Genomic DNA, 72,089 nt, shown 5'->3' with positions numbered 1-72,089 from the left:
CTTGCCAAAATTTGGAAAATTAAAATATTTGCATGTTACATTTTATAACTTCTTCAGGATTTTTAATGGGCTCCCTTCATGCCAGAGAAAAAACTAAAGATATTATAGCTCATTGCTTACAAAATTTTGCCACTGTGGGTGTTCCAAAACAGTTAAAAACAGAGAATGGTCCTAGTTTTACTTCTACCTCTTTTAAACAATTTTGCTCATCATTTGGCATTACTCATATAACAGGAATCCCATACAATCCACAGGGACAAGGCATAGTTGAAAGAGCTCATCAAACTATTAAAATGTACTTATTAAAGCAAAAAGAGAGAATTGGGCAGTTGTATATATTCCCCAAAGATCAAAATAAAATAACCCTTTTTACTCTCAACTTTTTAAATTTGGATTCATCAGGACTTAGTGCTGTGGAAAGGCATATGTGTCCAAAAAATGTACTTAAGCCCAAGGTACTTTGGAAGGATATTCTAACAGAACAATGGAAAGGTCCTGACCCAATAATTGTCTGGAGTTGGGGGTCTGTTTGTGTGTATCCACAGGGAAAACAGCAGCCGATTTGGATTCCAGAGAGATTAACTAAAGCGATTTTTACAGACCAAAAAGAAGATGATTTGGCTCAAATCCATAACAGCTAATATCCAGAACTCCAGTTTGGCTACCCTTACAACTGTGACAGAACCAGGATGCTTTTTTTCAATATTTATTTTATTATTGCCCTTTGCAACGTCATGAAGTTCTATTTTGTTTTTTGAGCACATACAGACCTAGGTTAATGTTTTGCTGAACAGTTCTATTTTTTGAATATAGAGTTTTTAAACATTGCAATAGAGATTTCACCTTTAAAAAGTTATAAGGCCTTTACTATTATATTATGTGTTGTATGTATTATATTATGTGTGAACACTTGTGTTTTATATTGTTTGTTTTTTATGTACATATGTCCATATATCATATATGATGAGCGCTCATGAAAAATGGATCCAAATATTTTTTTTTAATTTTTATTCACGTGATTTAAATGGTTTAATTTAAATTGGGTAAATAGCTGTTGAGGATTATTTTAATATGTGAACAAAAAAGGAGGTTAACAGATCTGTTTGTTTTCTTTCACCTTTCCTTTTCATTATATTTAATAATTCTGTTCAAGATAAGGTAAATTGTTCAGAAAATTGTTTTCTTTTAGTGCCTTCTGGAATTTTACATAATTTTTTCTTTAGCCATTATTGCCAGAATTCCTATCTTCATCCCAGTGCCAGTGAAGAAAAAGATAAAACCACTACAGCTTATGCAATAGCTATCACTGAACTGCCTGCAGAACTTGCCTGGACTATGAATCACTTGTATGCATTGTGAACTATCTGTTGGTGCAGCGACTTGTGGTAGTGTTGGGATATTTTTGTTGATGGTGTCATCGGTGGTACAATTTTTTCAAAAGGAGCCATCAATTGGCTTGGTATATCCTCCTCCCTTCTTCTTGTGATGGTCGTTCAGCTTAAATTTGGGGACCAACAGATGTGAGGCAAAGAACCTCACCCCCCCCCCGCTGGTATAAAGACCTATCCACAGGTGTGGCTCTATGCTGGACCAGTAGTCAATGACGGGTAAGATCCAATTGCAATGATACCAACCTAAGACAGGAGGCTGACGCCTTGAGGTCAGCTCATCTGATGACGGGTAATAACCATATGTAGTATTGGACAACCTAAGGCAGGCATGTCCCTAAGCCACATGCTTGTTGTTTAAACAGAGAGGGGGAGATGTTGAGAGCCACAGGTGAAGGGGCCCCAACAAACTTCCAACTGCCAGCAAACTTCCAGTTGCCAGTTGATGATTGGTTCACAGAGGCCCCAGCCAACTTCTAGCTGCCAGCTGATTGGCTCCTGTGTGGTGATGCTCATTGGGCTGTTTCCTCGCCCTTTCAGAACTCGCAGCTGCTCATTGGGGGACATTTTTTTGCTCTGCCTACATTAAAAAAATCAGTAACAATCGCTTCCTTTCCCTTCAAAGTAAATTTAAAATGTTCATTTCTCTCTAAAATTCTGAGTAAGTCATGGCCCTGTCCTTGCTGGCTCTCAGGCAGCTTTGACCCAGGAGCTTCGACGGTCCTGAGGAGTGTCTCCCTGCCTGGCTCCAGGTTCTGTCTTCTGGACCACCCAACCTCCATCACCAGGCACATCTACAGCCTCAGGGGCCTGGTGGGAGCAGAGGGTGCCGAGTACTTGAAGCTCTGTCTTGGAAACTGACCTCCAACCTGCCCCAGCCTTTCATCTAGTCACTCCTCCTTCCCAACACAGGCATTTGTCTCCATGAAAGCATTGCTCTGAGGAGGACATCTGCATCCAGCTGAAATACTGTACTGGGTGGAGTAGGATGTTACTTAGAAGCCTAGTTACCTGAATCAGCTTGTTTTGTTTATTGAAAGTGAGGATCTGGCTAACTTTAATCAACTCTCCATAACTGAGAATTCCCTTCATGAACCCTGGGGACTTCCTGTGCTTTTTACAATTCTGGCTACAATCAGAATTCTCCCTAGCACTATCCTATCCATACAATCTATCCCAGTAACCCAGATAGAATCCTCCCATGCACACCATCACCCTCTGATTCTGACCTCTTCCTCCCAGGAGCATAGCTTCTTCCCTAGAATGTAACCTCCCTCTCCCACGAAACACACAAAACACAGACACAGACTGTTCCCAAGCAGGAACAGCCAAGGGATCTGGGGACACTGGCCATGGGGAACCTGGGGAACCTGGGCTATGCTCACAAAGTGTTCCCTGGAGCCCAGTTGCCAGGCCCTGCCCATGGCTGGTCAGCGTTCTGTAAATGGTGCTCAGTACTCGCCTCTGAGAAAGCTGAGGGGTACTGAAATAAAAGCTCCTCAGCTGGCCTCACCACAGGATTCCTTATGCCATTTTTCTCAGAGAAAAAAATTCAGGGGGCTAAGTTGGAGACTCCATTCCTCCATTTCCTGAAGGCTGTGGTGTTTCCTAGAGTTTGGGCTTCCATGAGGAACCCGGAGAGCAGTGGTTCTGGGCAACTGTGCATCTCCTTTTCAGTGGGTTTGGAGCAGGGCACCAGGTAAGGAAGGACCCTGAGGCGGGATGCTGAGGCCACAGTGGGAGAAACCTGGACAATTCATCTGAGCGTAGGTGAACGGCGGTGTTAGGTGGGGTCTGGACCCTGGGAGGGATGGATGGCTGTGTCAGGTACACATGGTGTCAGAGAGGCAAGGGGCCCACCTCACTTGGGGGATTGTTGCTGCTCCCACTGCAGCAGGGCCTGCTCTTGCTTGTTCTTCTACTCCTGGGAGGCTAAGGACCACTCAGTACCCCGAGGGCCACAGCCTTGGGCAACTGCCCTCCATACCTGCAGATGTTGTGGATTACTATGCAGACACCTTGTGACTTCATTGATCCTGTCTCCTCTTCTGTCAATGGAGACAATGAGATGTTTGTGAGATTCAGAGGAGAGGATGCATTGGAAGATCTTTGAAACTTGTAACGTGCTGTAAAACGCCAAGGCTCAGTAGACGTCTCTTTGTATCAAATCTTCCAGTGAAATTACAATTCACATATGGAATAGAGAGATGTACTGTTAATGTGAAGAGGTTGTGGTGCCCATCCTTTTGTACCGGTGCTTGTTGTTGGAGTTTGCTTCATGAAGAATCCATTCTTCCTCCAGGAAGGGGCTCACTGGTTTTCTTCTGCTGCTATGTGGGTCACATGCACAAATGCCCTCAGAAGAGGCCTCTTTCTCCCCCACTGGAGAATTCCTGCTCTGCAATACAGGTTTCCCCTGTTTCTGTGGATGTCTAAGATGCTCAGGGTTCATTCCTGACACTCAGACTCCAAGTCTACTGTGTCCCACTGTGTCCCTGCTGGTTTTGTTTCTATGGCAGACATCTTTCTATGGGTGACTTAAGGACGTTTACAACAAAAGATGTATTTATAAACAGGTGAGAAAACAGGCACTAAGTGCCACAAAAGGAGAGGGAGACCATTGTGTTTGGAGACAGGCACGTATCATTGAGTTCAAGGTGTCATTCTGGGGCTCCGTGCTTTCCCCCAACACTAGCTGATGGCTTCATGGCAGTGACATATGTTTTCCCCAAGGGAGAACCAGGTGTCCTCACGGAAGACAAGCTTTTCCCATCTGTAAGTTTTAAACTTAAAACTCAAGTAGGGTTTCATGGAGAATCAATTTCCCAAACAGTTGTTTTAAAGCCAGTGCAAATGTGATTTCCATAAGTGTCAGATGGCCTGTATTGACATAAAGACAGAACGTGGGAATTCAGACTGGTGACAGTCTTTGATGTTGGTCTCCACTCTTCCTTTTCTGTTAAAAAAAAAGGACAGGTTACAACAAGTTTTCCCAGTCAAGGTTCTTTCTTCCTTTTTCCCTTCCCCTTCCTGGGAATTTTGTGAGGTCATGGGAGAAGATGAAGTGAACTCGCTGGGAGGACAGACAGCTGTAGGGGCCACAGCTCATTCCTTCGTGGGCACACAGGACGTGGTGTCAGCACGCAGCACAAAGCTCACACTCTGATACCTTTATGACTATCCCAGATTCTAGGTGGTGGGATTGAGGCTGGGAGAGGTGAAGTCATGTGCCAAGGGTCATTGAGCTGGGAAGTGACAGACATCTGTTCAAGTTCTTTTGTATTCTGCCTGCACCTCTCTGAGTCACTTTTCTAGAATCAGTTAATCAATCAATCAAATATTAATCAATCAGCCTTTGTCACACATCTTTTCTCTCCTTCTCCTCCTTCTCTTTCCTGTCTGTTTTTCTCTGATGCCCCTTAGAGATTCCTGTATACCCCTTATGAGAAGTTCCCAGAAGTTCACCACTTCCTGCAGTCCATTCCTCTCTATATTTAGCCCAATGTCAACCTCAATTGGAAAATAGGTTTTTTTTTTTCATGTGCAACCCAGGTACCAAGCATCATCCATATAGCCTTCCAAGACAATTACTAAATACTTAAGTAGAGGGTAGCATATAAGGCGTGGATATGCTGGACAAAGGGATGATTAACTTCCCAGTAGGATGGAGCTGGAGAGTGTGAGATTTCATCACACTATTTGGAACAGCATGCAATTTAAAACTTACAAATATTTTGTTTATTTCTGGAGTTTTTCATTTAATATTTTCGCTTGAGTAACTAAAGTTTTACCTTGAGTAACTGAAGGGTTGGAGATGGAATCCCTGTGTAAGGAAGGGGGCTCTGAATAATGTTTCTTAGGGTCAGTTCTGACCTCAAGAATGTGGGACAAACACCCTGCTTTTGATCTGGCAGTTTTCTGGATTTCTACCTCATCTAAACAAGTGGTGAACTCACTGTATCTACTGCCACTTCTGCAGAGCAGAATCACAGATCCACTGGGTGGGGTAGGCACCTTTCCCAAGGCCTTAGGACTTTTGGACGCCCATGACAAAATTTTCATTTCTTTTAAAATTAGTTGAAGTGAATACACTTAAGATCACAGAAAATATTTTGCTATGTTAATATATTCCTCTTTATACCTGTGTAGTCCCAAAATATAATTTCAATATTCTTTTAAGTAGGAAGGAGCCCATAGAGTCAAGGTGCCCAGCACCAGCCTATTAGTGTCACAATGTGGCCCTACTCCAGAAATGTTCTTGGAGGCTGGACTGAAGTACAGGGTACTTAGACATGGAGGTGGGCAATGGAATGGATGACTTCAACATTCTTTCCAGAAATGTCTCCATGAGATACTTGTAAGTGTGCAGACCCTGCCCCCGTGGTCTGGCCAGGGACCAGAGTCCCCCTGTGGACACTTCACATAGAGTGGCCGATCTTCATGCTAGTGGCCTTGACACTTCTGGCCACACCAGAGACAATGCTTTCATATTCCTACAACCCATGGTCAGATGCTCAGCTGTGGGCCTCAGCCCATATTCAAAGCCCTTCCATTTAAGGAGGTTAATAAATACCATAGCTAATATTATTGGGTAGTTACACTGCTCCTGGTGTGGATTATGTGGTTCTTCCTGCAATATGATTTTCTAGCCAGGTGAGGTGGCACATGCCTATAATCCCAACCACTGGGGATTTTGGGGCAAAAGGATGGCAAGTTCAAAGTCTTGTTTCAAAATAAAAATTAAAAATGGGGATGGAGTTCAGTGGTAGAGCTCCCTTGGATTCAATCCCCAGTACTGGAAAATTAAATTAACTTTCTCAACCATCTGTGAAGGAGGAGTTAATTATTTTATAGAGATAAAATAACTGAGACTTGAAAATCTTACTAGTTTGGCCAAGGCTAGTAAGCTCCACAGTCAAGGAGTTGGAGAGAGGGTCTACAATTCAGAGTTAATGTTGGTTAAAACGGGGGGAGTCCAAGTTGGCTGTTGACACTAGATCCTTCTGTGTGAACTGCTCTCCTTTACCTTGGCATGTCACATTCAGTGAGCCTGTCTACACTGAGCACAGGAACTGCACGAGAGACTGGGGTTGCAAAGGCAAGGAAAGCAATTTCAGTAAGTTCTTCCTGATATTCACAAGCAGGAAAGAACAAGGATGGAAACCGTCCATTATGATAAACACCCTCGGAACAGGGCTTTGGCAAAGGAAGCACATGCAAAGTATCATGAGGGAACCTACCATCTTCTAACCTGGAGGTTACCACCTTCTCCCCCACAGAGCTGCCTCCTGTCTGCTCTTTCCTTGCATGGCTCCAGACTTGACACAGAAGGTGGGATGCAGGTGCACAATATAGGAAATCTCAGGGTGTGGAGTCTGATCTTATATCACCTGCCGACTACCATTATCCCTGCCCCACTGCCTCTGGCCCTGGGAAGGCTGTCCTACCATCCAATGAGAGTCAGGAAATGTTCTTGTTTCTTCTTGAAATGCTCACATGTGTCCTTCTCTTGTTCCTAGCAGAGAGTTGATGGTGTGCTCAGTTTTCACATTGACGACCAGGTCACAAGAAAGGATGGACAGTCTAAGAGTCCCAGTAGCCACCTGGCCTATGGCGTTTTGAACATCCCACCATGGTATCTCTGCATCTTCTTGGGGATCCAGGTAATGCCACTCTGCAAGCACTAGGTCCCAAGAGGCTCTGCCTCCCAAGTTACCAGGTCACACAACCAGGTCAAACTGGTCAACACCGCTGACTTCAGCTAGCGTCATGACTTCCATATGGTTGACCTTCAGGGGAACTCAATCCCCTTTAGTCTCCCTCTCTCTGGGCATTTGGGGGATGGAAATGTGTTATCAGAAAAGGATTCTTCCTCATGCTGAGCTGACTGGTCACATCAATGACTCTGACTGTTCCATTGTTCTCTGGAGTGGGTACAATGGCTTAGTTATGTCTACAACATGTAGATGAAGTCAGAGAAGTGCTAGGCTCAACAGCTTCCTTGGTGCCATCCCTGCCTAGTGGCACAGCACCTGCATAGAATATGGGTAGGTGATGAGTTCAGTTATCAGCCCTGAAAAGAGAGAAAAAGAGATTTGTTTGCTAACAAGAGGGAGTTGACCCTGATAATTTTGGTCATCCCTTATTGTTGGGCATGATATGAGGTAGGAAATGAAACACTGGTTGATGTTTGGCCTAGACAATCTTGTGACTTGTATTGATCTGAATGGTGGAGGTCAAGAACATTGATAAGAGGCCATGAAGGATGATACATCTCATGTCATGTATCCCAAAGGGACATGGGAGTGATGGCAAGGATTGTCGAAGGGCACCTACATACATATCCACATTTCTTCTCTGGAGCCCCCACTCCTCTTCCTTAAGGGGCAGTTCACCCCTCACTGATTATGGTTTGTTGAAGTTGTCAGGTTAATCAAGGAAAGAAGAGTGGGCAACTTTTCTTTTAGTGGGAGTTCAAAGTCTGCTCTGCTTTCAACACATATCTCATCCCACCTTCTTCTCCTAAAGACCAGTGCTCTTCATACTAGTTGAATTATTCCAGAACATTCAACGAGGGGATTACCCTCACTACATAATCCTCTGGTCCTTTTGAGACATTGCTTGGCATGGTAACAGGAGCTGGAACTGTCCACTTAAAGAAAACCTGGCCTTGGATTTCACTTCCATTTTCTTTCCATTGCTGTTTCCACTCATGCCTGAAGAGATGTGGGGGTCCCTGTCCCTAGGTGCTGTGGCCCAAGGTTCTTCCTGGCACCCAGGCCTGTCCCATCTTAGGCAGGGGACACCTACCTCCTGTCCTTCTCAGAAGGCCAATCCTGTGTCCTGCTGGAGTAGTACACATTCTGAGACTCCATTTTCCCTGAGGGCATATGGGGTATGGAAAAACAGGCGCATGCAGTGTATAGACGATTTTAGTTTTTTCTTAATATTCTTAAAAAAACCTAATTTTTATCTGGTCTAATTTAGCTCACATTGAGATTTTGGATCAAATCCCAACAAAATAAGAACAGAAGAATGTGCCTTATTTTGCCTCCTTTTTGTGTAGGTCTGGCTGTTTTGTGGACAGGAGGAGTGCTAGGGACAGGCAGGATCAAGTGTTCTGGGCCTTGTGTCTTCATTCCACCTAAGGACACCTTGAGGGAACTCTTCAAGGCACTGCCCCTCACAATGAGCTCTTAATTTCCCTCCTTTCTTTCTCCACTCATTCCTTGTTTATTCCTTGTCTGGCCCAGCAGCTAACTTTTGTAACCAAAGCAAACCAAGCCTGCCTACCCTTCCTTCACCTAGACCCTATTCTTACAGGATGGGGTAGACCCCACTATACTGGGTGAACCTGCAATGCTACATTTACTGCAAATCAGAGGGATCCTATCAGCACCCACAACATGCTGAGGTTCTGGTCCATTAGTTGCTTGGCTACCTTGTCATGGGGGATAGGGACGCGGAATCAACACACAGACTCCGGGAGCTGGTGAGAGAACTGGCTATAGACCCACCTCAGGTCGTCATCCAGTAGCTCAGTTTATTTTTGGAATGCACACAATTGTTATAGGGTTCGAGTGATCCATGCCCATCAATCACACACGAGCAAGTTAGCATCCATAAGCCAATCATCTGATGCCTAATGTAACCACACTATGAAGATGCTCTAAATATTGCTATCATCAGGAAGGGTCTTTGTCTCTAGGGAGGGGGTTTCTAAGTTAGAAGTTCCATGTGGAAGCTCCTGGCTATCAGTCTCCTGGCCTGGCAGCTTGGCAATGCTAACACAAGTGCAAAGGATGTGGTTTCACTAACGACTCCCTAGAGCAGAGCATCCCATCCTGCAGGCCTTCCTATCAGACCTGAACGAGTGCAGATTCCTCAAGCACTCCAAGCTGCTCATAGCTGCTAGCTGCCAGCTGGAAACTGAAAGTTATTCCAACAACAACAGGAGGCCCTGTGACTGTGCCAGCAGAGGCATGGCCTAGCTCAGCAGAGCATGGGGAGGATCGGAGCAAAGGAAAGAAACAGGTGGCTTCATGCATCTTTGTTCTCAGAACATTTGGCTCAGTGATCAGATTTTTTGGTGGACACTGGGGATTGAACCAGAGCTCACTCTCCCACTGAGGTACATCCCCATTCTTTTTTTACATTTTATTTTTATTTTGAGACAGGGTCTCTCTAAGTTTCTGAGGCTGGCCTTAAACTCTTGATCCTCCTACCTCAGCCTCTCTAGTAGCTGGGATTAAAGGCATATGCCAGAACACCTGGCTCCATGGTCAGCTTTGTGTGGGGATTGAAGCCACACACTGGACACTTGGTGTGGCTCAGAACAGAAATGGCCACAGCCCATGAAAAACCCTTAAGACCTGTTCATTGTTTCTGCTCTGGAGTTAGAGTGTGTGAGACAGTGGCCCATTCATACACTGTATTGGTTGCTTGGCCCCCTACACCTTCCTCCTCTCCTTCTAGCTAGGTGTCTATGTATATACTCTGTCTCTAACTGTCTTCTATTTATCTCTTGTCTGCTACTTATCTACCTGTAATTTACCCTCTGCATAACTGAGGCCGTCAGCTATGAGCTCTGTCCTGTTCTGAACTCTGGGTCTAACTCTGTCCTTTCAGGAGACCTCAAACAGCCGTGGGCCAGTGGCTCCAGGTGAATGCTCACGCCTTCCTTGTCAATGGCTCTCACTGTTGCGTCATGGAGTGAGGAGCCCCTTGCTATGTTCTTATTCTTAGGCCCTCATTTGGTTCCTGTTATGTCCTCCTGTGCTTGTGTTTCTGCCTCAGTTTCTTTCCTAGGATACCACTTCCTGGTTCCTGAGCCCTGCTCTCACAGCCCAGTTCCTCTGGTGGGGTCACTGTTTCCCATGCCTAGTTTGGATGTTTGCTCCTCACTCATGGCTGGACCCCTGCAAAGCTCTTGAGACTGGACCTGGGAAGGGCATCCTTGTTAAGGGTAGGGTTGCACTCTTACTAGGTATAGTCACAGAATTCACACACTCATGTCCTGTCTCTGTCCATAGCACTTCCTCACAGCCCTGGGAGGAATGGTAGCAGTGCCACTCATCCTGGCCAAGGATCTGTGTTTGCAGCATGACCCCCTGACTCAGAGCTACCTGATCAGCACCATCTTCTTTGTCTCTGGCATCTGCACTCTCCTGCAAGTGCTTTTTGGGGTCAGGTAAGTAAAACTACTCCCCCTGGATTTTGATTTACCAGCCAACTATCAGCAAGGTCTGCATGGCCCGCAGCTGGGGAGATGGGTAGGAAGCTGCAGTGGTGTAATAGAGGGGTGCTCCACCAATTTACCTCTTTCCCTCTCTCCATTTATCTCCAACTCAAGACTGATGAACTGTATTAGTCAGGATCTTGATGGACAGTTACACAAATCCAGATTGGCTTAGAGGAAAATGGGTTTTTTTTAGATGTTAATGGATCTTTATTTTATACATTTATTTATATGTGGTACTGAGAATTGAATCTAGCGCCTCACACATGCTAAGCAAGTGTTCTAAAACCGAGCCATAGCCACAGCCACAGTCCCGAAAATGTGTTCTTTATGAACTTAAAAGAACAAACTGAGAAAAAGGCAGGGTTACATCCATGTCTCCAGAACAAGAAGAACCCAGGACTCAAATGCCATTGAGCTCTCTGCTATCTCCCTCTGTCTCTGTTTCTCCCTGTATCTGCTCAGGCCTTGTTTGTATCAATGGAGATTCAAAGATTCCACGTGTGAAGGTAAGAAAGTCAAAACCCAAGCTGACAAGCTCTGAAATACAGCATGTCCCTGTCTTCCCACCTGGAAGGCCAGGTTTGGATTTTTATTTCTCTGGCTCCTTAGAGTTCTCCTTTGGAGTCTGGCAGTACAGGGACACCAGCCTCCAGCCTGTTCCCCACCCACCCCACTTCATGCTTTGCTCCAGATCACAAATGGTCTCACGGGCATGAGCGAGGACACCCCAACCCGCTCATCCAAGCTTCCCACAACAGACTCCCCAAACAGCTGGCCCTTTGCCAACCTTCAGGCCTGGGGGTGCACCGTTCCTTCACTGTCTGCTCTAGCACATCAGGACTGGAAAGGGGCCCAAGTGGGCACAGGGCCACTCAAGCAGAGAAGCTGAGAGACTCATGGGGAGGGGGCCTCTCCCCTTGATCCTTTCTCCCTGAAGGAGCCATGCTCCATACTCCAGAGCTTAGAGCTAAGTGTAGGCTGCATACCTGTACTGGTGGGGAGGGCAGGACTCTGACAGCATCTGAGATTTTTCTCTCAGGTTCTTTCTTTTTCTTATGGTACATTATAGTTGTACATATTGATGGGATTTTTAAATTACATACTCCTATGTGCTCATAATAAAGCAATTTAATTTGGTCAATGTCACCCCCAGCCCTTCCACCCTCCCTCCTTTTTGGTCCTTTTCCTCTACTGGTCTCCCTTTGATTTTCACAAGATCCCCACCACCACCACCTTTCTTTTCCTTTTTCCTCTCTAGCTTCTGTATGAGTGAAAACATATAACCCTTGACCTTTCGAGTTTGACTTATGTCACTTAACATAATGATCTCTAGGTCTGTCCATTTTCCTGCAAATGACACAATTTCATATCTTTCTTTAGGTCTGAATATATATATATCACTTTCTTTATCCATTCATTCATTGGTGGACATCTAGGTTGTTTCCATAGTTTGGCTGTTGTGAATTGTGCTGCTATAACATGGGTATATATGTACCCTGTTTAGTAAGTTGACTTTATTTCTTGAGAGTAAATACTGAGAAGTGGTATGGCTGTGTCATATGGTGGTTCCATGCCTAGTCTTTTGAGGAAACTTCATACTGATTTACATAATGGATATACTCATGTACAACCTCATCAATAGTGTAAAGTATTCCTTTATCTCCACATCCTCTTCAGCATTTATTATTATTTGCATTCTTGATGATTGCCATTCTAACTGAAGTGAGATGAAATCTCAGCGTATCCTTGATTTGCATTTCCCTACTTGATAATACATTTTTTTCATGTATTTGTTGGCCATTTGTATTTTTTCTTTTGAGAACTGTCTAATTCATTTCCCTATTTATTAACTGGATTATTTGATTTTTGGTGTAAAGTTTCTTGAGTTCTTTATATATCTGTATATTAATTCTGTTAGATGAGTAGCCAGCAAAGATTTTCTCCCATTCTGTAGATTTTCTCTTCACATTCCTAATTGTTTCCTTTGCTGTGCAGAAATTAATTTGAAATCATTCCATTTATTAATTCTTGGCATTATTCTTGAACTTTAGTGGTCCTACTGAGAAAGTCATTGCCTGTGCTTTATGGTGGAGTATTGACTCTGTGTTTTCTTTTAGGATTTGTATAGTTTTTGATTCCTAGGTCTTTGATCCATTTTGAGTTGATTTTTGTGCAGCATGAGAAATAAGGGTCTAGTTTCATTATTCTACATATGAATAACCAGGTTTCCCAGCACCATTTTTTAAAATAGCTGTCCTTTCTCCAATGTATGTTTTTTGCACCCTTGTCAAGGATCAGATGACTAGAGATGTGAGGATTTGTCTCTGTGTCTTCTATTCTGTACCATTAGTCTATGTCTGTTTGTAAGCCAGTACCATGCAGTTTTTGTTACTATAGCTCTGCAGTATAATTTGAAGTCAGGTATTCTGTTGCCTCTAGCATTGCTTTGTTGGTTTAAAACTGCTTTGGCTATTCTGGGTTTTCTATTCTTCCAAATGAATTTAGGACTGTTTCTTCTAGTTGTGTGAAGACTGTAATTGGTATTTTGGTGGCAATTTTATGGAATCTATATATTGCTTTTTGATAGTATGGCCATTTCCACAAAATTAATACTGCCGATCCATGAATATGGAAGGTCTTTTCATATTCTGATGTCTTCTTCAATTCTTTCATCAATGATTGATAGGTTTCATTGTAGAGGTCTTTTACCCCCTTACTTAGATTTATTCCTAGGCATTTCATTTTATTTTTTTAAGCTATTGTGAATGTTCTATTTACCTGATTTTTTCCCCAGCTGATTCATTGTATATAGAAAATCTAGTGATTTTTGTATGCTGATTTTGTGTCATGCTATTTGTCAAATTTGCATATTGGCTCTAGCAGTCTTTTGGTGGATTTTTTTGATCTTCTAGGTATAGGATCATATCATCTTTAAACAGTGATAATTTGACTCCTTTTTGCCCTTTTATTTCCTTCTCTTCCTTAACTGCTCTAGCTAGAGCACTATATTAAATAGAGTGGTCAGAGTGGATGTCCTTATTTTGTCCCAGTTTTGAAGGAAAAGCTTTCAGTTTTTTCCATTTACTCTGAGGTTGGCTTTGGGATTTTTAAATATAGCTTTTATGATGTTGAGGTAGGTCATTTCTATGCCTAGATTCTTTTGTCTTTTTAATCATGAATGGGTGCTGAATTTTGTTGAAGACCTATTGAAATGACTAATTGATTTTTTTCTTAATTCTTTTTATATGAGGAATTACATTTACTGATTTTTGCATCTAAGTTTATCAGGGGTATTGTTCTGTAGTTTTCTAATGTAGTTTCCTACATTAGATGTGTCCTTATCTGGTTTTGTTATGTGTGTAATCCTGGCTTAATAGAATGAATTTGGAAGTGTTTCATCCCTTTCTTTTTTTTTTTTTGTAGGTGTCAACAAACGTGCTTTAAAACACACACACACACACACACATACACACACAAACACACACACACAAACACAAACACATACACACAGTCACATACCAGTGTGACAAATATCCCTTCTATAAGATAGCTCTACCACAGTCAGGCCTCCTGGAGATGCTCCAGAGAGTGCCTAGGCCTGGAAGTCTTCACATGACACTCAGTAGGGGGCATTTTTATTAAATAAGTGGGGAGAAGCAAGGTGCACCCCAGGTATATGCTGTCTGAGGGCCTCTTGCAGGACCAGAGCTCTGCTGCACACTCTTCATCAACTCTTCATTCTGCATAGACAACTCTGTAGACTTTTTGCCCATTCATTCATGAATGTCCGAATCATGCTCTTGGACAGTTCTGCTTCCTTATAGTGGAGAGACACACACTTCTGGTGGCAGGCACTGGTCATTCTGTTGTGCATGTCGACCATCATCTCCACTTCTAGCTCTGTTGCCAGCTGTTGGGCCCTGAGCAGATCCATCTCAGCCTAGCACAGCCTAGCACCGTGCAAGGAACTTCCTCCTGGTGTGCACAGCCTGGTGCAAGACACAGTTCCTACCATGTCCCTAATTTTAACAAATATTAGAACCTCCCCTTGTGACCAAGTAGATCATGGTGGAAGCATGTGGACCACTTCCAGGAGAGCCCATCTCTTTCTATTTCATGGGATAATTTGAGAAATTTGGGCATTAGATGTTTTTTTAAAGGTTTCATAGAAACCTGCTGAGAATCCATCTGGTCTTGGGCTTTTCTTCATTAAAAGGCTTTTTATTACTGATTCTATCTCATTACAAGTTATTAGTTTGTTCATTTTTTAATGTTCTTTTCATTCATTTTTGCCAAATATATTTGTCTAGAAATATATATGCATTTCTTCTAGATTTTCCAATTTATTGGAATCTAAGTTGTCAAAATAGTCCCTAATCATCTGCTAGATTTCTGAAATGTATCTGGTGATTTTTTCTTTTTCATCTCTAAGTTTATTAATTTGGGGTATCTCTCTTTTTCTTTTGGTTAGTTTGGCTAAGGGCTTTTCAATCTTATTTATCTTTTCAAAGGAGCCAGGCTCCATCTTCCAAAGCTCAGGTCTAAGTATAGGCTGCTCTCCTCCTGGTTTGAGGACAGGACTCTGACAGTGTCTGAGCTTCATTTTCTCAGAGAGGTTCTTACTGTGTTTATTAGGCATGGTTCTCCAGAGAAGCAGAAAGAATCGGATGTGTATGGCCATATAGAAGATGAGATTTGTTACAGAAATTGGCTCCTGTATAATTGGAGTCCAAGAAGTCCCATGATCTGCCATGTGCATGCTGGAGAGTCAGGAACTATGGTGGCGTGACTTGGACTGAGTGCAAAAGCCATCCATGGAGTGTGGTGTGGAAGGTGAGAAGCCAACTCCTCGATGGAGTCTGAAATCTGGGGAACCAGGAGCAGCAAGGTCTGAGGGCATAAGAAGGGGGATGACCCACCCAAGAGGAGAGAGATTTCATGTTTCCTTTATCCTTTTTGTTCTATTTGAATCCTCAACAGATAGGCTGATGGCTGCCCACAATAAGGAGGGAGATCTTTACTTACTACTGATTGAAATGCCAGTCTTATCTGGAAATACTCCAGACACACCTGTAATGTCTTACCAGCTATCTGGGCATCCCTTAATCCAGGCAAGTTGATACATAAAATTAACAGCAGACTTTGACAGGGCTGCTGGACATCCAAACACTTACTAGGCAAGAGTGAGTGAGCACTACTCTGACTAGTTGCTCATGTTAAAATTCCAGGGAAGAGTTCTGATTGGCCTAGTTGAGGCCCAGCCCTGGACCTGACAGGGCAATTAATATGGCAACTGGTACTGCGGAAGGACTTCTAATGAATAAAGAAGAGGAATTGTGTTCTCAGCTCCCAAAACAGCAAACATTCACTGATTCAAAAACATGACTTGGAACTTGTTCACTAAAGTCGTGAAGGTACCTGCCCTGCTCCTTTGTAGCATCACTGAAGTGAACAGTTGCTAAAACCAGTAGAATCACTTTTTTCCAACCATCGAGTCCTTTTTGTGCTTATGTGGACTGTTAAAATCTGCCTGGGTAAAATGGAGTCCTTAGACCATGGAGATGACCTGGGAAAAATTGGGAAGCCTGGAAAATGTGTCCTTGTCTTTGAGGACCTGCCTCCCCTCATTTCTCACATCTCATCTTCCACACTCTCTACCACCACTCCCTGCCCTGCTCGGATTCTCCAGAAGCTTAGAAACGGTTTCTTTGGGTTACCGCCTTCTCAGGAAATTGCTCTGGGTGGGTCCTATGGACCGTTCCTGGTCAGCTGCGTCACCCAGGCTAGTCCAGGGCCTCCTTCCTTTACATTAATTTAGCATGTAATTCAAGGATGGATCCAGGTTTGCTTAGCCTGAAGCTGATAAAGGTTTTGTTGTCTTCTATGACTAAGAGTAGAGCATTATGAATAAAAAAATCACAACAAAGAAGAGTATTTATTTAGGTAGGAAAAAGAACTCACAAGAAATTACAAAATTTAAAAAGGAGGTAAAAATCACAAGTGCTACAGAAATAGTAGCAGGACATTTTAATTTTCTCTTTTATCATGACCTATAATACTGAACTCCTTTATATTTTATGATTCATATTTATGTCTCAAGTGACATAGATATGTCGTAGACATTCTAATAAAATGCATTGTGACTCAACTTCTCTTTAGCCAAATCCTAGAAATGCTCTTGGCCTTTTAAATGCCACCTGGGGCAATGTGTAGGGAAAGAGAAGTGGTAATGAAGAGACATAGCTCATCCAGTTGTGGTTGAAATGTTTTGCTTACAGATTTTCCAAAGGAAGATCAGTAGAAAACACACACCCCAGGCCCTTCTGCACCCTTTAGAAGGAGTCGTGAAAGCGGGGGCTGTTCACTAAAAATTCCTTTCTGACCTAATCTGCACCAGTCTGCAAAGGAGAATGGAAAATATTCCCTCCAATGTGCTTCTGCCTGAGCTGTCTTAGGAGAACATGGCTTGGCAGGAAGTTCATGTCTAATTCCTCTTCATCATAGGACCAAGGCTCTGCAGGTGTAGGTGGTAGGAGGCTGGGTGATGGTTTCCAGGGTAGATGGAAAAGAGAATCCAAAGGAGAATACTCACTCCTATTGTGGTCTTTATGGTCTCTAACCCAAAGCACTTCTCATAGCACTTCCTTTTGGCTCATTTCCAGGAGACAGAACAATCCTGGAGATCTGCCAGGTCCCTGGAGAGGAGGGGCTACTCTTGCTAACATTTTTGGCAGGCATTTCTCTTCTCTTTCTTTTTCATTGTACTTCTCTAGGAAGTACAATGTTTACTCTGTCTCTCAGGCTCCCATATTTGCTCCAAGGTTTACTCTGTCTCTTAGGCTCCCATATTTGCTCCAATATTTACTGTCTCCCAGGCTCCCATAATTTCCTGGAATGGCCCTGGTTGTGAGGCCCTGGAGCAGCCTCTGGGCCTGGAATCTCCCTGCTAGAATCTCCCTGGATCTCACCTGCTAGAAGTAGGCTCCCTGCCCTCGCCCCATACAGAGTCACAAACACAGAGCTCTGTGAATGGGAGTGCCCACTCCCCCAGATCAGAGATGGAGCTAATTTCAATTATGGAAAAGCTTTCAGCTTGAAAGCCGGAGGGCTGAATTCTAGCCCTGGCTCTGTGCTGAGGGACGTGGATCAGTCCTTTACCTTCTCTAGGATCAATTTTCTCACCTGAAAAACAAACAGGTAGGGGAATGTCCCAAATTAGGATATTGACAGAGTAAATGAGGAAGTATCTTTGCAGCAGGACAATGGGGACAGAAAGGGCCTGTTGAAAGTTCTTTGAGAAGCCCAAATAAGGAGTTAAGTTCAATGCATTTTCACCCAAGGTAAACAGAGAGGAATAAAATTAAGGAATAAAATCATGCCAATATCATTAGACTAAAATGGGGGTAAAAATTATCTTGGGTTTGGTCCCTCCCAGGGAAATGGGCTTACCTGAGCTCCTAATGAATAATTTCCTAAGAAGCTGTAGATTGTAAAGTCTAGCTCAGGAATCAAAGACCATGTCCATCTGGGTGCAGTGGTGCATACCTGTAATCCTATCAACTCGGGAGACTGAGGCTGGTGAATCATAAGTTTGAAGTCAGCTTCAACAACTTAGCAAGACCCTGTCTCAAAATAAAAAAGAACTGGAGATGGAATTTAGTGGTAAAGCGCTTCTAGGTTTATTCTGCAATATCCAAAATATAAAAGAGTAAATTTAAAAATGCCATGTACACTTGCTTAACTGCTAGCCAGTATTCAATGATGCGCTTTTTAAAATGAGAAGTAAATATGCTGATTTTGCAATAAGACTTCAGAAAACCTTATCAATTAAAATCATGCTAAAAATTACAAGGTCAAAAACTGATGCTTTTTGTGGAAGAGCCGATGAGTGCCTTGCTCAGGGCAGGGCTGGTAGCTCTAGCCCTGGCAGCATAGGGGGCTTCCTGCCTTATATGAGGTTGGGTTCTCAAAGCATCCACTAATGGTCTCCCACACTTGGTGCTTACTTCAAGTTCATGTAGGGAGATATATCACCATTTACTTCAAAATAAGACACTAAGTTTAAAAGGTAATCCCGAGAGGAAGTAAAATATTGACCAAATGTATTTCCAAGTTTTCACTCCTCTGGGATTGCTCATGGTTTCTGCCTGGTCCTTTCTTCTTCTGGAGTGATCAAGGTACTGTGTCTCCCTTCCATTATTTCTGGACTCTCTGCAGAGTAGAGCAAATACTTCTGCCCTGCTTTAGTCTGACCTGCCCTGGTTCTGCACAACATGCCTGTTACCACGGGTCTGAAGTCACTTTGCCCTGGCTCTGATAACTGCAGGTCACCAGCTGCACTGGAGGGATTATGACCAGAGGTGGATAGTGGTGGTGTCAAGGTAGGAGAGTGAGCTGGTGATGCAGGCAGAGGGAAATGGTTTGTCCCTATGAGGGCAGCTGGTTTTGCCCCAGGTGTTCATCAGCAGGAAGGTATGTGATGAGCTGTTCCACAATGTAGCAGGACCTCACCTGCTAGAAGTAGGAGCTCAGTAAATAAATGAACAAAATCCTCCTTATGCAGTAGTGAAGGGTTGGGGCTCTTGGGACACCTGGGAAGTCTTACAGCTGAGTGTCCCTTTCAAATTCAAGAATTAGCCAACCTCATTCTGCATTCCTGGGGCTCTGCTCCCTTCCTGACCCAGTTTCTATGAAAAAGTTTCTGTGACATCATCCTTTGTCCAGCCACTGGACTGGCTCCAAGAAGAGGGCATCAAGGCGATGACACAGGTGAGGTTGGATTGTAACAAGTCAACCTCCAAAACATCTGTCCCCAAGAGGTGACAGCCTCCTATTTACCCACAAGGCCTTTAAACTGCACACCTCTCAACCCTGAACCTTGTGAAGGGCTTGTCCTCCCCAGCTTACTAGGTGTACAGAGCATAGGGCCTGCTTAGTGGAGTCTTTTTTAAAAAAATATTTATTTCTTAGTGTAGATGAACACAATATCTTTATTTTATTTTTACATGGTGCTAAGGATCGTACCTAGAGCCTCACTCGTGCTAGGAGAGCGCTCTACCATAATGGGGTCTTAATGCCCTTTGTTCTCCAAATCCCTGGCCACATTTCCATCTGTTTAGGCATTACTGATTGATGTCCCAATATGATGATTATCATTTTATTTTCCTTCACAACCCTTCACTCCCCCGACAAATAAGCATCTTCCCTTCCTCCTCCTGTCCTGCCTTCCCCAAAGAGAGCAGTCTTCAGTGTTTGCATGAGAAGGACTATGATGTCATTCAGAACTGAATCACTAGGTGATTTTCTGGCCAGCCTTTTGTTTTCCCTGGACTTAACATTTTTTTTGTTTTTAATATGCTTAATATTTTGTGTGCTTATCTATAACTCAACTCTAAATGCTCTGCCTTCTTTCTAAATCTCTTCTTTAAAGTCTGATTCACATCAAGTTGTCTCTGAAGTTCAGGTGCTTGATCAGCCATCTCTCAGGAGGTCTTTCCTAGCTATAATCTAGAATAGTTGCTGACTGCTCCTGGTGCTCAACTGTCCACCCAGGATGCCTCTTCACCCTCATCCTGAAAATTTACTTCATGCCAGTTCTATGTTGGCTCTCTTACTTCCATGGTTTTTTCTTCAGTTTTGTTTTGTTTTGAATTGATTTTGGTGGAATACATAATCTCCTGAGAGAGAATGTTGGGAGGTAAATTTTTTGAGACTACATATACAAAAATATCTTTTAAAAAAATTTACTTATTTATTTTAATTAGGTATATATGACAGCAGAATGCACTTTGATTCATCATATACAACTGCAGCACAATTTTTCATTTCTCTGATTGTCACCATGTAGCATTGCACCATATGTGCAGTCATACATGTACCTAGGGTAATAATGTCCATCATATTTCACCATCTTTCCTGCACCCATACCCCTTCCTCTCCCCTCTTTCCCCTTTGCCCAATCAAAGTTCCTCCATTTTTCCTATGCCTTTCCCCATTATGGATCAGCATCCACTTATCAAAGAAAATTCGACCTTTTGGGTTTGGGGATTGGCTAACTTCACTTAGCATTATATTCTCCAATTCCATCCATTTACCTGAAAATGCCATGATTTTATTCTCTTTTAATGCTGGGTAATATGCCATTGTGTATATATACCACAGTTCCTTTATCCATTCATCTATTGAAGGGCATCTAGGTTGGTTCCACAATTTAGCTATTGTGAATTGTGCTGCTATAAACATTGATGTGGGTGTATTCGATGTAGTATGCTATTTTTAAGACCTTTGGGTATAAACCAAGGAGTGGGATAGCTGAGTCAAATCGTGGTTCTATTCCAAGTTTTCCAAGGTAGAAAAATATCTTGATTCTACTCTCACATCTGATTGACAGCTCAGCTGGGTATAGAATTTTAGGTTGGGAGTCATTTTCTTTCCGAATTTTGAAAATATTATCACACTGTCTTTTAGGTTTCCATGTGAATTTAAGAATTCTGAGGCCCTAGATAATTCTCTGTCTCATTCCCACTCCTAAAAGCTGAAGTATGTGCTTTATAATACTGTATTATGAATTTCTGATTATGTCTCATGGCATAAATTAATTTTCTGCCATAGTGCCTTGTATTCAATAGTCTTTTTCAATATGTAAATATTTGTCCTTTGTTTACTTGAGTTTCTCTCTGAAACTCCTATGATTTTATACATTGGACTCTCTGGACTAGTTCTTTAACTTTTCTATCTTTTAAAAAATTATTATTCACATCTCTGTATCTTTTGGTCTTTGGCAATGGGAAATTTCAATCAAATTTATTTTCTATATCTTACCTTGAGTTTATTTCTTCAATAATTTTGTTAACAGTTCTTTTTGTTCTCTGAATACTGTATTCCATTTTTATGCATTCTGTTCTTGATGTATGAATGTCAAAAATCTCCTCTTAATATCTCAATGACGTATGATTTTTAAAAGGTATCACCTTCTTATAGGAGAAGCTACTTTTATCTGTCTTTTTATCTGGGTCTTTGTTATTCATATTCTCTTGGTTATTTGGTGACCCTTGTAGCATCTGCTTATATCTACTATCAAGGTCCTAAAAGGTTAACTAAAAGTTCAAGTCTGAGAATAGGCCTTGTTCCCTGTGCCATTCACTATAGCATGATATTAGCCCAAATGCAGAGGTCACAATTCACACTGTAGTCTTAAAAAGTGGCATCTTGGGCTGAGGGTGGAGTTCAGTGGTAGGGTGATTTGCCTAGTGTGCTTGAGGCTCTGGGTTCAAACCCCAGCACTGCCTCAAAAAAAGGCATCAGGATCTCCCTGGGGAAACCCAATATTTGCCGTTTCTTTTGTCTCATACTGTCATATTATCTCCCCCAAATCTACTAGTCTCTTGCCTAGAGGGGGAAGCCCTGGCTGGAAGTATTCTGAAAGCCACGTGGGAATGTGAGCTGGGAGTTTCCATGTGCAGTCTGCATACATTGAATGAAATGTCTGTGTTTTGACTGGTCAACCACTTCCAGTTCTGCCTGTTTTCTTGTAGCACAGAGACCCTTTTTTCCCTTTTCCATGATGGGAGAGCTGGTACTTTAAAAAGACATTAACCTGTTTTAGCTCCACATTTATCCTTAGTTGGAGAATCATTCTGGAGACTTTGTGGGTTCTTCAGAATGTTAGTGTTTATCTCTTGCTGGCATAGGATGCTTCTCTGCAGGGCTGTTACATCAGTTTCCACTCTACACCTGCTTTTCTGCTGTCAAAATTTTAGTGCAATTGCTTCCTGCTTCATTTTCTTTATCCGTTGACTTTTGCTTATAAAATACATTTAATGTGAAGTTTAGTGGGGTTTCAAGAGGAGCAAGTGTACAAACTGGCATTTTTACCTAAAAGTCAATGTCTTTCAGTGTGGTTTGCAAAAGACCCCTCGTTTCCTTCATCTTGGGCAGTTTCCAGCATTCCTATCTTCTCCACCGACTTATCCTTTTTTTTTAAGAGGCTGTGAAATTCTGAATTCTGGAACTCTCTGCAGGATCTCCTTTCCTTCTAATGTCATGAGCCAAGACTGTCATCTTGTCATGTGGACAATGGCATCAAAGTTATTTGAAGTGCCTCTTAAAAGGGCACCTCTCTGGACCTCCCTGAGGCCCACTGCAAGGTCAGAATCCTCTCAGGATTCTGGAAATTTGAACAGAACTCTAGATTGATCTTATTCACATTAAAGTTAGAGCATCAAGAGAGGACAGGGGAAGGTGCAGGGGAGGGAGAATTGTATGATGGACTACTTTTTATGGCAGTATATCATGGACTTGGGATAGCTAATTAATGAGGTCACCTTTCAAGTTCTGATCTGCAGGGCAAAGTGTGCAGCAAGTAAACAAGAATTCCTCCTCAGTCATCCTCATTAATGGTGCAATCATACTTCTAGTTTTAGTTTCTATCTTAGAGGGCTGCTGAAATGTTTGTATTTCCATGCATTCCCTGGGTGCATTAATGAAATTTGGAGGAAATATATATGATGTGTTTGGTCATTGTCCAAGCTACCATGAGAGCACCCCATCACTGTCATTGCCCAGCTCCCCACTGCCTTGTATCAGGCCTCCTTGGCCTCTTTGAGAACAACAAGGGAGGTCACATGCTTCACTTCATGTCCTCTGAGATTTCAGAGGCCTACTTGCCTTTGATTTCTTCAACCCTCATCCCTCTGGAATGGAGAGAAATAAGGGGAAACTGTTGGTGACAGGGTGGTGATGATTCGAGCCCCAGGTCAATTCCATGATTCAATTTGGTGATGTGGAGCTGCAGCCTGAACTCTGGTGCCACCTTCTTTCCTCCAACCCAAGACCTTGTCCATTGCTCCTCCTGTGTGATAATAACAGTAAGATGATGTGTGCACAAGTACTGTATGGTTTGTAAAACACATAATTCTCATGAAAGGAATTGAAGCATGTATACTGATGAGTCCCGTAGTACAGGGAAGAAGGGCATGTATAAAGAGATGAAGTGGCATCTGTTTCCCTGGAAGCTGTCTTGGTGATCTTGGACCACCATTGGCACAGTCTGGCTGGGCACAATTTACCAGCCACTTATCAAGTAGAAACTTTATTTTTAGAACACACAAGCCGCACCACAAGAGCTCTTCAGAAATTCCCTCAGAGCCCATCTGCCACCACTAGCTTCTCGCGAGCCTCTCAACCTCCACTCCTCGCACTCTTGAGGCAGATTGGCTGGGTTGCGTGGGCGGAGCCAAAAGAGTCCCCAAATGAGCAGCTCTGTGATCTGAAAGGGTGGGGAAACAGCCCAATGAGCATCACCGCAGAGGAGCCAATCAGCTGTTAGCTGGAAGTTTTCTGGGGCCACTGTGAACCAATCAGCTGGAAGTTGCTGGGGCCCCTTCGGCTGTGGCTCTCAACATCTCCCCCTCTCTGTTTAAACAACAAGCATGTGGCTTAGGGACCGTGCCTGCCTTAGGTTGTCCAATACTACATATGGTCCTTACCCATCATCAGATGAGCTGACCTAAAGGTGTCAGCCTCCTGTCTTAGGTTGGTACCTTTGCAAATGGATCTTACCCGTCATTGACTACTGGTCCAGCATACAGCCACACCTGTGGATAGGCCTTTGTACCAGTGTGTGGGGATGTGAGGTTCTTTGCCTCACCTCTGTTGGACCCAAATTTTAGCTGAACAACTATCACAAGCAGAAGGGAGGAGGATATACCAAGCCAATTAATGGCTCCTTTTTGAAAAATTGTACCACTGATGACACCATCAGCAAAAATAACCCAGCACTATCACAAGTCGCTGCACCAACAGATAGTTCACAATGCATACAGGTGAGTTCACAATGCATACACGTGATACATAGTCAAGGCAAGTTCTGCAAGCAGTTCATTGATAGCTATTGCAGAAGCTGTAGTTTGGTTTTATCTTTTTCTTCACCAGCACTGGGATGAAGATAGGAATTCTGGAAATAATGGCTAAAGAAAAAATCATGTAACATTCCAGCAGGCACTAAAAGTAAACAATTTTCTGAACAACTTACATTATCCTGAACAGAATTATTAAATATAATGAAAACAAAAGGTGAAAGTAAACAAATAGATCTGCTAACCTCCTTTTTTGTTCACTTATTAAAACAATCCTCAACAGCTGTTTACCCAATTTAAATTAAATCATTTAAATCACGTGAATAAAAATTTAAAAAAATATTTGGATCCAGTTTTTCATGAGTGCTCATCATATATGATATATGGACATACGTACATAAAAAACATACAACATAAAACACAAGTGTTCACACATAATATAATACATACAACACAAAATATAATAGTAAAGGCCTTATAACATTTAAAGGTGAAATCTCCATTGCAATGTTTAAAAACTCTATAGTCAAAAAATAGAACTGATCAGCAAAACATTAACCTAGGTCTGTATGAGCTCAAAAAACAAAATAGAACTTCATGATGTGGGAAAGGGCAATAATAAAATAGATATTGAAAAAAGGATCCTGGTTGTGTCACAGATGTAAGGGTAGCCAAACTGGAATTCTGGATATCAGCTGTTATGTATTTGAGCCAAATCATCTTCTTTTTGGTCTGTAGAAATCGCTTTAGTTAGTCTCTCTGGAATCCAAATCAGCTGCTGTTCTCCCTGTGGAAACACACAAACAGACCCCCGACTCCAGACAATCACTAGGTCAGGACCTTCCCGTTGTCCTGTTAAAATATCCTTCCAAAGTACCTTAGGCTTATGTACATTTTTTGGATACATATGTCTTTCCACATGCAGCACTAAGCCCTGATGAATCCAAATTTTAAGTTTAGAGTAAAAAGGGTTATTTTAAGTTTATCTTTGGGGGATATATACCCCTTTCCAATTCCCTCTTTTTGCTTTAATAAGTACATTTTAATAGTTTGATGAGCTCTTTCAACTATGTCTTGTCCCTGTGGATTGTATGGGATTCCTGTTATATGAGTAATGCCAAAAGATGAGCAAAATTGTTTAAAAGAGGTAGAAGTAAAACTAGGACCATTCTCTGTTTTTAACTGTTTTGGAATGCCAACAGTGGCAAAATTCTGTAAGCAATGAACTGTAATATCTTTAGTTTTTTCTCTGGCATGAAGGGAGCCCATCAAAAATCCAGAAGAAGTATCAACTGTAACATGCAAATATTTTAATTTTCCAAATTTTGGCAAGTGTGTGATGTCTATCTGTCAAATATGGCTAGGTATCAGTCCTCTAGGATTGACTCCAAGATTAACTTGTGGTAAAAAGGTCACACAATTGTGATATTGTTTTATTTGTCTAGCTTGTTCCTTAGTTATTTTAAAATGCTTTTGTAAAGTATTAGTATTGACATGGAACCTTTTATGAAAATTTATAGCTTCTTCCATTGTAGAGAAAATATGTATGTTATGTGTAGTTTTATCTGCTAAATCATTGCCCAAACTAAGGACTCCAGGCAATCCTGTATGTGCCCTGATATTTCCTATAAAGAATGGATCTTTTCTGTCCCAGATTGACTTTGTATAGTGAAAAAGAAAGAGAAAACAGTAGAGGAAGGGGAAATCCCACAAGCATCTTCAAGGGATACTATAGCATTAACTATATATTGACTATCAGAAAATAAATTAAATACAGAATCTTTAAACATCACAAAAGCTTGTAATACTGCATTAAGCTCTACCTTTTGAGCTGATAGTTTGGGTACTAACTTTTACTTTTGGTAAAAGTTTGATCAGGGGTAACTACTGCTACTGTACCATTATTTGACCCATCAGTGAATATATTTGGAGCATTCATGATAGGTGTGTTTCTTGTCATTTTGGGAAAAACTACAGGATGCGAAGACCAAAAAGACAACAAAGGATTAGATGGTAAGTGATTATCAAATGAAACATTAGATTTACACATGATTATTTCCCAAGTATTTAACTCATTAGCTAACTCATAAATTTGATCCATAGTATATGGAGTAATAATTTTATTGGGAGAAATTCCAAACACTCCCTTTGTTACTTTTATTCCTTTGAGTATTAATTGTCCTACAGACTCAGGATACCTAGTAAGAATAGTGTTAGGAGAATAAGATAAATGTATCCACAATAATGGACCTTCTTGCCAAAATACTCCTGTAGGATATTATTTGTTGGTATTACAATAAATTATAAAGGCAAACTTATATCAATTCTATCTAAATGCATATTTTCCATATATGTTTCAATAATTTTTAATGCCTTTCTTGCTTCAGGCATTAACATGCGGTGTGAATTTGGATCTGATGTACCTTTTAGGATATCAAATAAAGGTCCCAACTCTCCTATTGCTATGCCTAGATAAGGCCTTATCCAATTTATGTCTCCTAATAACTTTTGAAAGTCATTAAGTGATTTAAGTTGATCTACTCGTATTTGTATTTTTGGTGGATGGATCATGGTTGAGGATAATAGAACTCCTAAATAATTAATTGAAAAACTTAATTTTACTTTATCTATTGCTATCTCTAGATTATATTTTTTTAATAAATGTGTAAGTGTGGTGTAACATTCTAGCAATGTGTTTTTATCTTTATGTGCTAATAATACATCATCCATATGGTGAATTATTTGTAGTTCAGGATTTTGATTTCTAAGTGGCTTGATTTCTTTGTTAACATAAATTTGACACATAGTTGGGCTGTTAGCCATCCCTTGAGGGAGTACTTTCCATTCATATCTCTGATCAGAACCTTCATGATTCAGTTCAGGGATAGTAAATGCAAAACATGGAGTATCCTCAGGATTAATTGGAATTGAAAAAAAATATTTAATATCTATAGCTAAAACATACCAGGTTTTTGGCAAAGCAGACAATTGAGGAATCTCCGATTGAGCAGGTCCCATAATAACCATCTCATTATTAATGGCTCTTAAATTTTGCAATAATCTCCATTTACCAGATTTCTTTTTGATTACAAAAATGGGAGTATTATGGGGAGTTACAGAAGGTTTTATATGTCCCTCTGCTAATTGTTGTTTGACCAGGTCATGGGTACTTGTATTTTTTCTTTAGTCAGGGGCCACTGAGGTACCCATACTGGTCTTTCTGATTTCCAAGTAATTTTTATTGTCTCAGTGACTCCTTCTGAAAACCCAATCCATGTCTATTTATTCCTTCATCTATTTGAATTGGTGCTGCTATACCTTGTTCTTGTTCTCCTAATATTTTTGCTTTCCTAAAACCTTGTCTATCCCTAATCGTGGGCACATTTGGATTAATGTTATTTGTTAATGTCAAACCTAATTGATCTAGGACATCTCGTCCCCATAAATTTATAGGAAGCTGATCTAATACATATGGCTGTATAGTTCCTTCACATCCTTCAGGATACTTACAATCTAATACCATTGCACTTCTATGGGGATTAGTTGCTACTCTTAGGCCTTGAATTATTTGAGTGGCCTGTTGTAATGGCCAATGTTTCAGCCATTCTTGACGAGATGTGATGCTAAGGTCTGTACCTGTGTCCAGTAGCCCCTTAAATTCATGTCCTTGAATATTTAGTTTTATCATTGGGTGAGAATCTAAATTTAAAGCAGCATAGCCCAATCTACACCTGTGGAGCCTAATCCCCTGGAACCTCTTTCTACAGTATGACTCCAAAATTTATCATGCAAGCTGGGTATTATTAATAACTGTGCTATTCTATCTCCTGGTGAAATTACTGATATACCTCTTTAGAACTAGGTATAATATTTTTATTTCACCTTCATAATTGGGATCAGTTACCCCAGGACTTATCATAATTTTTTTTAGTGTAGAAGAACTGCATCCCAATAATAAGCCTACTGTTCCTTTGTGAAGAGGCCCTTTAACCCCTGTGGGAATAATTTGAACTCCCATCTCTGGAGTTAGTACTGTTCTGGCGGAGGCACAGATGTCCAATCCTGCGCTTCCTCTGGTTTGTCTAGTGAGGGATCTAATGGATAATTTGTCCTGGGCACTACCCTGATGGTGTTGCTAGGTTCCTCCAGTGTCCCGTTTATTTGTGGTCATGGGCCCCAGAGCATTGGGCCCCCCTGTCCATTGTTTGGCAATGGAGCCCGCTGCCTTTCTCCATCATATTGGATAGATACCTGGTCCTTTTTCAGTTTTTGATAATGGAGTACCCTCTATGGTGGTTTGAGAATGGCATTCATTAGCCTAATGTCTCCCTCTATGGCATCGTGGGCAAATACCCGGTATTCTACTCTTTGATACCTAGTTTTGTTAAACTCTCCTCCTATAGGGCAATTTCTTTTAAAATGTACTGTTTGTTCACAATTGTACCATGTTTTTGGCCTGGCATCTAAAGCCTGTTGTACTGTAGCTGCCAAGACTTGCCCTTGTTCATTAATGTCTCTACATAATTTAATATATGTGTTTAAATCTTCATGTTTCCATGGTCTAATGACTTCTCTGCACCAATGATTCACTTGCTCATAAGCCAGTTGTTTTATTAATGGCATTGCTTGTTCTGTATTCCCCCAAACTCTGGTAGCTGTTTGAATAAGCCTATCTACAAATTCAGCATAAGGTTCATTAGTTCTTTGTATTACCTTAGCTAATTGACCTTGTAAACCTCCATGTCCTTGTAAAGTCTTCCATGCTCTAACCGCATCTATAGCAATTTGTAAGTATATGGCAGGATCATATGCAATTTGTTGCTGCTGATCCTCATAAGGTCCCTTTCCTAACAACTATCTAGATTTCTCTTAGGATAACCAGCTGCTACATTTTGCCTAGCCGTCTCCTTGCAAAATTCCTTATTGGCAACCTTCCATAACAGGTATTGTCCTCCATTTAGCACAGCTTTACACATACTAGTCCAATCTGCTGGCGTCATGTTCAAGTTGGTAATGAGTTCCACCATTACAGTGAAGGGTGCTTGAGGACCATATGTTGTTACAGCCTCTTTTAGCAGCTTCACTGTTTTGAAATCTAAAGCATGGTGAATTCGCTGCCCTCCTGCCTGCTCAAATATGCGGCATGCTAATATTTGAGGTCCTGTCTCAGGATCCCATCTATCAACTATGAAAATTGGGGGCCTCCCAGCATATGGAGGTGGCATTGTTGGTTGGACACTTATGCCCTCTGGTGATAGAAGGGTGTTAGTAACAGTCTCCTGTTGTAACTTTTCCCCTGATGGCTTTTTCTGCTCTAAACTTTCTTTCCCCGTCTGACTAGCTCGAGAGACCTTCTCTTTTACTTGAATTTTTTCCTCTCTGACTAACTTGAGAGACCTTCTCTTTTACTTGAATCAATATGTCTTCTCCTTCCTCTACCATTGTCTGAAGTGAAGGCTTTGGACTAAGCAAACAAGATACCAACGTCCACAATGGCAGTGTGCCAACTGGCAGAGTTCATGGGCTTTTTTTTCTGTTCTTTTTAAATATTCACCATGATGGTTCCATTGTGATATATTTAACAACTCCTCCTTAAAAAGCCATGGGCTACATTTTTGTATTGTATCAACGTATGCCCTGACTGTTCTTGATTTTACTGAGATGCCTCCTTCCTCTAGCAATTTTCTTAATACTTTTTTGGTTTGTGTTTTACTAATTTCTGATCTCATATTTCTACTATAACACAACCCAACAAGATAACGCCAAACAAAACCGAAATAGAATGAAACAAAAATGGAAAAAAAATTCATTATATCAGCCATTCTATCCTCCTGAAATATCCATCCGTCCTTTCTCCCTATCTGTTCCTCAAACGCAAATAGTTTTTCCTCAGATGTGAATGCTTTTTCTTTTGTCTCACCCATCTCCAGGGACAGGCAACTTAAAACAAAAGAGAAACAAAATGAAAGAAGAATCTTAAAATGGCTACCCATCCTCTCGCCCTGCTATCAGGGGCGAGCAGTTTACCTTATCACTTACCCTCAGTCATTCCCGGTGTGGGCCACCAAATGCTGCAGTCCGACTGGCACAATTCACAAGCCACTTGTCAAGCAGAAACGAAGTCTATTTTTAGAACACACACACCACACCACACGAGCTCTTCAGGAATTCGCTCAGAGCCCAACTGCCACCACTAGCTTCTGACGAGCCTCTCAACCCCCACTCCTCCCGCTCTTGAGGCTTATTGGCTGGGTTGTGTGGGCAGAGCCAGAGTCCCCCAATGAGCAGCTCCATGGTCTGAAAGGGCGGGGAAACAGCCCACTGAGCATCACCGCAGAGGAGCCAATCAGCTGGCAGCTGGAAGTTTGCTGGGGCCACGGTGAGCCAACCAGCTGGAAGTTTGCTATGGCTACTGTGAGCCAATCAGCTGGAAGTTTCCTGGGGCCCCTTTGGCTGTGGCTCTCAACACACCATAACAAAAAACTCTAGACTATGTGGCTGAAACAACACAAATATATTTCCTCATAGTTCTGTGGCCTGAATTTCCCAGATCAGGGCGTCTGCGTGGTTGGGCTCTGGTGTGGGCCCTCTCCTAGTTTATAGATGGCCACCCTATAGAAAGAGAGCTCTCATCTCTCTTTCTCTGCTCATAAAGACAGTAATCTTATTGTGGGAACCTCACTCTTACGGCTTCATCTAAACCTAAATACCTCCCAAGGCTCTACTTCCAAATGTCGTGAATTTGAGCTAGCGTTTCAATATATGAATTTGGGCAGTAGGTACCAATATTTGGACAGACATAAAGTCACATGAATGAAGCACATCTTTCATGGCCTAATGAAGTGCAAATTAACGTTTGGGGTTTCCTTGTATGCCTATAAAAATAGAAAAAAATGATAGAAAACCCCAATGCTGATATCAGTGGCAGCAAGTTCAGCATTAGAGGCAAGGAAGTGAGAATGAGGGAATTCCTGCCCTGGTGGAGCCCAGTAATACAGAAGTGGCTAAGACAAGAGGGGCCAGTGCACACAGTGGATTGTGAGCATAATCATAAAGTAGTAAAGGAATCACCGAGGGCATCATAAATACTTAGCTTATGAGGACAAAGGCTATGTACATACAGAGAAGTGATCACTAGAGATCAGCATCCCCCTGACCCATAACTCTCTCTGCAAGGAACAGCCTCGAGCTTGAGCATTTCAGGATCTTTAATGGCAAAAACCACATCTGGGTTAACATAGCTGCAAGCAAGCAGGGGTACAGAAGGAGCCGCTAGTTAAACAATGTGATGGGAATGTTGGCATTTCCTGTGGGACTTTCCAGTTGGCATTGCAGCAAGCAAGTAAAAGGAAGTGGGTCAAAATCACACTAGGTGAGCACAACTAATGGTTACTAACATCTAGACAATAAATCTCTGACAGGGTACACTGTCCAAGACAAATGGGAACCAAAGAGAGAACAATTTTACATTGTATAAGTATTGCCATTTTGTGTTGCCAAATATGCTCTGCTAAGCAACTCTTAACAGGTACAGAGGGGGAAGTGTTCCCATGGGAGAAGCATTTCTTATATGACATGGAGTCTCAGGGTAACATGGAGACTTGTTATTTCCCATATAGCCTGGCCCATAACAGGATTGCCCTTGATTTCTGAGGACAAAAGGGGATGTGGAAACCCATATTTTAGGCTATGAAAATGTCTACATGGGAGTAACCTAGGGAGCATGAGAAGGAACGGAGTGAGCTGTGCTGTGATCTGGGGTCTGGGCAGGACTGTCTGGAGCTAGCTTCAGGGTGGGGAGAGGAGAATGGCCCCACTAAGTGTGTTCAAGACAGGATCTGGATACGTTGCTAGGACCTCACTGAATTGCTAAGGCTGGCTTTGAACTTGGGATATTCCTGCCTCAGCCTCCCAAGTTGCTAGGATTACAGGCGTGTGCCACCACACCTGGCTCCCTCCTAGCTTGGCATCTCCATACTGGGGTTGGGTATGGTGGTCTTTCCCCAGCCCACCTTTTCTACCTGTCCAAAGTTTGACATGAGTGTTCCTGAGTCTGCCTTGGAGCTTGGCAGGAGTTCCCTGAAACTGGGGAGAGCAGGGGTTGTGTTGGCCTCTCTGCTGAGCTAGAACTTGGGCTCAAAAGGCCCCTCTGGGTCAGGGAAAGGCCTGTGGGGGAAGGTCTCAGGAAGTGACTGCATCCTCCCGCTCCTCCAGGTTGCTGATTCTCCAGGGTTTTGTGGCGCCTTCTCTGGCCATGCTATCTCTTCCATCCTGGAAGTGCCCAGAGTGGACACTCAATGCCAGCCAGGTGAATGTCAGCTCACCTGAGTTCACAGAGGAATGGCAGAAGAGGATCCGAGAGGTAAGAGGTTCAGCGGGTGGGGGGACAGATGGGGTCAATTCATTGGCTGAAGCTTTATTATCCAGCTCCCTGCCAGGAAAGATCTGGGCTCTAGGATAGTGATGGGCAAGTGGATAGATAAGGATCCTGTCCTCAGGAAGCCAGCATTCTAGTGGATGTGCTCCAATAAGAAGATGCAAGAGGGAAACATCAGGGAGTCATAGTGCAATGAAGAAAATAAAAGAGGATGATGAGCAGGAGAGGTGATGGGGGCTGCTGGCGAGGAAAGCGTAGATTGTGAAGAGGGGCATCCTTGGGAACACTTTTAATCTTTCAAGGAGGAAGGGTTCAAGTGACATAGATAGCTACATTTCTTTGATACATTTTCTTTTCTTCCCCCTCCCCTCCCTTCCCCCTCCCCTCCCCTCCTCCTCCTTCCCCCCTCCCTCTCCCTCTCCTTTTCTTTCTTTCTTTCTTTCTTTCTTTCTTTCTTTCTTTATTTATTTATTTATTTATTTATTTTTTGTGTGTGTGCTTGTAAAGTTTCATAAAGCAGGAATCAGCAAACTATGGTTCTTTTACCAAATTCCACCTGTGGCTGTTTCTTTAACTGCCCATGAACTAAGAATAAATTATATATTTCAAAGTTTGCTTAAAAAAAGGTGTATGTGGCAGAAACCACACATGGCCCAAAATTTTAAAAAGCATTTCAGAGTAGCTTTTAATAGAAGAAGTTTGCCAACTCCTGCTCTAAAACACAGCCCAGCGCAGGAGCCCCTTTTGCCTGGGCTAAGGCAGTCTCTCATCTGCACCATCCTTTCCCACCTCGAGGAGTTCAATGCAATGGGCCACAAGCCCAGTATCAGTTCATAGGTTTTGCTCCCTCTTCTGGTCATCAGTGGTGTTAATGAGTGAAAGTTCCATCAAGTATCAACCTCATTTTCTTAATTGATTAATTGGTTGGTTTTGTTGACCAGGTCACCCTATTGGGATGGAGGGTGGATTCTCCATGTCTCACTAAATTACATTGACCTGTGCACATGTCAAGGCTGGAACCCACCCATGGTCAGCACACCAACTGTAAATCACAGTCTAGTCACAGATGAAAGCCACATGAATATGACTTGCTGAGGTTCAGGAAGCAGTGGAGAGGGAAAATGAACAGTGATTCTGTTCTGAAGAGACAGTGCTTGCAGGAAAAGTAGCAAATTGTGTGTATGGGGGGTGGGGAAATGGCAAGTTCAATTTTCCATACATGAGACCAGTTTAAACTTCACCTCCCAGTGTTATGGTACTTCAGGCCTCACAGAACCACTCACAGTACCAACATATAAAAATGATGGATGAACTGTATTTTCAAATGCATACAGGAGCAGAGAACCAAGGGGCAATGCCTCTTTCTAGAAACAAGGATGGAAAGCATAGTCAGAAGCATGGGGCTTACGATGGTGGAATGAGCAATCAAGCCAGACACAGGACAAAGCTCAAAGTTTGGGTTGTAATTAACAGCTAGGGTTGTGATGGGCATCCCTCCAGTGAGCAGACGTCTGTGATAGGGAGAGAGAAAGGAAGCCTCTCTCTCACTCTGCCCAGGAGTCTGTGGGAAGTGTTGGGACACAGAGTTGCCTGAGGATTTAAAACTACAGCTCTCAACACGTCAGAGTGGTGGCAAGTTTCCCAAACTCAGGAGTGGAGACAGGTCCTGTCAACAAAATAACTGTGGCTCTCAGCAGAAAAAAATGTGAAGTCACTCTACGGAATCATCCACATTCCCAGCTCTAGAAGACTCCCACAGGAAAAAACAATCCCCTGAAGATGAGCTCAGAGGTGAAAATGTCGGCATTTCACACAAGAAAATAATGTATTGTTAGAGAGACTCTCAGAAACAAGAGATAATTGAACAAACTGAAAGGCTATCAAGTCAACATATTTAAATTTATTTAAGAGGATTGAGACTCATTAGAAACCATACTACTACACACAATAATAAAGTGAAATAAGAACAGGGAAATTTGAAAATAAAATCAATAGAATGTTAGTAATAAAAAGATGTTGTCATTGCAATTTAAAAATGCATTTAATGATCAAACAGCATTTGTACACAGGAAGATTAATGAACTGAAAGATCATATAAGGAAATAATCCAGAATTCAGCACAGAAAGAGAGAAAAAATAGGAATATTAAATAAAGAATAAGAAATGTAGAATAGAACAAGATGTCTACTTGCATTTAATTGGTGTTCTAAAAGGCCATAATAGAGTAAATAGTATTAAAAGATAGAACATCTGATAGTGTAGAACAGATGAAAGATGGGAATACTCCGGAAAAAAGCACATGAAGTCCCAAGTGGAATAAATAAAAGCAAATCCACAGTGAACACATCATAATGAAGCAGCTACATCAAATACACAGAGAAAATCTTAAAAGTAACAAGAAAAGAAAAACAACCTACAAAACCATAGAAATTGGACATTCTGCAGCCTTTTCAGTAAGCAGCCTCAGAGGTTGGAAGGCAATGGAATATTTCCAAACGGCTGAGATAAAACAGTCATCCTAGAATTCGGTCCCCAACTATAGTATTCTATATCATACAAGGATGGTGACAAAGTCAAACATTTTCAGTGAAACAAAGATGGACAGAGTTTATTCATTACTGACCTTCTATGAGATAACTACTAAAAGAAATTCTTCAGGTAAAATAAATTAAATCTTGAATTAAAGAGTGGTGGGAAAGAAGCGATAGTGAAGGAAAAAACATGTGGTTAAAGCGTAGGTATATTTGTCACCTTGGGTTGCTATAACAAAAATACCATAGACTGCATGGCTTAAACAACAGAAATGTATTTTCTCACAGTGATGGAGACTGGAAGCCTTAGATCAGATTGCCAGCATGGTTGGATTCTGGTGAGGGCTCTCTCATTGGCTTGCAGATGGCTGCCTTCTAACTACGTCCTCTCATAGCTTTCTTTGATGCATGGGAAAGAGAAGTTTCCTTTTCATATAATGGTACTAAGGCTGTCATGGGGGCCTCATTCCCCTGACCTCACCTATACCTTGTTTCCTCCCAAGCCTCCATTTCCAAATACCACAATGTTGGGGGCTAGGACTTTGATATCGTAATTTGGAATGTGGCACGGTTCAGTGTAGGGCAGTAGGTAAATGTAAGTAAGGAGCAACTGCACAAAAATAAAGAAAGTTCATAATAATAATCAATGACAGTGGAAAAATATACACTTGGCAATAATAGCATAGAAAACAGAAGATGGTAATAGGTGAAAGAACGAACAAGACTTGTCACCAGAGCAAATGCCCGTTTATTGAGGAACAGCTCTGCATATTTATAGAGCCCAGGGTGGTTTGACAGTTGGCATGGGGTAAGGATCGGGTGAGCCAGCAGGGCTAGTGTGATTGGTGGGTAGGATCAGGTGAGCCTTCAGGGCTCTGATTTGTGGGTAAGGATCATGTGAGCCAGCAGGGCTCTGATTGGTGGGTAAGGATCATGTGAGCAGGGCTCACCATTGGATGGTTCTTCTTGGGGGATGGGGAAGTTAGTCTTTGGAGCCGGGGTGACTCCAAACATTCCCCCCTCTTTGTTATTAAATGAGAATGGGCATTGACTCATTCTGTCTGCTTCCTGCTGAAATGGGGCAGTGTGGGAGAAAGAGGAGGTAAATAAGGAGCCCCCACAGGAGGGCAGAGAAGACCGGTATCAACGAAGGTTCCTTGCCACCACAGATCCATGATAACATCAGTCCATTCGGCATAGGTCTCAATTAGAGGTATCATCAGTAGCCAGGAGTTGGTAATTCCTGAGGAGAAGCTGGTTAAAAGCTTGACTAGAAATTTTACCCACCTGCATCTGAATGAACTTTATGATAGGGGGAAGGAACAGGCACAGGGAGTTTTTATAGCCCAAATCTAATGGGGTCTCTGGGTCTACAAGCTGCCTTGTTGGCCCAAGGGGGGTTAAGTGTTCAACCTTGAGCAGGTGGTTGATTGTTAAGCCTTGAGCAGGGGCTTGGGCATTTGGGCTTAAAGCAAACAGGTGATATAGAACCAGACAGAGGGTTTGAGTGGTCAGGTCATCCTGCAGCTAACTTTGTTTGGCATGTCCTGTAGGCCCTTCAGACCAGCCTGTCCTGCACCTAACACCCTGAATTCCACTCTTCATTCCTAGTCCAATCTAGCTCCCTCCCCTCTCTATTAAGTCTGCTCTTCAAACTTTCTCCTACCTGGGTGTACCAGCTACCATATTTCCCTTTGAGAGCAGTCAGATCTCTCTAGGTTTTATGTGAAACACTTCAACTTTAAATACTGATACTTGGAATTCTTATGAAACTGAGAGGCCCTCTCGAGCCCTGTGTAAACTTTAAGGTGGACACACTAAGTGCATGCTATCACACTTGGCATAGATGCTCCAGCTAACCACTGGTCTGAGCAGCGAGTCTCAGTGGTACTTAGGTACACTCCAGCTGCCATCAGAAGATGGTGACTTCTTCCCCTGGGAACTTAAAACTGAACTCAGACATGCACAAACATACACATAGGAAAAGCAGAAACTCTATCAAAGCCTGTAACTAGCTCACGACACCAAAGCTTCTCACTCTTCTATTGGCAATGGGCAGGACCCAAAGAAGCACCTTGGTTTTTCAGAAGCAGGGCATGTGGATCCCCATAACTGGGCAACCTCCACACAGGATGGAGAAGTTGAGGAAAGGAAGGATTTAGAGAGCACTTCAGACAGGGGAAGACAGAGCGACGATAGAGCAGGTGGGCTGGACCAGATCATACCCAAGGCCTCACCCAAAGAGAGCTCAGTTTGCCTCCCAGGACAGTCATGGACTCACTGAAGATAACTGGGTAGGGGTAGATGTAAGCAACAGGAAGAAACAACTTCACCAGGAACCCAGGCATGGGAATGCTGTTGGAGGGTGGTGATGGGAACACCAGAGTGTGCACATGCCCAAACTGTACGTGCCAACTATGTGAAGGGTCCTGCACACCAGTTACACCTCAATGAAACTGGGAGGGTAAAAAAAACACACACGTTTCTCCTTAGACCCAGAAGGCAACTGGTAAAGTGCTCTCTTATGATCACACTTATTCAGGGGTAACCATGCTCTGGACACCTAAGTGGTTTGTCAGAAGGACAACACACAATGGTCCCACTACCGGCCAGATCCAAGCAAGTAGGGGGTCTGTAAGGAAGAGAAGGGTATCTGGCTGAAGGGGGTTTTTAGGGTCAATTGCCTTGAATAAAGGGCAAAGAGAAGACCCAAGAGGGGTCAGAAATGAGGGGGAGCATTGACAAGAGTACTTAATGACAGGTGACAATCGTTGGCTCTTCTGATAAAGGTATAGGAGTGCCGGGCTTAAGCCTGGAAATATGAATCCATGGGGTAAGTTGGTTATTAGATAGTTTGAGTTTGGCTACCAAGGGAGTGCACATAGTCACCTGAGCAGGACCCTCCCATTTTGGTTTTGGAGGGGGCTTTTCCCCGGGTGGGCAATAGTAAACAAGTTGACCAGGTGGTAAGGAGGTAGGGTTTTGAGAGAGACTGGGGTCAGGAAGGAGCCAGGCTTGATAGCACCAGAGTTCAGAGCATAGATGGAAGAGGAGGGGCAGGGCATAGGTTTTGGAGATGGGTAGGGGTTCTGTAGGCAGTCTGGGAGGAACGAGGGGATGGCCATACATGACTTTGAAAGGTGAGAGATTAGAAGGCTGTTTTGGCAGGACCCTAATGTGTAATAAAGCCAAGGGGAGCACCTTTACCCAGAGGGAAAGGGTGAAAAAGGACTGAAGGAAAATAGTGAGACTCTGTGGACTAGAATGGAATAGAGTGAAGAAACTGGAAGAGTTTTGGGGGATCTTTGGGCTGATCCCCGGTGGTAATGAAGAGTAGCAGAGAGGAGGGTAAAGTTCTGTAGGGTGGCTGATCAAGCCACTTGACTGGCCTTGGAATTCCCCATAGTAGTAAGGGAGGAGTCAGTTTGGTGGGCCTTGCAATGGATTATTCCCAGTTAGGAAGGCAGCCTGGAGGCTTGTAGTAGGCCAGAAATAAGTGTGGAATTAATGACTGCCGTCCCTCTTGTGGTCAATACCCACTTTCTTTCCAAATGGATGCATGGGAGATCAGGATATGGAAGACGTATTATATAGGGAGAGGGTTTTTCCCTCCGCTAGCTCACATGCCCTGTGGCAGCTAAGAGTTCAGCTTGTTGATGTTGGTATTGGGTGGGAGAGGTTTGTCCTCTATGATGGATGAGAGGGAAATGACAGCATACCCCACCACTCTAACCCCCTTATATATAAAGGAGCTACCATCTGAGAACCAGATGAGATCCGAAGAGGGCAGGGGTCCCTCAGAAATGGTGGTAGGGCAGGGAAAAATAATCTCTAATTCCTCCAGGCATTTGTGGATGGGATCTTGCGAGGGAGAAGATTGGAGGAGGGAGGCAGGGTTTAATGGAGAGCAGGGCTGAAAAGAGATGGAGGGATTTTCAAGGAGAGACAAGGAGGGATAGAACCCTGGAAGGAGGAAGTGACTGTCACCCCCTTGTAAGTGAGAAAATAATGGTGAGGAGATGAGATGGTTAGTGGGGAGCCAAAGGTAAGCTTGTGTACTTCTTTCTGGAGGTCATGGGCTGCTGCTAGGGCTCTGAGGCATGGGGGCCAGCCCCTGATGCTGGAGTCAAACTGTTTGGATAGGTAGGCCACTAGTGCAAATGTGGGGCCATATTCCTGACTCTGAATGCTAGAACTTGTCCCTATTTTTATATAGAGGGTGAAGGGTCAGGAGAGGTCGGAGAGATGCAGGGTGGGTGCCCAGAGGAGGGCCTTTTTAAAGGGCTTCCCTACCGCTGAGAGTAGGGGTTCATCTTGGGGGGCCCTTGGCCAGATTCCAGGCCCTGAAGTACCCAGCCAAACCCAAGGAGGAGAGTCATCTTTGGTCTTTGGTGTAGGTATAGACACAATAATGGCCTTTTTCCTTTGAGAGATAGAGAACCCTAGATACATACTATTTGGGCCTTTTGTGGAGAGGCCCGATATCCCTTTAAGGCCAAGAAATTAAGTAGGAGAACTCTGTTATCTATTGAGTGCCCTTTGGAGGCCGAAAGAATTTGTTTGCAAGAGGTGGAGAGAGCAGGATTGGATCGGAGCAAGAAGAAAACCTGGAAGAAATCCCTTAGAATGGAGAGATCCAGGGACCCAAAAAGGAGCCATCTGCTTTGGTTGTCTAAGGGATAAGTGGGCCAAGCCTGGGTGCTACATTTGATCCAAGAGGCATTGTAGGGGAGAGTCGACCGGCAGAGAGGACACATTACCCATGTAAGGAGGAGGGAAGAGGACACAGAGAAGGAGGAAACTGATTTATTGGCAAAAGGGGCATCCCTGCTAGAGCCAAAAATCAGGAGCGCCTTAGTGGCAGGTTCGAGCTGCAGAGATTGGTCGTCACCGAATCCTGACAGTCGAAGTTCTCATCTTGGATGGAGCTGGAGCCATGGGAGACCTTGGCCAAGGCTTTTCGGGACCCCTCCTGGAGAGGCTGGATACTCCCAGGGCCAGAAAGAGGGGAGAGGAAGGGGAGGGTAAGTGTCTCTCTAGTGGCCAAGTCTAAAGGTGAGAGGACTAGGACTTTCAAATCTGCCCAAGGAAGTAGTCCCTGAGGGCCACCATAGCCTTAAAGACTGTGGTGGGGTGCTTTCCTCTCTGCAGGTGGGCAAAGAGATTTGCTGGATGATTATCAACATATTGCAAGAGGGTGGATTTGGGGCACTGGGGATGAAAAGATTGGAGGTGGGAGGCCAAGGTTTGTCCAAAGAGGTGTGGACTATCTCGAAATCCCTGAGGAAGGACAGTCCAGGTTAAAGGCAAAAAGATATCCTTTAAATCTATGACTGAGAAGTGGGTGGCAGTGTGGAGGATCGGAGACAGCAGAGTGTATGGGTTGGGAACCAAAGGATGTATGTTGTAGGCCCAGAAGAACTTTATGGGCCTAACGGAAGTGTTGATGAGTCATAGGTAGGACCCATTGGGTTTTTTTTATTGTAGTATGGGAGTAAGGAGAATGAGCAGGACGGAGGTACCCCTTGCTAAGAAGGTCCTGAATAATCAGGAAATGGTGGAGGGGGTGTGGGTATTCCATACAATGGGTCAACCATGTCAGCCTCACAAGTGGAGCAGAATGGCCAGTTTTCTGCCAAAAGAGCCAGAAAAAATGAACAGGCCGATTATGGGGCCTGAGTGATGCCAGGAACCTGTATGACCTGTATATTTATTGTTGTATTGAATTTGAAGAGAATATCTCACCCGAGCAAAGGAACTTGGCATTGGGGCATAACTAGGAATGCCTGAGAGGTTGGGAAGTTGTCTACGAAACAGAGTAATAGGGGAGTCTTTCTTGGATAGATGGTCTTTCCTCCTACCCCAACAATAGGAGAGGTGGACGGCACTGTTTGCCCCAAGAATTCTGTCAGGACTGAGAAGGTAGCTCTGTTGTCAAGGAGAAAGTCAACCTTGCACCTATCCACCTGAATCCGCACCCTGGGTTTCTGTGTATTGATCGTTACAGCCAGGGACAAGGACCCAAGGCACCGTCAATTGATTGCCATGCCCAGAAGGTCAGAGGGTTCCCTTGCCATAGGCCTCCTACAAGATCTAGGACAGTCAGAGCCCCAATGACCTTGTTGTTGACAATTAGGGCATGGGGTATGCAGAGTGTGTGGTGCAGGACATGCCCTGGCCCAATGTCCCTCCTTGCCACACTTGAAGTAGGTGCCCAGGGAGGTTTTCAGTGATGGGCGGCAACCCAAGGAAGCACCCTGCAGGACTGGGCGAGCATCTGAAATTTCTCAGTCTGGGGGGTGGCAGGGCCTTGTTTGAGCTTTTTTAGTTTGGCCCAGATGTCAGGGTAGTTCTGCAAGAGGAAATATGTCATAAGGACATGAAGGCCATCTGGGGTTTTGGGAGTTTGATCTGGGGCAGCAAGTGGCCCCGGAGGGTGATTGGGATTAAGTCGGTGAGTTTCATCCACATGGGCTCTGGCAAGTTCCCAGACTCTGGTACATACCTCAAGAAGAAGAGTATTAGCCAATAACATATAAGTGAGGCTATAAGCCTGGAGGGCGCTTTTGAAACTCTCTTTTGTTGTGAATGAGCCCAACCTTTGCTCGAGTTGCATGGGGTCATTCATTGAGTACGGGACATGTACCTGGATAATGCACTCAGGTCCAGCAACCTCTCTTAAAGGGGCCATGATTTGTGGGACTAGGGGCGGGATCTAGTTTGGGGGAACTAAAGCTGTGAGCCAAGACAGGGGGAGCACCTGAGGGGGTGGACGGAGCTAATGGGGGAGGTCGGTAGGGAGGGTGTTCATCTGCTGGATAGGTAGGGGTGAGAATGAAGAAGAGAAAAAGCCTCAACATAGGGGAACTCCTTCCACTTTTTCGAGCGCTCACAGGAGTTAACAGATCTCTACGAATTGCGGGATCTAGGGATCCTCCTGGGGGCCATTGACTTTGATTGTCTAATTGATAGTAAGGCCAATCTTGTGTGCAGAATTTAATAAGGGGGAGTCTGCAGGGAGGGAAGAAGAGGCCCCCATAGGTCAGGAGAGGGACAAGCGTGCTTGAGAAAGAGAGAGAGAGAGAGAGAGAGAGAGAGAGAGAGAGAGAGAGAGGAGTGCTTGTTCTTCCACCCCTCAGTACCTCCTGCTCATGAACTGGGTTCCAGAGAGTCCACCGTGACCATGAAGGTCGTGGTTGGGTGTGTTCTCTCCTCCAGATTAGGCATCCAAGGTTTGCCGGATGATCACGGTCAAAGCCCCTGCGTAGCCCGTCTGAAGTTGGATACACGATAGGGGAACTCACCTACTGAAGATCTGGTCTTGTAAACAAACAGCACTTGAAAGAGTGGACCAGGACAGCAAGCCTTGAGAGGGGGGCCCTCAAGCAGCGAGGCATTCCCCCTCCCGGGTTTTCACACCAATGAAAGAACGAACAAGGCTTGTCGTTGGAGCAAATGCCTGTTTATTGAGGAACAGCTCTGCATATTTAGAGAGCCCAGGGTGGTTTGACAGTTGGCATGGGGTGCTTTTAGATTGGAGGGTAAGGATCAGGTGAGCTAGCAGGGCTAGTGTGATTGGTGGGTAGGATCAGGTGAGCCAGCAGGGCTCTGATTGTTGGGTAAGGATCATGTGAGCCAGCAGGGCTCACCATTGGATGGTTCTTCTTGGGGGATGGGGAAGTTAATCTTTGGAGCCAGGGCAACTCCCAACAATAGGAGTTAAAGTTTTCTACAGTAATTATATTGTTTGAGAGGAGGAAAGAAATTTTTATTTAGCTGTAGACTTTGTTATGTGAATATTAACACTAAAGAATTAGTAATAATTTCTAAAAGATTAAAAAGGAATGTATGACATCCAAACTGGTAAAGAGAGGAGGTAAAATAAGCTCATTCAAATCCAATAGATTGAGGGTGGCCAAACTAAGGCCAAATCTGGCCCATTGCCTGTTTTGGAATAGCCCATGAGCTAAGAATGGTTTTACATTTTCATGGTAATTTTTAAAAACCTCAAAGAAGGATACTATGCCCTGACATGTCAAAATTGCATGCTATTCAAATTTCAGTGTCTATAAATGAAGTCCCATTGGAAACAGCTATGCTCACTTGTTCACATCTTGTCTGGAAAAGTTGCAACGGAGCCCGTATGGCTACCAAGCCTAAAATACTCACTCACTGGTCCTTTTCCGACCCCAGCAATAGTCAGCAGAAGAACAGAAGAGTATAGCAGCAAGATGTTCAATACACACTGAATTGTCACAAGTCATTTCATCACCATGACTGGGACTGATAAGAACCCTGAGGCCTGTTTCCTGAAATCTTTCATGTTAAATGAAAATGTGCAACAGACCATTGGAATAGAGAGTGGAGAGGAGTGAGATGAGGTCTCTCCTCTCAGTTCCTTTGAGTTCCAGCTTTGCCTTTGCCCTCCCTGCCTTTGAATGCACCCACGGGGTGACCAGACTGAGCAGCAGGCTGAGCAGCTTGGCCTGTTTGGGGGGCCTGGGCTGAGCAGAGGCCAACTCTCTCCCTTCAGTTGCAGGGTGCCATCATGGTTGCTTCCTGTATCCAGATACTGGTGGGATTCTCAGGCCTCATCGGCTTTCTCATGCGCTTCATTAGCCCCTTGACCATTGCTCCGACCATTTCCCTGGTGGCCCTGCCTCTCTTTGATCCTGTTGGCAATGACACTGGAATCCACTGGGGGATTTCCTTCACGTAAGTACTTTCTGGGGAGGAGGCCCAGCCACGCTTTCTTTGGTGGAAGTACAGCTAGTAAGAATAATGTGAGTCCAGGATGCCAGTTTTCATTGAGCTGGGAAAGGGTGCAAAGAATGGCCCCAGCTCTTCAGCATCATTGTAGTCTAAGAGAGATAAAAGCCCATGATACCAGGAAGCAGCCAGGAGGCCTTGGGGCCATGCGCATGTGAAGGAGAGGTGGTCAGCTGGGAGGATCAGGAAACAAGAAATGAGGCCTCAAGCATTTAAACAATTTTGGAGGGACCTGGGAGAGACACTGATATGCTCAAATTTGGAACCCCCAAAAGACCACAAGAGACCAAGATCGATGTAAGCAGCAAAGAGGTATTTATTGCCAGCTAGCTCGGTCCTCTGCGCACACAGCAACTGGTGATGCTGAGAGGCCCCAAGCCCAGGGTTTGCAGTAGTTTTATACACTCTTTGCAGGAGTCAGGGACTTCACATACAACATACCATCTGTCAGCAAATCATCACACACCGCGGGAAAATCATAAAACAACTCTAAAACATGATTACCACATTCACTGACTGGAACAAGTTGGGTAAGGTTGATTGCCTAGTACAAGAGGGGGATTCCTTTAAACTGATTGGTTTAAGCAATGAGGGGAGAACATGCTGAACTACATGGTTTCCCAACATGTTATCAACCACCATAAACTACTGGGGGGTCATGTGGCATCCCAGGTATTTTCTATGTCTCATGCTGATTGTTGGTTGCTAGAGGGTTGCTATGGGTCCTCACTTAGCCTGAGTCAGGGACACCTGGTGCCACAGACCTCTCTTGTTATTTACAGACAAACAACTCAGCAGGGTGGCTATCTGTCTAGAAGTGCTCTGTGGGGTTTTCCAAGGACACGGGTCACGCCCCCTTCCTTGGACAGGCTTTGCTCTGAGGTAGAGGCTGGTTTCTAAAAAATGGAGTCACATCAGTTTCTCAACACTGTCATTCACTCTGCCTCTTGTGGTCTGAGGTGAGGTGTGGGAATCATCAGACCTGCACCAGTCCTGCCTGAGAGATATGACAGTCCCTATGGGCCTCAGTGACTCTGCTGCACAGCCTGTTCCTCTCAGATGCACCAGAAACAATGGCATCCTATCCCAGGAGTCCTCTTCAGCCACAAGCAGTTCCAACAGGGACCTCTTTTCAGAGATAGCAGGTATCTACATATGGTGCAGAGGGCAACCAGCTGGAGCCCCACCTGGTGAGGACATTGGTCCCAGAGACACCTGGTGGCTCAGCTTCTCAGACCACCCCCAAAGCCTCCTGAGCCCCTGCTCAGGATAAGCCCACTTTCCAGCTTGGGTGTGCTTGTTTGTTTCAGGACCATCTTCCTCATCATGCTGTTTTCTCAATTCCTGAAAAACATCCCGGTGCCTGTGCCTGTGTATGGTGGAGAGAAGAAGTGTCACACCTCCAAGTTCTACCTCTTTCAGGTCTTCCCTGTAAGAAGCACCTCTTACCCACCCTCTTCCATTCATAATTGATGTACCTGGAGATTGTCAGCAACTTCCTGTGCCCAGGTGGCCCCCAAATCAAAGCTCCTCCATCTGTGGTGGCCTCTTCCTAGGAGGAAGAAAGAGTCCCAGGTCTGTGGGATGTACTTCCCGGCAGTTGGTGGCCTTGTATTCTAGGTCCTTCCTCACAGGCTTCTCTCCCAGGAGCCCTAGTTGCTCTTCTGGGCACAGTTGTGTCTTCTTGTCCTCATACAAGGTACTGGGAGAGACAGCCAGGTTCACCTCTAATGATGTAAAACTAAGTGTCTGAAGGAGCCTGCTGAGCCAAATTGCTTAGATCAGGGTCTTTCCCAATGGCTCACGGGTAATCCAACTGCTGGTGAGCAAGATGGCGCATACCTTCCCAGAGCCTTCTTTGTTGATTTCACACCACGCTGTCCAGTGTGTAATTGTCACCATAGCTGTGTCTTCAGGTTTAACTGAGAACTGTGTTTCTCAAGGTACAAAGAAACTTCCATATAATGATCTTATTGACCTTTCAATAACCCTGCAGTCCAATGATTCCAAAATTCAGTGTGTATGTGAATCACTTGGAGAATTCACTAAGAATATAGAGTTCTGGGGTCCCACCACCAAATATAAAATTGATATACCTGTAGACCTCATTTTCAGGCCCTGTTTCAGGCTCTGCAGAACAGTGATTGTAATTCCATGGTAGAGATGAGAAAACTAAGTTTCAGAGGGTTTGCTCCCAGGTCACATGATCAGCAATCAGTGGAGAGAGAGCAGGTGGGAATCCTTCTGCTCCATGCTGTGCCCAGTGTGCTGGATTTTCCTGCCGCATAGTCTCCTTCCATAGTTTGTTTTGTGCTTCTGTTTCCAGCCTGTTTCTTTAATGTGCTAAGTTCTCCATGGACACAGGAGGTTCCTATTGTCCCTAGCAGCGTGGTCACCCAGCACTTACTCATCTGAGCATGTTCCTGGACCCCTCCTGAGGGAGGAAAGGGGGCAGGAGCTGGCAGAGCTGAAGGGAGACTCCCTTTGGCAGGTGCTGCTGGCTCTCTGCATTTCCTGGTTCATCTGCTTCGTGCTCACGGTCACCAACACTCTCCCCTCGTCCCCCACTGACTATGGGTACCTGGCCCGCACTGACACCAAAAGCAATGTCCTGCGCCAGGCCCCTTGGTTCCGCGTCCCTTACCCGGGTAAGGAGAAGATAGGTATCCTTCTAGCTTGGGCCACTGGATCTGTGTGCCTCAGGTCACAGGATGGAGAGTAGAACAGGGCTGGGGGAGGGGTTGATAAGGAGAGATAGACCCCAGGGGGTCCATATTTGACTCCTAAAGAAGAAGAGACTCCAGGTTGTTATAAGAATTCCAAAACCTTCAGGCCTCCCTAGGAAAAGGCCATTTCTGCTTCTTTCTATGCACAGTGACCTCAAGTTCTGGGCATCTGATAAGACTCAGGAGGAATGGCAGGGCAGGAATCCAGGCAAAGCCAAAGTCGTTGTAAGAGCTGCCAACTCCTTACAGTCTCCCAGAAAGCCCTCTAGCCAGGAAATGACGTGGGTTTCCTCAGCCTCCTCTGACTGGACACCCCCCTGCACTGCATTTTCAGGACAATGGGGCCGCCCCACCATCAGCCTGGCTGGAGTCTTTGGGATCATTGCTGGGGTGGTCTCCTCCATGGTGGAGTCTGTGGGTGATTATTATGCCTGTGCCCGGCTTTGGGAGCCCCACCCCCTCCGAAGCACGCCATCAACCGCGGCATTGGCATCGAGGGTCTTGGCTGCTTATTGGCAGGAGCCTGGGGGACAGGAAATGGCACCACCTCCTTCAGCGAGAATGTTGGCGCACTGGGGATCACCAAGGTAAGTCTCCTGATGGTGGCTTCTGGGGACAGGCTGGGTACCTGAATCTGCCATCATACCTGCTACTTTCCTATTGCTTCTGTAGCAAATTAGCACAAAGTGATGACTTCAAACAACCCAAACTTATTATCTTCTTATTTTATTTTATTTTGTTCTTTTTAGCTGTACATGAAAGTAGAATGTATTTTGATATGTCATACATATATGGAGTATAATTTCCCCTTCTTGTGGTTGTACATGATGTGGAGTTTCACTGGTCATGTATTCATATATGAACATAGGAAAGTTATATAAAATTCATTCTACTGTCTTTCCCATTCTCATCCCCCTTCCTCCCCCCACCATTCCCCCTGTCCAGTCCAATGAACCTGCACTTTCCTCCACCTCTGCCTATTGGGAGTCAGCATCTGTATATCAGAGAGAACATTAGCCATTTTGGAGATTGGCTGATTTCACTTAGCATGATAATCTCCAGTTCCATCCATTTACCAGCAAATGCCATCATTTCATTCTTCTTTAAGGCTGAGTATATTCCATTGTGTACGTGGATCACATTTTCTTTATTCATTCATCTATTGGGGGGCACCTAGGTTGGTTCCATAGCTTAGCCATTGTGAATTGGGCTGCTATGAACATTGATGTGGCCACATCACTACAGTATGCAGATTTTACATCATCTGGGCATACACCAAGGAGTGGGATAACTGGGTCAAATGGTGGTTCCAGTACAAGTTTTTGGAGGAATCGCCACACTGCTTTTCCGAGTGTTGCACCAATTTGCAGTCCCATATGCAATATATGAGTAAACTTCTTTGCTCCACATCCATGCCAACGCTTATTGTTACTCATATTCTTGATAATTGCCAGTCTGACTGGATGGAACTGGAGATTATCATGCTAAGTGAAATCAGCCAATCTCCAAAATGGCTAATGTTCTCTCTGATATACAGATGCTGACTCCCAATAGGCAGAGGTGGAGGAAAGTGCAGGTTCATTGGACTGGACAGGGGGAATGGTGGGGGGAGGAAGGGGGATGAGAATGGGAAAGACAGTAGATGAAATCTCAGTGTGGTTTTAATTTGCATTTCTCTAATTGCTAGAGATAATGAACATCCAAACTTACTATCTTAATGGATCTGGAGGCCAGATTTTGGACACTGGCCTCGTGGGCTAAAAGGGAGACATCAGCTGGGCCATTCTCTGGAGGCTCTGGGGGGACCCATGCCCTGTCCTTTTCTGTCATCCAGCATCTGCAATGATTGGGCTGTGGCCACTTTCTCCGTATTCCCCTGCCACAGATGGAAAGGTGCTCTGCTTTGTAGAACAAGTGGACTTAGACTGGGCTTACCTGGCTACTCTCCCATCCCCAGGTCCTTAAAGTTATCACATCAGCAGAGTCGCTTTTGCCAATAGAGGCAATGTATTCACAGGTTTGAGGGTTATGACAGGTGCCTCTGCAGGGCCCATGATTCCACTTTCTGTCCTTGACTTTGTTGGACTGTGGCCATCCACAGGCAAAAAGTCTATTCTGTCACTGGTGGGTACTGGAGAGAGTCCTTCCTTTCTGAAGTTTAGGTGGGGGCTTCCTTACCTATAGACCTGAGTGATCCACTGTGCATGGCAGCCCCTCCTGATGTCCCCAAGGCACTTCACACACAGTGACTTCTGGGAAGCCCAACGAATGCCCTATCTGACTTCTCCTGCCGTCCTTGTCTCTTTTCACCCCACTGGCATGTCCTCCTTAGCTTCTTGCTCACCTGTTGGTTCTGATTTCTCCCCATGGCCCCCTTCCTGTCTCCTTTCATCTTCCCCAGTGCCGCAGCCTGATCATCTCCCGCCTGGATGCTAAAGTAGTGCCTTCCATCCTGTCTTCTCAGGATCTTGCCCATCTACTTCTCATGGCTCCCCATTTTCTACACTATAGATCAATTAGATCAGCAAGAACTCTTGAGAATGATGTTTTCTAAAGTGACGTAGAGCCAGGTGCGGTGGCACAGCCTATAATCCCAGTGGTTAGAAAGGCTGAGGCAGGAGGATATCAAGTTCAAAGCCAGCCTTAGCAACAACAAGGCTCTAAGCAACTTAGTGAGACTTGTCTTAAAATAAAAACATAAAAGAAAGCTGGGATGTGGCTCAGTGGGTAAACATTCCTGAGTTCAATCCCTGCTGCCAAAAAACAAAGTGACTTAGAAAACCATAGTGTTTCTTTGTTGCTTTCCATATGTTTCAGTGAATTCTGGCAGTGGTCCCAGAGCAAGTCCTGTGAGCCAAGGAAAAAATACAGCACCTTCTCCCCCCACACCCTGACTTGCCCTGTCTTATGGCTCCCTCAGTGGCTCTGATGTGCATCCTGAAGGCACTGAGTCTTTATAGCATCAGATCTATCTTCCTCTGTGCCCTGTATGACCTCTGGCACAGCTGGAGCTAAAATCTGTGAGCAAATGTTTGAGCCAGCACCCAACCCTACAGCAAGTCCTATGTTCCATGACACCCACTCTGTAAGAGTTCAAAGCCATTCATGAAAGTGAGGGGAACATTTTCCACAGGAGGATAATTAACCCATGCAGAAATATGGTACAGTGCTACATAAGTACTAAGCAGCAGATATTTCCTTTCCCACTAAATGGAATAAATCTCATGCCAACAAAAAATATCTCAATAAAGAAAAAAAGGCCTTTTTTTTGAAATCATTTATAAGCTAAGGTCATTAGAGGAAAGGGTGAAAGTAGGAAATAAAGGTACATAGATGAAAACAAGGCTACACATCAAGCAAAAGACCCATCAACTGGGAAAGAGGTGAAGGTGCTAAGACCACTCGCTTTTATGGACTCGCGCACCCCCTGGCGGCCCTTTGAGGTACTGCCCCGTGTTGTGCCTCTCCAGCAATGAGTTCCCACAACTTCTTGATTCTCTCCAAGTCTTGGGGGATATAAGATTAAAGGCCAGAATTCTCCTGTCAGTTCTGTAGGATGTCCTGCTGCCAGCCATATTTCATTCCTGAGACTAAAACGGCCCAGGGCTGTATGCAAAGTGTGTGCAGTAGTAAGATTGGGAAAGGAGACTAGTGGCATGTGCAAAGGACATGGGTTGACCCCGACACATCTATCCATGGTGCTTGTAGTCATGCCTCTGTTCTCACAGCTAATTGTCAAGGCTGTAAAGAAAACAAAACGTTCTTTGATGTGGTAAGAATTTCTAATGAAGACAGTTAAATAAATAACGTTTTGCCTGGAAAGAATAAAATAGGCAAGTGTATAATCTGCTACTTTATCACTGCATTGATGGACTTTAGTTGAGGCTGGAGTATCTTTTCAAAAGGTTTTAATTGTGGTAAAAAGCACTAAACATACAATTTACTCTGGTAACTGTTATTAGGTATACAATTCAGTAGTGTTTATCATATTCAAATTGTTATGACATATCTCTAGAACTTTTTCATCTTGCAAGACTGAAACTATATTATAGTATCTGTTAGGGTCTGGGGGTAGGTACACGGGAATGAGAAACAGATTCAAGAACTATCTAAATATATTCATCAACACTGGATTTATGAGGATGAGAATATTTGTAATATAGCCCTAACTTCCAAGAATGATATAGAATCCCCCAAATTGGAGTGTCATTATTTGAAGACTTGTTTCCAACCAGTTTTAGGTTCACAGCTAAAATGAGTGAGAGATAATGAGACCCATTTCTGCCACATAGGCATAATGGCCTTCCGCCACTCTGGCGGTACATCTGTTATGGTTGATGAACTGACATCATCATCACTACCCACAATCCACAGTTTACATTAGGGTTCACTCCTGGTGTTGTACATCTTGCAGATTTAGACAAGTGTATAAGGACACATGTATACCACTGCAGTATCATACAGAATTGTTTTCAGAGGTCATTTCTGCCTCACTGATACAAGTTGTCACCCAAACCCTAGTTGTGAGCCCTGATTAGCACAACCATTGGTAGTGACAACAGGGTGGTAGCTGTGTGCCCCAGCATTGAGATCAGCTATGTGATGGGAGGATGTTGACCAAGGTCCATGATCTTCACCGCAGGGTGAGCTATTTTTTAAGCCTTTGTAGAAACTGTTTTATTTCAAGATCTAATAGCAGTTGTAAGGAGGTAGCCAAACACATTTCTTTAGCATTCCAAGACTCCTTGTCACTCGGGGATCTCTATGCAAACCAGGTAACAGCTGTCAGTGAGAAGCAGGGCTGAGATTGGCTCTCAGACCCCCATTCTTAAGCACAGGGCCACTGCCACTCCAGAGAGACTAATCCCCTCATGTGCGGGCTTCCTAGGGGATGAGCATTTGGTCCAGCACTTGAAGACAGGTATGAGAGTGACAGAGTGGAGAGGTGAGGGCAGAGGCTGGGCCCCAATCATGCCATCATTTTCTCTCTCTCCAACCCCATTTGGGAGCAGAGGGTATAAAGTATGTTCTGGGGCCCTGTTTCTGAAAGTCCATCTCAGCAATGCTCAAGGTGACCTGTAACAAGGCCTCTGGGATGTCTGGCCTGCCGGATTCTCCATCACCCTCTCCCTGATTGCCACAGGTGGGGAGCAGGATGGTGATCGTCACAGCAGGCTTCGTGTTGCTCCTGATGGGTGTTTTTGGGAAGATCGGGGCTGTGTTTGCCACTACTCGGGGGCATGTTCATTGTCATGTTCGGGATCATCAGTGCTGTGGGGATCTCCAATCTGCAGGTGAGATGGGAAAGTTGCCGCAGAAAAGTAGCAGGAGCCCAGAGGATGGAGATGGGCAGAATGGGATAGGGGCTGGGGAGGAGAAGGGAATCCTTGGCCTGGAACCACACTGCTCCCAAATGGAAGAGAGAAATAGCCAGAGATGTCCAACCTTCTGAAAGGTCGTGAAGGAATGATCTCAGCACCTCTATCTGGGCCTTCCTCCTGCAGTACGTGGACATGAACTCATCCAGGAACCTCTTTGTCTTTGGCTTCTCCATTTACTATGGCCTCACCATTCCCAACTGGGTGAAGAAGAACCCCGAGAAGCTGCAGACAGGTGATTGCTCCTCACCTCTCCATTTTGTCACTCCGCTGTGTCCCCCACACAGTTGCCACTCTGGTTGTGGAGCCAGCAGGGACTCAGGGTCCTGTGAACCTGTCACTTTTGTCTCATTATAGGCATTCTCCAGCTGGACCAGGTCATCCAGGTGTTGCTGACCACAGACATGTTTGTTGGAGGATTTCTGGGCTTTCTCCTGGATAACACCATCCCTGGTAGGGCTCACCTGTGAACTGGCAATGTGGATACATGGGTGCAGTCTGAATGACGAGGAGTGCTTCTAGCTGTGATAACTGTGACAGGCTGGTCACTGGTCATGTCACACCTTGAGTGGGCTCTAGGTCTGGAGATGAGGGTACGAAAGTGTCTGTATTAGTCAGCTTGGGCTGCTATAACAAAACATCCCAGCCCTGGGGGCTTAAACCATTTATTCTCTCACAGTTCTGGGGTCTAAAAATCTGTGATCAGGGAGCTGATAAGTTTGGTTATTTCTGAGATATATCTCCTTAGCTTGCAGATGGCCTTTCCTCTGTTTGTGCACATTCCTGGTATCTGATCCTGTGTCCTAACCCTTTCTTATAAAGATGCCAGTCACATTGGATTAGGAGTCACCCTAAAGGCCTCTTTGTAACTCAACTACCTCATTGTAATGGTCCTGTCTCCAAATATAGTCACATTCTGAGAAACTGGGGTTTGGGTTTCAATGTATGAATTTTAAGGGAGAGAGAGTTCAAACCACAGCAGATCCCTAAATGGGAAATGTACCAGAAGCAACAGGAAAAAGACACAGCCCTGGCTTTCATGAAGCCTATAATTTAATTAGTGAGAGAGATCACACATATTCATTCATTCACTCATAGTATTAATAAAATTCCATGAAGCACTTGCTATATAGCAGGTGCTATGTACCAAGAATATGAAGAGTAGTAAGATATATCCCTTCTGGAAGTCCACAGGCAAATGGGGAACGAGGCAAGAAAGCAGACAAGTCCATACTGGGTAATACGTGCTGTGAGGAGCAAATAGAGTGTGCAGGTATCCAGGGAGCTGATGTGGAAAGCAAGAGGCCCAGTCTCTGAAGGTTGGGGTAGCTGCTGTCCAACAGCTCTCCTCTCTCTCTCTCTCTCTCTCTCTCTCTCTCTCTCTCTCTCTCTCTCTCTCTCTCTCGCCTCCCTCAGCCACTTCTGGGGACCCTTGTGGTAGCACCTGCTTCATGGTATTTTATTTCACCCGGTGACTGTCCACCAAGTGTGAAGTGCATCTGTATATTCCACGCACATTCAAGTGAGGACACGTCTGCTCACTAGAGCTGTGGAAAGGGGGTTCCACATGGCTGTGCTGGGCTCCTTTTGAGCCTCAAAGGATGCCTGCAGAGCTGAGCTCTGATTCTTGAGCTGGGCTTGGAGGAGAAGGAGGAGGAAGGAGAAGAGGAGTAGAAGGAGACAGAGGAAGAGGGGACAAAATGGAGGAGGAGGTGTCAGTGGGGGCATGTGCACCAGGGTGCTGAGTGGAGGCCACAGGTCCTAGCATGTGGCCACCAGAGCCTCCCTCTGCCCTGTCTTCCCCTGCCATCAGGACCCACTCTTGACTTCTCCTGTCCTACATTAGGAAGCCTGGAGGAGCGAGGCATCCTGGTATGGAATCAAGTCCAGGAGAATTCCAAGGAGAGTACTCTGAAGTCCTCAGAGGTTTATGACTTTCCCTGGGGCATTGGCACCAAGTTCTGCACGTCCTCCTACATCCGGGTCCTCCCCTTCTGGCCCAGGCTGGACCACAGTGACAAAGGTGAGATGGGCATGAGCCAGCTTGCCCACTGCTCCCACGCTTCCTCCAGAAAGCACCTGACAGGTGCCATAGAAACCAGGATGTGAGGAGAACGGTCCTCCTGCATGGCCGAGCCCTGGACAGACTTCTGCCTTTGCGATATGCACCAATCTGCCTTCATGAGCTGGAGGTGTCCACCCTCTCCAACACCTGCGGCACCTGTACACCATGGCAGTCAGGAAGCTTCAGGTTATAATAGTGACCTATGCGCTCTGTCCAGGTCACTTGGTCATTGTATTTGACCTTGACTTGTCCTTCTGCTATTCTCCCAGCTCTGGTGTGGACAGGTGTGGCTGCTGTCCACACAGAACTCTGCTCCACCATTGTGCTTTGCAATATTTTCAAAGATTGGGAGGAAGAGGCCTGGGTAGGGTAGGGACAGTGGTGGCTGTTTGCTGGAAGGTGACACTGAAAGCATACTTTATTCCCCTTCACCAATATAGACCCAATTCTCATAAGTCTCTCTTTGATCCTATCTGCTTTGCATTTTAAGGATGAGCTGCCACTAAGGGCTATCTTTGAAGATTCAATGCACACTAAAGTTTGGTAGGAAGTCACCAAACCCAGCACTCCCTAGTCCCAAGTTACGGGAGAAGATCACACCTAGAAGGGTGCTGGCTGGAAATACCGCCACAACACAACAAAAATCAGGCACACGTCACTTATTTTTTTATTTTTTTGGTACTTGAACCCAGGACTTCAGACTTGCTAAGGAAGCACTCAACAACTAAGTTACATCCAGCCCTCTTAACATTTTTTTTTTTAAATTTTGAGACATGATCTCACTAAATTGCCAAGGCTGGGTTTGAACCTGTGATCCTCCTACCTCAGCCTCCTGAATAGCTGGCGTTGAGCGTGCACCACCACACCGTCTCACAACTCACTAATGAACACAGAAACATTGATCATTTATGTCTTCCTCAGATCCACTGGCCACAACTCTCACTGACTTGGGTGAACGAGATAAGATGTATATAACCCACATGTCAGAGGAGGCTACTTCCTGAAATACTGGACAACTGAGACACCCACCTGTCTGGGACCCATTGACCTTCCCTGGAAATATCATAAAAGTTTCTTCTGCCAGGTGCAGTGCCACACACCTGTATCCCAGCAACTCAGGAGGCCGAGGCAGGATGATTGCAAGTTTGGGACCAACCTGGGCAGCTTAGCAAGACCCTGTCTCAAAATAAAAGATAGAAAGGGCTGGGGGTGTAGCACCCCTGAGTTCAATCCCTAGTAGCAAAAACAACAACAATAACAACCCCAAACTCCCTTAGGTCAAGGTGCCGAAGTCTGGCTTGGCACAAATCAGGAGCCACTTGTCAAAAAGAAACTAACTTTATTTTTAGAACTACAAACGCCAAACAAAACAGCTCCAGGGAAAAACCCTCAGAGCCCAACTGCCACCACCGGCTTCCACAAGCCTCTCTCCCCCACACCAGCCTTTTCCTCCCACAATCCTCCTCCTCTTGAGGCCGATTGGCTGGGTTGCGTGGGCAGAGCCAAAGAAGTCACCCAATGAGCAGCTCCGTGGAGGAGCCAATCAGCTAGATGTTGCTGGGGCAGCTGTGAGCCAATCATCAGCTGGCAGTCTGAAGGGCAGGGAAACAGCCCAATGAACATCACCGCAGAGGAGCCAATCAGCTAGATGTTGCTGGGGCAGTCTGAAGCTTGCTGGCAGCTGGAAGTTTGCTGGGGCCCCTTTGGCTGTGGCTCTCAACATCTCCCCCTCTCTGTTTAAACAACAAGCATGTGGCTTATGGACCGTGCCTGCCTTAGGTTGTCCAATACATATGGTCCTTACCCGTCTTCGGATGAGCTGACCTCAGGGCGTCAGCCTCCTGTCTTAGGTTGGTACCATTGTAATTGGATCTTACCCGTCATTGACTACCGGTCCAGTACAGCCACACCTGTGGAGAGGTCTCAGCGGGGGGGGGGGGGGGGTGAGGTTCTTTGCCTCACCTCTGTTGACCCCCAAATTTTAGCTGAATGATCATGACAAGCAGAAGGGAGGAAGATATACCAAGTCAATTGACGGTTCTGTAAGCAGTTCAGTGTAAGTTCTGTAAGCAGTTCAGTGATGGCTATTGCAGAAACTGTAGATTAGTTTTATCTTTGTCTTCACCGGCACAGGGATGAAGATAGGAATTCTGGCAATAATGACTAAAGAAAAAATTAGGTAACATTCCAGAAGACACTAAAAGAAAACAATTTTCTTAACAATTTATATTATCTTCATCGGCACTGGGATGAAGATAGAAATTTTGGCAATAATGGCTAAAGAAAAAATTAGGTAACATTCCAGAAGACACTAAAAGAAAACAATTTTCTTAACAATTTACATTATAGTGAAGAGAATTATTAAATATAATGAAAACTAAAGGTGAGAGCAAACAAACAGATCTGTTAACCTCCTTTTTTGTTTACATATTAAAACAATTCTTAACAGTTATTTACCCAATTTAAATTAAACCATTTAAATCACGTGAATAAAAAAAAAAAAAATATTTGGATCCATCTTTTCATGAGCGCTCATCATATATGATATATAGAAATATGTACATTGGACATACGTACATTCAAACATATAACACAAAACACAAGTGTGCACACATAACATAATACATACAACACATAACACAATAGTAAAGGCCTTATAACTTTTTACAGGTAAAATCTCTATTGCAATGTTTAAAAACTCTATAGTCAAAAAAAAAAAAAAATAGAACTGATCAGCAAAACATTAACCTAGGTCTGTATGAGCTCAAAAAAATAAAATAGAACTTCATGATATGGGAAAGGGCAATAATAAAATAGATATTGAAAAAAGCATCCTGGTTCTGTCGCAGATGTAAGGATAGCCAAATTGGAGTTTTGGATATCAGCTATTATGGATTTGAGCTAAATCATCTTCTTTTTGGTCTGTAGAAATCGCTTTAGTTAATCTCTCTGGAATCCAAATCGGCTGCTGTTCTCTCTGTGGAAACACAAAAACAGACCCCCGACTCCAGACAATCACTGGGTCAGGATTTTAGTTAATCTCTCCGGAATCCAAATCAGCTGCTGTTCTCCCTGTGGAAACACACAAACAGGCCCCCGACTCCAGACAATCACTGGGTCAGAACCTTGGTTAATCTCTCTGAAATCCAAATCGGCTGCTGTTCTGGGTCAGAACCTTGGTTAATCTCTCTGGAATCCAAATCGGCTGCTGTTCTTCCTGTGGAAACACACAAACAGACCCCCGATTCCAGACAATTACTGGGTCAGGACCTTTCCATTGTCCTGTTAGAATATCTTTCCAAAGTACCTTGGGCTTATGTACATTTTTTGGACACATATGCCTTTCTGCAGCACTAAGTCCTGATGAATCCAAATTTAAAAAGTTTAGAGTAAAAAGCGTTATTTTAAGTTTATCTTTGGGGAATATATACCCCTTCCCAATTCCATCTTTTTGCTTTAATAAGTACATTTTAATAGTTTGATGAGCTCTTTCAACTATGCCTTGACCCTGTGGATTGTATGGGATTCCTGTTATATGAGTAATGCCAAATGATGAGCAAAATTGTTTAAAAGAAGTAGACGTATAACCAGGGGCATTATCTGTTTTTAACTGTTTTGGAATGCCCACAGTGGCAAAATTTTGTAAGCAATGAGCTATAACATCTTTAGTTTTTTCGCCGGCATGAAGGGAGCCCATCAAAAATCCAGAAGAAGTATCAATTGTAACATGCAAATATTTTAATTTTCCAAATTCTGGCAAGTGTGTGACGTCCATCTGCCAAATATGGTTAGGCATCAATCCTCTAGGATTGACTCCAAGATTAACTTGTGGTAAAAAGGTCACACAATTTTGACATTGTTTTATTATTTGTCTAGCTTGTTCCTTAGTTATTTTAAAACGCTTTTGTAAAGTATTAGCATTGACATGGAATCTTTCATGAAAATTTATAGCTTCTTCTAGTACAGAGAAAATATGTATGTCACGTGTAGTTTTATCTGCTAAATCATTGCCTAAACTAAGGGCTCCAGGCAATCCTGTATGTGCCCTGATATGTCCTATAAAGAATGGATCTTTTCTGTCCCAGATTAAACTTTGTATAGTGGAAAACAAAGAGAAAACAGTAGAAGAAGGGGAAATTCTACCAGCATCTTCAAGGGATACTATAGCATTAACTATATACTGGCTATCAGAAAATAAATTAAATACAGAATCTTTAAACATCACAAAAGTTTGTAATACTGCATTAAGCTCTACCTTTTGAGCTGATTGTTTGGGTACTAAAAATGTAAAAGTTTGATCAGGTGTAACTATTGCTGCTGTACCATTATTTGACCCATCAGTGAATATATTTGGAGCATTCATGATAGGTGTTTTTCTTGTCATTTTTGGAAAAATTACAGGATGCAATGACCAAAAAGACAATAAAGGATTAGATGGTAAGTGGTTATCAAATGAAACATTAGATTTGCACATTATTATTGCCCAAGTATTTAACTCATTAGCTAATTCATCAATTTGATTCATAGTATATGGAGTAATAATTTTATGGGGAGAAATTCCAAACACTGCCTTTGCTGTTTTTATTCCTTTGAGTATTAATTGTCCTACAGCCTCAGGATATCTAGTAAGAATAGTGTTAGGAGAATAAGATAAATGTATCCATAATAATGGACCTTCTTGCCAAAATACTCCTGTAGGAATATTTTTTGTTGGTAATACAATAAATAATAAAGGCAAACTTATATCAATTCTATCCAAATGCATATTTTCCATATATGTTTCAATGATTTTTAATGCCTTTCTTGCTTCAGGCGTTAACATTCGGGGTGAATTTGGATCTGATGGACCTTTTAGGATATCAAATAAAGGTCCCAATTCTCCTGTTGGAATACCTAGATAAGGCCTTATCCAATTTATGTCTCCTAATAACTTTTGAAAGTCATTAAGTGATTTGAGTTGATCTACTCGTATTTGAATTTTTGGTGGACGGACCATGGTTGAGGATAATAGAACTCCTAAATAATTAATTGGAAAATTTAATTGCACTTTATCTATTGCTATCTCTAGATTATAATTTTTTAATAAGTTTGTAAGTGTGGCATAACATTCTAGCAATGTGTTTTTAGCTTTGTGTGCCAATAACACATCATCCATATAGTGAAATATTTGTAGTTCAGGATTTTGATTTCTAAGTGGCTGGATTACTTTGTTAACATAAATTTGACACATAGTTGGGCTGTTAGCCATCCCTTGAGGGAGTACTTTCCATTCATATCTCTGATCAGGACCTTCATGATTTAGTGCAGGGATAGTAAATGCAAAACGTGGACTATCCTCAGGATGAATTGGAATTGAAAAAAAACAATCTTTAATATCTATAACTAAAACATACCAAGTTTTTGGCAAAGCAGACAATTGAGGAATCCCCGATTGAGCAGGTCCCATAATGACCATTTCATTGTTAATGGCTCTTAAATCTTGCAGTAATCTCCATTTACCAGATTTCTTTTTGATGACAAAAATGGGAGTATTATGGGGAGATACAGAAGGTTGTATATGTCCTTCCGCTAATTGTTGTTTGACCAGATCATGGGCTACTTGTGTCTTTTCTTTAGTCAAGGGCCACTGAGGAACCCATACTGGTCTTTCTGATTTCCATGTAATTTTTATTGTCTCAGTGGCCCTTTGTGAAAATCCAACCCATGTCTGTCTGTTCCTTGATCTATTTGTATTGGTGCTGCTATACATTGTTCTTGTCTTTCTAATCTTTTTCCTTTCCTAAAACCTTGTCTAGCCATAATAGTGGGTGCATTTTGATTGATATTATTTGTTAATGTCAAACCTAATTGATCTAAGACATCTCGTCCCCATAAATTTACGGGAAGATGATCCAATACATATGGCTGTATAGTTCCTTCACATCCTTCAGGATCCTTCCAATCTAATAGCATTGCACTTCTATCGGGATTAGTCGCCACTCCTAGGCCTCGAAGCGATTGAGTGGCTTGTTGTAATGGCCAATGTTTTGGCCATTCTTGACGAGAGATGATGCTAAGATCTGCACCTGTATCCAGTAGCCCATTAAATTCATGTCCTTGAATATTTAGTTTTAGCATGGGGCGAGAATCTAAATTTAAAGAAAGCATAGCCCAATCTACACCTGTGGAGCCTAATCCCTTGGAACCTCTTTCTACAACATGACTGGAAAATTTATCATGTAGGCTTGGTATTATTAGTAACTGTGCTATTCTATCTCCTGGTGAAATTACTGATATACCCTTTGGAGAACTGGCTATAATTTTTATTTCACCTTCATAATTGGAATCAATTACCCCAGGACTTATCAAAAGTCCTTTTAGAGTAGAAGAGCTGCGTCCCAATAATAAGCCTACTGTTCCTTTGGGAAGAGGTCCTTTTACCCCTGTGGGAATGATTTGAACTCCCATCTCTGGAGTTAGTACTGATTTGGTGGAGGCGCAGATGTCCAACCCTGCGCTCCCTCTGGTTTGTCTGATGAGGGATCTGATGTGCTGGGCACTACCCTGATGGGGTTGCTGGGGTTGCTGGGTTCCTCCAGTGCTCCGTATATTTGTGGTTTGGGGCCCCGGAGCATTGGGGCCCCCTGTCCATTTTTTGGCAACGGAGCCCGATGCCTTTGTCCACGATATTGTGGATAAACACCTTGTCCTTGTTCGTTTTTTGATAATGGAGTACCCTCTATGGTGGTTTGAGGACGGTATTCATTAGCCCAATATAATGGAGTACCCTCTATGGTGGTTTGAGAACGGCATTCATTAGCCCAATGTCTCCCTCTACGGCATCGTGGGCAAATACCCGGTATTCTACTTGTTTGATACCTAGTTTTGTTAAACCCTCCTCCTATGGGGCAATTCCTTTTAAAATGTCCTGTTTGTTGACAATTGTAGCATGTTCTTGGCCTGGCATCTAAAGCCTGTTTTACTGCAGCTGCCACAATTTGCCCTTGTTCATTAATGTCTCTGGCATCTAAAACCTGTTTTACTGCAGCTGCCACAATTTGCCCTTGTTCATTAATGTCTCTACATAATTTAATATATGTGTTTAAATCTTCATGTTTCCATGGTCTAATGATATCTCTACACCAACGATTCGCTTGGTCATAAGCCAGTTGTTTTATAAATGGCATTGCTTGTTCTGTATTCCCAAAAACTCTGGTAGCTGTTTGAATAAGCCTATCTACAAATTCAGCGTAAGGTTCATTAGCTCCTTGTATTATCTTAGATAATTGACCTTGTAAACCTCCAGGTTCTTGTAAAGACTTCCATGCCCTAACTGCATCTACAGCAATTTGTAAATATACACCAGGATCATATGCAAGTTGTTGCTGCCGATCCTCATAAGGTCCCTTTCCTAACAACATATCTAGATTTCTCTGAGGATAACCAGCTGCTGCATTTCGACTAGCCGTCTCCTTGCAAAATTCCTCATTGGCAACCTTCCATAACAGGTATTGTCCTCCATTTAGCACAGCTTTACACAAACTAGCCCAATCTGCTGGCGTCATGCTTAAGTTGGTAATGGATTCGACCAAGCTTACAGTGAAGGGTGCTTGAGGACCATAGGTTGCTACAGCCTCTTTTAGCTCCTTCACTGATTTGAAATTTAAACCCTGGTAAGTTCGCTGCCCTCCTACCTCAAATACAGGGCATACTTGAGATCCTGTCTCAGGATCCAAACTATCAACTGCGGGGGTTGGGAGTCTCTTAGCATATGGAGGTGGTGCTGTTGATTGGACACTTATGCCCTCTGGTGATAGAGTGCTGTTAGTAGCAGTCTCCTGTAGAGGTGGTGCTGTTGGTTGGACACTTACGCTCTCTAACAAAAGGGTCTTATTAGCAGTCACCTGTTTTAACTTTTCCCCTGATAGATTTTTCTGCTCTAAACTTCCTTCCTCTGTCTCACTATCTCGAAAGACCTTCTCTTTTACTTGAATCTTTTCCTCTTTCTGACTAGCTCGAGCTTTTACTTGAATCTTTTCCTCTGTCTGACTAACTTGAGAGACTTCCTCTTCTACTTGAATCAATATGTCTTCTTCTTCCTCTACCTCTGTCTGAACTGAAGGCTTTGGACTAAGCAAACTAGATACCAACGTCCACAATGACAATGTGCCAACTGGCAGAGTCCCTGGGTTGTTCTTTTCTATTCTTTTTAAATCTTCACCATGATGGTTCCATTGTGATATATCTAACAACCCCTCCTTAAAAAGCCATGGGCTATATTCTTGTATTACATCAACGTATGCCCTGACTGCTCTTGGTTTTACTGGGAAGCTTCCTTCCTCTAACAATTTACTTAACACTCTTTCGGTTTGTTTTTTACTAATTGCTGATCCCGTATTTCTACTATAATACAACCCAACAAGATGACGCCAAACAAAACCGAGACAGAATCCAATAAAAAGGGAACCACACAAAATCATTATAACAGCCTTTCTATCCTCCTGACATATGCATCCGTCCTTTCTCCCTATCTGTTCCTCAAACGCAAATAGTTTTTCCCCAGATGTGAGTGGTTTTTCTTCCCTCTCACTCATCTCCAGGGACAGGCAAGTTAAAACAAAAATGAAGCAAAACAAAAGAGGAATCTTAGAATGGCTCCCCATCCTCTCGCCCTGCCCTCAGGGGCGAGCAGTTTACTTACCCTCAGTTGCTCCCCGTGCGAGCCACCAAATGCCGAAGTCTGGCTTGGCACAAATCAGGAGCCACTTGTCAAAAAGAAACTAACTTTATTTTTAGAACTACAAACGCCAAACAAAACAGCTCCAGGGAAAAACCCTCAGAGCCCAACTGCCACCACCGGCTTCCACAAGCCTCTCTCCCCCACACCAGCCTTTTCCTCCCACAATCCTCCTCCTCTTGAGGCCGATTGGCTGGGTTGCGTGGGCAGAGCCAAAGAAGTCACCCAATGAGCAGCTCCGTGGAGGAGCCAATCAGCTAGATGTTGCTGGGGCAGCTGTGAGCCAATCATCAGCTGGCAGTCTGAAGGGCAGGGAAACAGCCCAATGAACATCACCGCAGAGGAGCCAATCAGCTAGATGTTGCTGGGGCAGTCTGAAGCTTGCTGGCAGCTGGAAGTTTGCTGGGGCCCCTTTGGCTGTGGCTCTCAACATCAAGGGATAAGATTGAAGGTCAGAGCCGACCATCTTCCAACAGTGCCTGGTTGTTGTTAATAAAGCTGTTTCTCCATCACTCTTCCTCTGGATTATCCACTCTACTAGGTGGCAGGGAGTTACTCCTTGTGTGGTGACAAAGCGAACAAGTTTTTTCTTCTCCAAAGAGACCAGAGCCTGAAGCCTCTCCATCAGTTTCCCACTGGACCTCCCTTTAAGGCTGGTGTCCGGGAACCATCGAGAGCACACTGTTCCTCCTACACCTCCTCCCAGTACTGTCCTTGTCCCATACAGCCCTGCAGCCTGGTCTTATTTAAGTTGAGTTAAAGCAGGACAATACCCAGCAGGCCTGTCACACATTATGTTCCCTGTTCTGCTCACAGTCTCCCCTTGGTCTCCTCACTGCTCTTCAGCCTCCCTCCAGGAGTGAACATAGGCCTGGACACCTGAGAGCCGTGGAGTAGTGGACATCAGGCCCCTTCCAGGACACCTGAGAGCCATGGAGTAGTGGACATCAGGCCCCTTCCAGTAGGGCAGAGGTTACCAAGTCAGGAGGCCAGGTCCAGGAGTGGCAGACAGGAATGAAACCTCTGCCAGGCTAGCGTGGGCTACAGGCTGCTAAGAAGTTGAGCTCAATTCTGCTGCCTGAGGGATTTCCAGAAAATTCCACAGTTTCCCTGGAGGACTCGGGCTTTTGCCCTCAGGTTTTGATAAGCACTGGGTCCTGCTAACAAGAAAAAGATCCAGGTCCTCTCCCAACCCCTCATTCCCCATCAAGAACGCTAACTTCCTTTGGCCAAACCCACTCCTCCAGAAGAAAGAAGGGCAGAAGTTTGGCTCTGGGGGTGGGGAAGGGAAATGTGATGCTATTTCAGAGACCACTGCATTTCTATGTGGACCTCCTCAGCCTCCTCCCCTCCCACCATTGACTCATCTCTCCTTGGCATTGGATGGGGGAGTTGGCCTCTGTAATGCATTTTCTGAGGTTTAGTAATTTCTATTCTCCCATCAAAGTCCCTCAGGGAGGCGAGCAGTCTCCACCCCTCTTAGTGTTGATAGCTCAGTTGTCACTTAAAATATAATGGATAAGGGGCACAAGGAAGATTGCCACTTAAAATGAGGGGTTGAGAAGGTGACATGTGGGTTAAGTGTGATACACTGAGTCTCATGGACCCGAGTAATGATCATGCTCCTAAGAACCCTCCTGCATGGCACCAGTGTCTCAATTGCTCGGCTGCCCCTGGAATGCTGCAGGAGTGGTGCTAGCCTGCTGGGCTTGAGGGTTGAGCGCTAAGTACATAAGGAAAGAGGAACGTAACAGACAGCACCCCAGAAGATGATCCAGCTGAGCATACCTTTGAAATCATCTGGCACACAGAGTCACTGTGGCCTGGCAGGAACATGGGTTGGCAGAGCCATCCAGAGGTGGTCACGGCCTCTGAATTCCCTGATGACATGCATGCGATCTCTGTGGATTTAGTCAGGGACCCTTGCCTGCAAATGATAAAAGATAAACTCAAAAAAGAGGGGATGAGATTTATTGATTCTTGTCACTGGGAAGGAAGGAACCTGGGAGAGGTCACAGAACCAGAGCAGGATCCTAAGAAGAATCAGGGCCTGAACACTGACACCTAAGTCTTCTCTCTCTCTCTCTCTCTCTCTCTCTCTCTCTCTCTCTCTCTCTCTCTCTCTCTCTCTCTCTCTCTCCATTCCTGCTCCACACACACCCTCTGTCCATCTCCCCTGCTCCTTCTGTCTGCCTGTTGGCCTCATTCTCAATTACCCCAGCTGAGGGTGATGGTCACAAGACCCCAGGTGTGGAACTTCTCCTGTGACTGCAAAGACAGAAGAAAAATCTGCCTTATGTTGGGCATGATGGCACTTGTGTATAATCCTGGCTACTCAAAAAGCTGAGGCAGGAGGATCCACAAGTTCAAGGCCAGCCTCAGCAACTTAGCAAGGCCCTAAGCAACTTAGTGAGACCCTGTCATAAAATATAAAAAGGGCTGGGGATATGGCTCAGTGGGTAAGTGCCCCTGGGTTCAATCCCAAGTACCACAAACAAATACCCCCCTCCTCCCCCCGCAACAACAACAACAACAACCAAAAAACAAACAAACAAACAAAAACCCTTGCCTTCTCCTTTTGCTTGAAACACAACAGGGGTGGTGGGGGGAGGGCTCTGCAAAGAAGTCAGGTAGGTATAGAGTTTGAAGACTCCACCTTTCCTGTTCCTATATTAGTTAATTAATGGTATAAAATAACACACTTTATACTCTTCAAATTCTGGAAGCTGGGAGTCTTATGTGGCTAAAATCAAGATATTGTAAGGCCTGCTTCCTTCTGGTAGTTCTAGGGTGAAACATTTCCTGCCTTTTCCATCTTCTAGAAGGGGCCTATATTTCTTGGCTCATGGCCCCTTCCCTTATCTTCAGGGTGTAATGGTCTGATCTCAGCCTCCTTTGCCCTACCTCCTCTGACTTCTTTGCCTTTTATTTTATACTTGTGTTTACACTTAGGGCCCATCCAGTTTACCTAGGATAATCTCTCCATCTTAAGATCACAAATTCGTCACTTGTGAAAAAAATGTCTTTACTCTAAAGGTAACATTCACTGATTTTGGTGATCAGGACATGGACATCTTCGGGAGACCTTATTCAGCCTACTATAATCCTAATTAAAATCCTGTATTAGCTGCAGCCTTATTTCCAGAAGCCAAGCCAGGGAACCTGCATAAAATTCATTTTTTCTTTTATGGATCATTGCTTATTTCTTATGCAGACTGGTGGCCAAATCTGGCGAGCTGGAATCCAGACAGGGTTTCTGGCTTGGCTGCCAGGAAGTCTGTTCAGGCTGCTATAACAAAATACACTAACTGAGTGGCTTGTTAAACATCAGAAATATATTTCTCACTTTGCTGGAGACTTGTAAATCCAAGATCAAGGTTCCAACAAACTGGGGTGGGTGAGGGCAGACTTCCTACGTTGGTGACATATCCTCACCAATGTCATGTTGCAAAAGGTGAGATATCTCTCTAGAGCCTCTTTTATGAGGACACTAGTCTCATTCATGAGATTTTGCTCATGACCTGATCACCTTGAAAGGGCCCCACCTCCTAATCCCATCACCTTGGGGTTAGAAATTTTAACACAAATTTTGGACACAAACATTCAGACCATAGCATTTACTTTATAGTAATGATGACTGTTTCTTTAAGACCATGAGTCTGATCTGTATTTTTGGAGATTGACAGGCACACATGTCCAAATCTTTACAGATCCGCTGGATTGACTACCAATTTTCTTGGGGTGAAGCTGTCAGTGCCCTCCCATAGTAGGTCTCCTGGTGATATAGTCACCTCCACACTTTTAAACACACCCACAGTCTACATTTTTCTTGCTTTCATGAGGATGACCTCCTTGCATACACCTTTAGTTGATGCAAAGTTGTGTATTTTTTCTCACCACTTCCTGGTAAAGTTTCGGAACCAATTCTGCTCTTTTGAAAAAGTTTTTCATTCCCAATACAAATATTTTGTGCTTATTTTGCAATATATCTGATCTGTTTGTTCTTAGAAGATATTCTGCCGTCAGCCTACAAAAAAACTGATCAGATTATGGGATCAGTGGTCAGCCACTCCTCAAAATATTTTTCTCCTTGATGTCCAGTTAGAGAATACATTTGCACGAAATGTAGCCTTTGGAAAGTTGTTCTGGAAGCTGATCAATGACATAAGTGAACACTTTGACTCTCACATCATCAGATTTTTCTACCACGTCCTTCTTTGCTGTTGTCCTCTGCTGGGTTAAATAACCGAGAGATGACAAGCAACTTGAAGGTTGAATCGGGAACTACTTTATTGCGAGTGAACTCAGCAGGAACTGACAACTCAAAGTAGCAGGCACCCAAGGTAGCAGGAGCCGCTTCTCTGCTGGACTGCAGAGGTACATATACCTAACTAATTCCACACAGCTTAACTTAATTGACATCATCTAGACACAGCAGTCAGTCATTCAGGAATCCTCATCATCTTAATGGCTCATTGTCGTTGGCTCAGAAACCACTCCTCCTAGCATACTGCCAGGCGCCATCTTAACTTGGTTGTGGCCCTCATCAGTCCTCCACACACTGACCCCCCTTCCCCGGGAATGTTAGTGCATCTGCTTCTGTTCTTCTCCAATCATCTTATCTGAACAGTTGGTGACTTGATGCCGACGGAGCCTCCCCTGGCCTCTCCTTCCTTCAAGGTTCACAATAATCTGGCCCTTCACTCACCTCCACTGTCCTCCCGGTGGTCATGTCTCACTTGGTGGATTTGGGATTTCCCACAGCTGTGCCCCCCACCATCCTCAGTTTCCAACAATTCCAACAATACTGTTTGTAGCTCACTCCTCTGAACATGCTGTCTTCCCACCTCCAACTTGCCCTCTCTTCCCTCCTTGTCCAGGCTCAATTCCACGGTCAATATTAAGAAAGCACCTTCCTGTGCTCCTAATGCTCTTGGTCACTGCTCTCTCCATCAAACCCTCTTGGTAAAACCTTAATACTTGTCAGAAACCTTTTTTCACCCTCCCTGTTCCTGCATGCAGTGGAGCTGGAGAAAACACACAACCCTGTTGGCCTTAGGCTCCTGACCGTGAACTTCACACAGGCCTTCCATGCTTCCTGCTTTCCCAAGTCTGTGGCTCTCTCTGTCTTTTAAAACTCTGCCTCTATCCTCATCCTGACTCTCAGCTTCCTATTTCACTGATAAATCCATAGGAAAGCCTCACAGAGAGTCCATGCAGACCTCGAATCGCTCCCCCTCCCACCTTCTACACTCCTGTCCTCGGTGTCCCTCCTGAATGAACACCCTGGTTCTTCTGGAAGCTCTCTCTCTCCTTCTGCTTCACAGCCTGTTCCCCAATTTCTACTCAAGGATTTCACTGCAGTGATCTCCCCTTTTGCATCATCAGATTTTCTCTTTCTTTTAATAATTTGTGGCTTCATACACACCTGCTATTCCTTCCACTTGTTTTTCAAGTCTGATTTCTTGTGAGTGTGTGGCATGGTGGCTTAGATATTACTTTAAGAGTAACAGAGTCAGATTTACAAAATGCTGTAGTAACTCTGCTGCGAACCCAGGACCTGGGCTCACTGCTCTAGGGACCCAGGTCACCTCTCAAATCATTCAAGAGCAGGCATGTCCTCCCTCCTGCCCCTTCTGCCTCTGTGGCCCTTTAAATCCTGTCCAATTAGGTGGTTTCATTTATTCTTTTCCTTAGGTTGATGCCTCTAGGTCTTCTGAGTGTTTCCAGTGTTTTCATTAAGTAGCTGCCAGCCAGGCTCAGCTTTCCAAGTCCATGTTCCTGTGCTTTATCCCTATTGTGTGCTGTCATAAGGGAGCCAACGCAGGACAAAGCAGGCCAGGAGAGCAGCATCCTTCTTGGAAAGTTTCCCGGCTGTTGAGAGCCACAGGCGAAGGGGCCCCAGCAAGCTTCCAGCTGCCTGCTGATGATTGGCTCACAGCAGTCCCAGCAAACTTCTAGCTGCCAGCTGATTGACTCCTCTGTGGTGATGCTCATTGGGCTGTTTCCCCACCCTTTCAGACCACGGAGCTGCTCATTGGGGGACTTTTTTTGGCTCTGCCCATGCGACCCAGCCAATCTGCCTCAAGAGCAGGAGGGCTGGGGGATGTGGAGAGGCATGTGGGACGCTGGTGGTGGCAGTTGGGCTCTGAGGGAATTCCTGAAGAGCTGTGTGGTGCGGTGTGTGTGTTCTTAACATAACATTCATTTCTTTTGACTGGTGGCTCCTGAATTGTGCCCAGCCAGACTGCGGCACCCGAATTCCCTGTGCTGTCCTGTTTCTGTCAGAACACGTGGTTCCAGAGCTCCAAGGAAAGGCAGTTTTGTGAGAAGCATGTATAGAAGGGGTAGATTTTTGACATTTCCATAAAGACAGAAAGGCCCATTTTGTTCAGAGTCAAGGTCAGAGGAATGCCTTTTCCCCACCCCTAGTAGCTGGTGGGTGAGAGCTGATGGCCCGATATGCATGAAGTCATCAGCATAATGAAATCAGTACCATGTAGAGCTGAGCTACTCAAGCTAGATATCAGTCTGGGAGCTCAATCTGATGCCCTGCCTGTCACCCTCTGACCCATGCAATCCGCACTCAGTAAACACTGACCTGGCACAGCTCAAGGTTTCCAGGAATGCCCAGGGCATTGTCAGAATCTGCATGCCCCATCAGGTAATATGGTGGCTGAAGTTTCCTGACTTCCTTCCATCATCTCCTCTACCACCATTCTACCTTCCTGGTCTCCCTCCAGCTGTGACCTAGAGGTGATGCTGGTGGATGGTATTGTGACTTCTGATGGCTGATTTTACATTTCTATGTCCTATTCCAACTGGAGCTTTTAAAAATTTTTTCTCCTTAAAAAAAATAAAAGTTCCCCACCCCCAGTCACTAATTCATTGGGGGGTGGGAGGCACAAAACAGAGTCAGAGGTGAGGCAATCTGAAGTTCTCTTTTTGATTGGTTTTTGGCTTTAGCCAAGTGTGCTGTCTCTTCTTCTGCCAAATGGAGGTAAGAATAGCTCTCTCCCTGGAGATCTATTAGAACAACATAAAGCTCCCCCAGTCGGCTTTGTGTGTCAACTTGGCAAGCTACAGTATGCTGCTATCCAACGAAACACTCATCTCAGTGGGGGGCTGTGAGGATATTTTATAGATGTGGCTAATGCATCCCCTCAATTGACTTTCAATTAAAGAGATTGACCTGGATCGCATAGGTGGGACTTGTCCAATTAGCTGAAGGCCCTGGAGCAGAACTGCAAATTTTAGGAGAAGAAATTCTGCCTGATGACTTCAGCATCAACCCCTGCCTGTTGGCCTTCCATACAAATCTGACTCACAGTCCCCATAGCTGTGAGAACCAGATCCTTTAAGAAAATCTGTTGGCCTCTCTACATAGTCTGCTGGTCTGTTTCTGGACAGAACCCTGAGTCAGACAGCACTGACACAGAAAGGGAACAGGCAGGTACAGGAAGATACATGCCAGGTGTGGGAGAGTCCTTGGAGGGGAGAAAAGGGAAATGAGTACCAGGTGATGGGGTTTATGCACAAAATACATCCTGGTCTGCACCCATCTCAATAAGGCCTGCAGGAGAGAGGGAGGGAAGCAGAGGGCTATTGGGGCTGAGGACTGAGGTGGGGACATCACCCAGCTCATGGCTATGAGAGAAGGGATAGTCGACCTTCTGCTAAGGTCCACCATGCCCAGAGGCCTCTGGCACATTCTGTTACAGGACTCCATCACAACCTTGGACTAAACAAATTCAAGGCTGGGCCTAATCTGATGAGGTGGCCTGAAGGCCAACAGCACAGGCGCCAGTGAAGACTCACTTCTTCTTTTCCATGCACTTCCAGGGGCTTGCTGAGTAGGTAGCTGTAGCCACCTGTCCTTTTTTCCAAAGCAAGTTCAGACAACTTCTGAGCACAAAAGCCCTGCTGAGGAGCTGCCTGGAAAGCCCATGTGCCCGCCTCATTTTGTCATTTGTAAACTGGGAAGTGCAAGGCAAAGCTACACCCCTGCATATCCTCAGTAGGAGTCTCTGAAGGTCAGCTCATGCTTCACAGGATGGTACCTTAAGAGCTGGGCCCTGGTGTCAGATAGGACCAAGTTGAGATCCTCAGACTTAACCTGCACGTCAGCTCTCATGAGGAAATACAGCAGAAGCACTGGGGGGCCTTCTGTGGAGGGGAGTTGCTGTTATCAGGACTTATAAACCGTAGAGAGCCAGTGAAACCATTTCTCTGCACACCTAGTATGCTAGTCAGGGTGTGCCAGAGAAACAGAACCAATAGGATATACCAGGGAAAGAGGAGAAAAAGTTATTTTAAGGAATGGGCCATGCTATGGTGGAGGTGTAAATGCAAAATCTGCAAGATGGGCTGTCGGTAGGGAAGAGCCTCAGGTGATGCAGAGGTCTGCTAGCAGATTTTCCTCTTCTCCTGGGGAGGTCAGTCTTTTTCTATTAAGACCTTCTGTTGAATGAATTATGGAGGGTTATCAACTTTATTAAAAATCTGCTGATCTAAATGTTAATCTCATCTTCAAGAAAATACCTGCACAGACTCAAAAATCTTAACACCAAAAAAGAAAAAGTTACCCAATCAATAAATGGGCCAAGGAACTGAACAGATACTTCTCAGAAGATGATATACAATCAATCATCAAATATATGAAAAAATTTTCAACATCTCTAGCAATTAGAGAAATGCAAACCAAAAGTACTCTAAGATTTTATCTCACTCCAGTCAGAATGGCAGCTATTATGAAGACAAACAACAATTAGTGTTGGCGAGGATGCGGGGGAAAGGCACACTCATACACTGCTGGTGGGACTACAAATTGGTGCAGTCATTATGGAAAGCAGTATGGAGATTCCTTGGAAAACTGGAAGTGGAACCACCATTTGACCCAGCTATCCCTCTCCTCGGCTTATACCCAAGGGGCTTAAAAACAGTATACTACAGGGACACAGCCACATCAATGTTTATAGCAGCACAATTCACAATAGCTATATTGTGGAGGCAACCTAGATGCCCTTCAGTAGATGAATGGAT

At 44.1% G+C, this 72,089-nt stretch overlaps 1 pseudogene across 1 annotated transcript; it reads left to right on the top strand.

The window, feature by feature from the left end:
- Positions 1–32,723: 32,723 nt before the first annotated feature.
- LOC101971424 (solute carrier family 23 member 2-like) lies at positions 32,724–54,427 on the top strand (annotated as a pseudogene). Its single transcript, XR_013435424.1, has 6 exons — positions 32,724–32,847; positions 43,927–44,108; positions 45,473–45,593; positions 46,654–46,810; positions 47,223–47,475; positions 54,226–54,427. The product of XR_013435424.1 is annotated as a solute carrier family 23 member 2-like (transcript).
- The last annotated feature ends 17,662 nt before the right edge of the window (positions 54,428–72,089 follow it).

This window comes from Ictidomys tridecemlineatus, chromosome 2, assembly GCF_052094955.1.
Source record: "Ictidomys tridecemlineatus isolate mIctTri1 chromosome 2, mIctTri1.hap1, whole genome shotgun sequence".
NCBI lineage: Eukaryota > Metazoa > Chordata > Mammalia > Rodentia > Sciuridae > Ictidomys > Ictidomys tridecemlineatus.
Note: the sequence above shows the minus strand (reverse complement) of the source record. Positions and strands in the feature narration are given on the sequence as shown.